This window comes from Mytilus californianus, unplaced genomic scaffold, assembly GCF_021869535.1.
Source record: "Mytilus californianus isolate M0D057914Y unplaced genomic scaffold, xbMytCali1.0.p SCAF_1, whole genome shotgun sequence".
Taxonomy (NCBI): Eukaryota; Metazoa; Mollusca; class Bivalvia; order Mytilida; family Mytilidae; genus Mytilus; species Mytilus californianus.
The window spans coordinates 102,687,135-102,759,223 of record NW_026262581.1 but is presented as its reverse complement, the minus strand read 5'-3'; the positions used below and the strand labels follow the sequence as shown (position 1 = coordinate 102,759,223).

The following is a 72,089-nucleotide window of genomic DNA, read 5'->3' as shown; positions in this document are numbered from 1 at the left end:
TTATTTGATAGAAATTCTGCAAAAATTACCTATTTTGGCATTATATGGTCAAAATAAGCATTTCAAAGCTTTTTCAATTTTGATGCATAAGTGGCATTCTGACTTTCTATGTGACAGGTTTTCCTGTGTCAATATTTGTGTTTCTGTGCTTTAACCCAGTTGTATTACTCATTTGTGAACTCTGAATCTACAGAAAATAAGATTATCTCAGACAATATGTGCAAAATGTGTTGTATAAATGACCCTCGTGTAACGGCCTGTTTGGATCAAGTTAAATGTGAGGACCTAGGTACATAAAAGTTGAAGTCCATAATAAAGATTTCACTAAATTTGTATTAAAAGCACTTCACAATGTCTTTTGTACCTGTTTCATTTCACATAGTATCTTTCTTTTCTTATGTTAAATAGCAAGTGGTTCAAATATAAGCCTGCTGAGGCTAAAATTGCATGCGAGTTTTTCACTAAAAAGTGAAAAATCTTTGTATCAGACCATACTGTCTGCAAAAAAAGTAGAATGCAAGAGTCCCTTTATGCTCAGATTTATTGTATCATGTAACCTGAGTATAGAAATTATAAAAGAGACACAAATTTTTTTTTCCTATAGCTTCAGTATGCATTTTTAAATGTAAATATGTGCTACGGCCTAAATTGACCCTAAATTATTTTCAGTCTTACTTGGCTTAAGACCCTTTTATACTAATATGGTATGCTATTTGTAATTTTTCTTTCCATTTAAAGTACATTTAATACATATGTAAGGATTATTTATAACCAAAAAACTCCACAAATTTAAAATTGCTGGAAAATAATACATCTTCATGTAAGGCCCCCCTTCATTGGAAAACCTCCATTTTTTGGCACAGGCTCATATAAATTTGACTTTTAAATAATTGTGATAAGTCTGATAAATCAAATGAGTATTCTATTGCTTTAAATACATAATATGTCATATATAAAGCCCTTTAAAATGTAATTTTTTGCAATATTTTAATTTTTAAAGCCCCAAATGTTGATAGTTGAAATTTTTCAATTTAAACGTCAAAATTTAACACGCGAAGTTGAATATAGAATTTATCATATTGTCTATAATATATATCCTATTGCCATGAAACTTTGTCAGCAGTCTCATAATTTATTAAGCTTTAGTCATACCAAGTTTTATTAAGATTGGTCAAATTTTTCTATCCTATTAGGTCCGAGTACACAGTTATCGTCCTTTGATTTTCGTTGTCCACGAATAAAGTCCCTAGTGTGGACAGTGTGTTGCTTGCCAATTTTTTTAGTACCCCTTCCAAATGTATTCCTTCATGTTTTATGCCTCAAATAGCAAGTAGGGGGATGAAATTACACTGTAAAAAAATTTGGGTCATGAATTGCAAAGTAAAGTAGTGATTTGGTCCAGCTGAAAAAGGTTAAAAATTAGCACTTCGGAAGCTGTCAAAAGATTTCAAGACCCCCTTAACATAGAATTGTCCATATTTTGAGTTAGAGCCGATGAAGTTTTCTATAATTTTGATATAATTTGTCCCAAAAGTAGTACAACACACTGTAAAAATATTATTGAGAAAGCGCAGGTGGGATTTTTTTTATTTTCATTTATTGTCTAAAAGAAATGCACTACGAAATAACTGTGTACTCGGACCTAAGAGGCGAAATCAGTAAATATAGAATCTGTACTTTGGCAACTTCCCTGAATGATTTAATGGTGTCAATTTGTCAGATAGCATGAAACTAAAGGATTTAAACTTTTATTTGATAGAAATTCTGCAAAAATTACCTATTTTGGCATTATATGGTCAAAATAAGCATTTCAAAGCTTTTTCAATTTTGATGCATAAGTGGCATTCTGACTTTCTATGTGACAGGTTTTCCTGTGTCAATATTTGTGTTTCTGTGCTTTAACCCAGTTGTATTACTCATTTGTGAACTCTGAATCTACAGAAAATAAGATTATCTCAGACAATATGTGCAAAATGTGTTGTATAAATGACCCTCGTGTAACGGCCTGTTTGGATCAAGTTAAATGTGAGGACCTAGGTACATAAAAGTTGAAGTCCATAATAAAGATTTCACTAAATTTGTATTAAAAGCACTTCACAATGTCTTTTGTACCTGTTTCATTTCACATAGTATCTTTCTTTTCTTATGTTAAATAGCAAGTGGTTCAAATATAAGCCTGCTGAGGCTAAAATTGCATGCGAGTTTTTCACTAAAAAGTGAAAAATCTTTGTATCAGACCATACTGTCTGCAAAAAAAGTAGAATGCAAGAGTCCCTTTATGCTCAGATTTATTGTATCATGTAACCTGAGTATAGAAATTATAAAAGAGACACAAATTTTTTTTTCCTATAGCTTCAGTATGCATTTTTAAATGTAAATATGTGCTACGGCCTAAATTGACCCTAAATTATTTTCAGTCTTACTTGGCTTAAGACCCTTTTATACTAATATGGTATGCTATTTGTAATTTTTCTTTCCATTTAAAGTACATTTAATACATATGTAAGGATTATTTATAACCAAAAAACTCCACAAATTTAAAATTGCTGGAAAATAATACATCTTCATGTAAGGCCCCCCTTCATTGGAAAACCTCCATTTTTTGGCACAGGCTCATATAAATTTGACTTTTAAATAATTGTGATAAGTCTGATAAATCAAATGAGTATTCTATTGCTTTAAATACATAATATGTCATATATAAAGCCCTTTAAAATGTAATTTTTTGCAATATTTTAATTTTTAAAGCCCCAAATGTTGATAGTTGAAATTTTTCAATTTAAACGTCAAAATTTAACACGCGAAGTTGAATATAGAATTTATCATATTGTCTATAATATATATCCTATTGCCATGAAACTTTGTCAGCAGTCTCATAATTTATTAAGCTTTAGTCATACCAAGTTTTATTAAGATTGGTCAAATTTTTCTATCCTATTAGGTCCGAGTACACAGTTATCGTCCTTTGATTTTCGTTGTCCACGAATAAAGTCCCTAGTGTGGACAGTGTGTTGCTTGCCAATTTTTTTAGTACCCCTTCCAAATGTATTCCTTCATGTTTTATGCCTCAAATAGCAAGTAGGGGGATGAAATTACACTGTAAAAAAATTTGGGTCATGAATTGCAAAGTAAAGTAGTGATTTGGTCCAGCTGAAAAAGGTTAAAAATTAGCACTTCGGAAGCTGTCAAAAGATTTCAAGACCCCCTTAACATAGAATTGTCCATATTTTGAGTTAGAGCCGATGAAGTTTTCTATAATTTTGATATAATTTGTCCCAAAAGTAGTACAACACACTGTAAAAATATTATTGAGAAAGCGCAGGTGGGATTTTTTTTATTTTCATTTATTGTCTAAAAGAAATGCACTACGAAATAACTGTGTACTCGGACCTAAGAGGCGAAATCAGTAAATATAGAATCTGTACTTTGGCAACTTCCCTGAATGATTTAATGGTGTCAATTTGTCAGATAGCATGAAACTAAAGGATTTAAACTTTTATTTGATAGAAATTCTGCAAAAATTACCTATTTTGGCATTATATGGTCAAAATAAGCATTTCAAAGCTTTTTCAATTTTGATGCATAAGTGGCATTCTGACTTTCTATGTGACAGGTTTTCCTGTGTCAATATTTGTGTTTCTGTGCTTTAACCCAGTTGTATTACTCATTTGTGAACTCTGAATCTACAGAAAATAAGATTATCTCAGACAATATGTGCAAAATGTGTTGTATAAATGACCCTCGTGTAACGGCCTGTTTGGATCAAGTTAAATGTGAGGACCTAGGTACATAAAAGTTGAAGTCCATAATAAAGATTTCACTAAATTTGTATTAAAAGCACTTCACAATGTCTTTTGTACCTGTTTCATTTCACATAGTATCTTTCTTTTCTTATGTTAAATAGCAAGTGGTTCAAATATAAGCCTGCTGAGGCTAAAATTGCATGCGAGTTTTTCACTAAAAAGTGAAAAATCTTTGTATCAGACCATACTGTCTGCAAAAAAAGTAGAATGCAAGAGTCCCTTTATGCTCAGATTTATTGTATCATGTAACCTGAGTATAGAAATTATAAAAGAGACACAAATTTTTTTTTCCTATAGCTTCAGTATGCATTTTTAAATGTAAATATGTGCTACGGCCTAAATTGACCCTAAATTATTTTCAGTCTTACTTGGCTTAAGACCCTTTTATACTAATATGGTATGCTATTTGTAATTTTTCTTTCCATTTAAAGTACATTTAATACATATGTAAGGATTATTTATAACCAAAAAACTCCACAAATTTAAAATTGCTGGAAAATAATACATCTTCATGTAAGGCCCCCCTTCATTGGAAAACCTCCATTTTTTGGCACAGGCTCATATAAATTTGACTTTTAAATAATTGTGATAAGTCTGATAAATCAAATGAGTATTCTATTGCTTTAAATACATAATATGTCATATATAAAGCCCTTTAAAATGTAATTTTTTGCAATATTTTAATTTTTAAAGCCCCAAATGTTGATAGTTGAAATTTTTCAATTTAAACGTCAAAATTTAACACGCGAAGTTGAATATAGAATTTATCATATTGTCTATAATATATATCCTATTGCCATGAAACTTTGTCAGCAGTCTCATAATTTATTAAGCTTTAGTCATACCAAGTTTTATTAAGATTGGTCAAATTTTTCTATCCTATTAGGTCCGAGTACACAGTTATCGTCCTTTGATTTTCGTTGTCCACGAATAAAGTCCCTAGTGTGGACAGTGTGTTGCTTGCCAATTTTTTTAGTACCCCTTCCAAATGTATTCCTTCATGTTTTATGCCTCAAATAGCAAGTAGGGGGATGAAATTACACTGTAAAAAAATTTGGGTCATGAATTGCAAAGTAAAGTAGTGATTTGGTCCAGCTGAAAAAGGTTAAAAATTAGCACTTCGGAAGCTGTCAAAAGATTTCAAGACCCCCTTAACATAGAATTGTCCATATTTTGAGTTAGAGCCAATGAAGTTTTCTATAATTTTGATATAATTTGTCCCAAAAGTAGTACAACACACTGTAAAAATATTATTGAGAAAGCGCAGGTGGGATTTTTTTTATTTTCATTTATTGTCTAAAAGAAATGCACTACGAAATAACTGTGTACTCGGACCTATTCGCACATGCCAGTAAGCAGGCGAGACATTTTAGCGTGTCAACTCTTGTGCAGACTTTGTACTGCAGACTTTCTTCTTTTACCATATATCGCAATATTGATGTGCATGAAGTCATACTGTTCCTGTGTACATGGGTGAATTAAGAAGCATGAAAGAATGTTTTCAATTATAACCAAGACAAGTGAGTGTAAACATAACTTATTAAACCGTTTTAAGATAGGATCAATTTATTTTTCAATTATTATTCATGTCTCATATCATTCTGTCCTCCCAGGCAACTGATCCAGCAGGCGAGTTTATCCAGTGCTTGATAAGGTTCCTCTGCATTTTCCCTCTTTTACTGTCAATATTAGCTGCTGTAATATTCTGGGTATCCTGCAGATTCGGTCCCTGCCTCCAAGCTCCTGGAATTAAATTCCTGTTGATGGGGTGTTCACCATCTAGTTGTTGGTCCTAAAGCCCAGGATAGCGAAATCCGAATATTCATCAGATTGTGTGGAATAATGCATGTCTTCACTATCAGACGAACTGTTGATGGGGAATGACCCATTGTTGAGAGGAGCATTCTGAATCTGTTGGCCAAAATACCAAAGCGTTCTCCACAACACACCTTGCTCGCGATAGTCTATAACTGAATATACGTTCTTCTCTGTCCATTGTCCTATGAGAGTAGGGTTTCATCATCGTCGATCTTAGGGCAAATGCGTCATCTCCAATGAAATAGTAGGGAACGTCTTCGGTATCATTTGGAAGAGGCTCGGCATCGGGGAAGCCTACGCTTCCATCTTCCGCTGCTTCTCTTAATTCGGACTTATTATACATCTGAGCATCAGAACAGGCACCGTTTCCTAAAATGTAGGGATAATATGAAATTATCGCAAAAAGTTTCATATATGAAAAAATATAAAATCTCATGATAACTATTTACAAATGTATATATGTAAATCCTTGAGTGACTTACATGTATGCTAAAATAAATGTCATAAAAAAAGTAAAATAGCAAAAATACAGAGATACCGAGGTTAACTAATTTTGCCACGAATGACACGTGTTTCGACTTTTGAGGTTTCGTCAGATTCGTTCAAAATATATATATATATATATATATATATACGAGGATCTGTTGCTTCGTTTGTGCTGCTCTTTGATTTCCTTTGTTTTATGGATTGGAGGCTTTGCTTATTTACGAAGTTGTTATATTAGATTCTGAAACAGTATTACATGCAATAAAATTTGTAAGTTTTTTCTAACGTTTTAAAGGACTTTTACATAAAATTATATAAATATCTTACATCCAACATCTGCCAATATAAACTTGTAATCCCCATCAACCAAAGCTAGCATGACTCTGGAGAAGAATCCCTTATAGTTGTGGTATAATGAACCTGAACGAGCCTGTTTCTTTATGGCAATATGCTTTCCAATGTGGAAAATGCCATCTGCGCATAAATTGATCAGCAATTGCTTTCCATTCCTCTGGATCATTTGGAGGAGTCATGACCTCATCTGTATATTCATCAATAATTGCACTGCATACTTCCCTGACAACTACAGACAAGGTGTTACCAGGAACTCTCCAGGAAAATTTCATATCTGGTCGATCCAGCAGCAAGATGGCGAAGAGTTGCGGCTAGTTTTAACCCAGGCTCTAGCGGTTCTCTTTGAATATACAAAACGGAACAGTTAAACTTAAAATTATAATTGTTTACCTTCAATGTTTAATACCATTTTATTTTATTTACTTTTCTAGATTCAATATTGTGTACTTGGTCACGTATTACAGCTTGCAATTGCTTATTGATAATTTAAGGACGTGACTCGATTACCAAACAATCGGACGCTACTATTGCGTACGGATTATTTTACTGTATGCGTAATGACAGAAAACGGAAAGTTTTTTTGAGCCATAACAAAAAAACCTACCGGAACCATGTATATTGTTTGGAAACCCTATGCTGGATTCTCATAAAATACCTGAAACTGCTCTGATCTTCTTGTCTAAGTTCAACTAATAGTTCGTCAAACAATCCGAACTGCTTTCTCCGTGATACCAACGGCTGCTGCCATAGACGTCTTCGCTGACGTCTTCGACGCCTTCTAATGCCTTGTAAGTATTGGTGCATGTTAAGGTGAATTTGGTCTACATGTTGTAGAGCCATGGCTAGAAGATATGCCCTCCTGATTCTCTCCAGGCAATCCATTATAGCAAGTGCCAAACTGAACACTGCCCAACCTTTTATACCATTTTATACATGCACTTGGATATGCAAATTCACGGACATATGCCACTATAAATGTCAGAGCAAGTTTCTTTGAATGTCAGAATACGTTTTTGATACGCCATGGGTGCGTTTTATACGTTCACGGAGCGCTGAAACTACGCCCCGCATACGTCCAAGTAAAAGTCGAACGATCTTGAGGCGTATACAACGTGCCCTAAACGTGTCTCAAACTTTTCTGTAGCGTTTTTCAACTCGCTTTTAACGTATGTATTACGTGCGTGTAGCGAACAGGTATACGCTTGACAAACACTAGAGGTAGATGAAAATGTTTATGCTGCATAAAAATTTCCTGGAGTTATAGCGTTCACCAAGCGTATACCTTTGCATTTCGACGTACTTCAAACTTATGCAACGCGCGTCTAACGATTGCTTAGCATTCCTCTTGCGTGCACCTAACGTATACGGACTTAGTCAATTTTCTCTGTACGTCTGGTGCACGTCGGTCTATACGCCAATGTGTGACGCCGGCATAAATTACATGCAATGTATCTGTGAAAAATGATGATACAAATTTCCCTCGACGTGTGTTTTTGAAATAAGCTTTATTAGGTATTTTGCTACCAAATGTTTGGGAGGCCAGACACATAAAACATTGAAGACATCGAAACTATAAAAGGTCTCAAAAGACTTATCAAACTCGTCTTAACTTTACTTGAATAGTTTTGCAGGGTTATAAGTTAAGTCTCAGTGGGAGGTGACATGTCAGCTGTCTTACATATTACATATACATGTATCAGCGTGTATGCACAATTCTTGTGCAGTAAGTAGTCTCAAACTTTACGACACGAGAAACTTGTATCCTTGCATAGTAAAAGGAAGGCAGAGTTGAATGAACAAATGTTTGTTTCCTTAAAATTTGAATACTATAATTTTATGAACTGTAATGTCTGATCAAGAATACCTAAGGCAAATCAATGCTGCCATTCATTTTACATTATATTCTATCAGCCTTTTGTGACTATGATGCATTTTAAAGCTTCCCCATCGCTACTATCGACGATTGTTGTTTTTAATTTTGATAGATTATTCATGCTTAATAGGCGTTATTTCCAATACTAAAACAAAATTATAAAAACGGAATTTCATTTTATTCAAACCCATTTATATCATTTGTTCTAAGTCTAAGTAAACATGCACAACTCATTCAAATTCAGCTACCAATAACCTTTGCATCAATGTGTATGCCACCATTATCGAATTATAAAATGAAAATAAGATAATTATGAGATGGGTGTACATGAGAAAATAGAAATATCAGTAAATAACCAACATATGAAATGAACAGAGCTTTTGTTTCGATTCTACGTCATTAATTTTTTTAGGTACATGTGTGATGTATTAACTGTATTGTATTTTACGGGGAACACAGGTATCTTAATGGAAATGCATACGTTTTAATTATGTAATATATTTACGTAATCCGGTACTTTATCGACTTTTGTTTTTTTTTATTTTTCGAAATGCGTACAAATATTTTCGTTAGCATGAAAAGACCGATACTATTAAAGGGCACTACTTCATTTAAACAAAATCTTTTATGATATCTTTGGTTGGAAGCTTTCTAAAATGGCAGTACTTTTGGTCAAGATGTAAATATTACCATACTGTGTTTCTATTTTGTTCGACTTCCTTGAGAGAGTCATTTACACCATGGAAGTAATATTTAAAAGGAATAACAACGACTAATTAGCATGTATTAATGGCATGCAGAGCTCTGTACTAAAGTCATATGATTTTATCCAATTATAGTCTCAGCGGCAAGACCCCGTTGGTTACTATCTGTTGAAAAATGGCATCTGGAATTTCTTATCAGTCATGTGATTTTATCGAGTAAGCACCTGTGGGAAATCCTAGTTTATTAATTAACAAGATGGCGCTGTATCATATAAAACTTCTACCTTCAAAAAGAAATCGAATGATGTAAAAAACTTGAAAAACGGACGAGAATTGTTTACACTACAGCATTTAAACATGGAAAATTGTATTTATTTTTGCATATTTTTGCTTTTTACCTTTCGTTTTAAACTGATCTAAAAGTATTTTCCGATTGAAAGCGGATCCCGAGTAAAACAGGTAATAACGATGATGCGATCAGGTTTCACATGATGTATAACAAAATAATGAAGACAAATGAAGACATAGATTTTTTTACTGTTGAAATGTGCGAAGCTTATCGAGATTTAAAAAAGGATATTTCCCTTCAAGTATTTCAAATTTATGTATATGTAATAAATGTCATTGATTACATTATTGAAACTAAAATCGGGATAATAAGTTCGTAAATATCTATTTTAAAAAAGTGTTTTAATACAGTTAATATAACACGCTACAGCAAAAATAAAAACAAACAGACAAAATGAGCTGGACCCTATCTGCCTTACCGCAAATTTATTTATACGAATTAGTTTAAAGAATAGAAACGTTTGTAAATATTTTAATTGACTGGTATACACGCATGACTTGGATTATTCATATTTAATAAAAGGGGGTCCAAACATATTTTTGTACACTCATATTCTTATTTTTTTAAGAAATGGCGTCTTAACTGTCTGTAAATGTTAAAATTGAAAACGATCCACCCATGTTCTCCAATTTCATATGTGCTAGCTGTCGGTTTAAACTATTTTAAAAGATCGAAATAAACAGAAATAGGAAAATTAGACTTAAATCAACATTGAACGAATTACTCTATTCGGCAGCGTACATCAGCGGAATGTAACCAGTGGACTATTCGGGTTACTTCGCACGTATATACGACAACAACTTGTCTGTTCGTTATTTTCCGTGAACACGAAAACGACCGAAAAGTGTCAGTGATTTGATCGATCACATGCGGAGAATCAACTACCATTCCATATCGTAAACTGATAAACGAGTAATCGAAAGATAGGCGGTAACGCAGATGAAACCTTTGAACTGGCGTTGTTGTTATTCCTTTCAATATTACTTCCATGTTTACACCAACAATTTTGGTAAATCATTACGAAAAAGGACAATGGATCAATTCATAAATATGTATCCAATTTTGTATCCGATAGGTTTATTAAAGTAAAAGAGAATAATATATAAAGTTCAACATTTTATTAACGAAATAAAAACTGACAGAAGGCTGGACTCATGGTTCTGTCATTGGTCAGTGGCCCTTGGTATGGTTGAACTTACACCAACAATTTAAACGTCAGTAAATACCACTCGTAACCTAAATAAAATTTAGAATGGAAATGGGGAATGTGTCAAAGAGAAAACAACCTGACCAAAGAGCAGAAAACAGCCCAAGGCCACCAATGTGTCTTCAACACAGCGAAAAAATCCCGCACCCGGAGGCGGGCTTCAGCTGGCCCCTAAACAAAAATGTGTACTAGCATATAATTCCAACTAGACCTTTATATAAAGGTTTCTATAATAGTGGTTACGATTTCAAACGAAACAAGATAATATGTATAACCCTCAACTATAATGTTCATAAGACATGCATACTATTTCCATAAACTGTTCACGCAGCTATCTCATTTAGCATGGCTATATTACCACTATTGAACATTAATAAACTCTAAGTCTGACGATATTTAGTCACCATCACCTTGATCACCGTCATGGAGTTTTAATCACCGGGACTAATATTTGACACCGTCACCGTTAATTGACTAAAATAATATTAATTCACAATACTAACCTTTCAAACATCACTCAATACATCAGACTTTGTATTTTGTTTTTTTTTACTTCTAGTACTTTATCACTTTTATTTTGGTTATCTCACTTGACGCAGTCAGTCAATCAAAAGTTTTTACATGACAAATCGACCAATGAAAGTTGCGCTTCTATAATGACATCCAATCAGGAGCCATGACTCTTGTTACGGAAATTCCTTTAATGGTGTTGCAATTATAAACAACGAATGCTCTTCACGAATAAATATAATTTATGTGTTTAAAATGCAACCAGAAACCTTTAAAAGTTTTGAGATGAGCAAAAACGGATACAACCTATTGTATCTTGCAACCGGCAGTCAACATATAAGGATAATTATAACAAATACACATACAAAATTGTAATTATCACAGAGACCGCTGACAAAGTTCTAAATTCTCCTTGCAATTAGCAATCATACACACAAAAAATATTTTCAACAGGAAACTTATAACATGAAAAAATAGAACAACATGAATCACAATATTATTATTATCTACAGCCGTAACTGAAAATCTATGGCTTACTTTCACTTTAAAACCGTACAAAAGTCAAAATCACATGTCTCATGAACAATATTCCACTGGTTTAATAGTCATTCAAGATAAAAGATTTACAAATGTGTGCATAAGCATCGCCTGGCTTATCAAACACTTTTGACAATCCACTTCTAATTATAAATCAAAACAACAACAAAAACTCATATAAAACAACATGGAATAAATAAGGGGGAATTTCATAACATTGCCATACATAAGCTTAGTGGGATTAATTAAGCCGTTCAGGAAAGACTGAATGAATAAGCTATAATATATTCATAACTCAGTTAACTATGTTAGTTCTTTGATTTTTTAAACTGAGCTCACAATACGTCAGTACTATGTTGGATTTACAATTTTAGAAGTTACTCATTCTACAGGCATACACATCATTCAGTATCTCCTGTACTATGGTAACCAGTCAAGAAAATTTGTAGGATGTGGCTTCCTGTAGCAACTCATATAAATAGATATGCTCTCTAAAAGAGAGGCGAAAGATACCAGAGGGACATTCAAACTCATAAATCGAAAATAAACTGACAACGCTAAAAAAAGGAAAAGACAAACAGACAAACAATAGTACACAAAACACAACATAGAAAACTAAAGACTAAGCAACACGAACCCCACTGGGGGTGATCTCAGGTGCTCCGGAAGGGTAACAGATCCTGCTTCACATGTGGCACCCGTCGTGTTGCTCGTGTATATACAAACCCGGTGATATGCCTTATTCGGTAGGTCACATTTGGGGAAAAGGGGACGGGATTGTAGTAACAATAATTGGAAAATATCCGTCGTCATCTGTGAAACAGATATTCCATAACGATCAACCAACTCGTTATGGCGTCCGAAAAATTAACGAATGGATGATTTCAACTTCACCACTTGGAACTCTTGGATTAATAGATTCCTTGTGAGCAGCATTGACCTATGATTATTATTATTTCTATTTTTACAACTCAACAGCATATAACAAAATAGTCGTCAAACTTGCTTAATTAGTAATAAATGTCTTACCTATACATGGTAGGACAGCTAGTAGTGTTCAATACTTTTCTATTATCTAAAATATTTCAAAACAGCCAACATGCGCTTTATTCAATAAAAGTTAAACAAAATTTTACGAGTTATGAAATTTGAAAACCAGGCTTTCTGAAGGGGGCATCGACGCTGTGTTGCTGCATAGGTGCATTTGGTTTTCTATTTGGTCGCTTTAACATAAGCGAAGCACATACATCACATTTGCTACACCAGTTTTCAACATATTTTCATACTGAATTAATCTTGCTCAAGGTTTTCTTGATACCTAAATGGCCAGCAGTGACACCAGTGTAACTGTTTGTGCACATATTCTTTCAAATTTTCAGGAATTACTTTTTGCAAGGTGACATTGTGCCCTCTTTCAACATAGGATACCATCTCTTATTTCAAATGATTCAATTCTATCCCACAAGTATTTAATTACTGGAATGAATTTTGATATTTCCGATCAAGTTGGTTTCAAATTCGTAAATTTGCAATTCCTAATTATCTTAAATACCGGGTCATTTTGTTGTTTATTTTCTGAATTGAAATCCTTCTCAACAACTTATTCATCGTGCATCTGAGATGAAAAGCTCTGTTGTTGTTGATCAAACTAATGAGATCCTATGGTTCGAGTTTTAACTACGTCTACGCGTTGGCTGATACAGTTCTTAGGTCTACTCGATTTTCAAACCGAAATTGATGTTTCTCTGGCAAACCTCCTTGACCATTTCTTTTTATCTGACCTTTTCAACTCGGAAACATTAAAAGTTTCTGGACTACTTATTTTGGCAACATCAGGTGATGCATTGAAAGTAAATCCACTTTCATCTTTCACTTTATCAGATCGGTTCATATTTTTTCCTTTGCATGTTTTGTAGAGAGTTTAGAAGCGGTTAAATCGTTTGACCTATGACTATCATACACTTTTGTTGCCTCAATTTTGTTGTAAGTCTAGCTAGGTGTTGGCTATCTTCTACTTTAACGGCGCCTGTTAAAGAATCAGCATTATCAACTAGTACAGACTTCACCACTTCTTCGGCTAAAATCTGAAATAAACTAACCACATAAGAGACCCGTGATCGGTACGAACCGTAAAAGTTTGACCTTAAAGATAGTAACGGAACTTTTTAATTGCACTGACAATTGCCAACCATTCTTTTCGGATGACAAACTAACCTGTTTCACTTTTCGAAAACCTTTTACTAAAATAATTTATTTATTGGATAGCCTAAATTAGGTGTATGTATTACAAATTTTACAGATGCTGAAATGAGCAATTTAAATTACAAGCTTCTTGCCATTCAAATTTCTTACCCTTCTTTGTTAATTGATGTAAAGGCTTTGCAATAGTAAAGAAATGTTTTACAAATCGACGATAATATGAACAAAATCTAATAAAGCTACGCCCATTTTTTACATTCATTAGATTGGACCAATCTTGCTTGGCCTTAATGTTCGCATCGTCAGTGCTACTCCATTCAAGACTAACTTTATGTCTAAAAAAGGATACTTCCTTTTAAAGAAGGAAGTACTTCTTAGGGTGTAATATTAAGCTGATCTTAACCTGTCGCAAACTTCACTTACATTTTTTAGGTGTTCATCAAACATTTTGGAGAATACGATATCATCGAGATACAATAAGCATATTCTGCTAGCTAAACCAGAGAATATTTCCTCGACCAACCGCTCGAAAGTGACAGGGAACCACAGAGTTCAAAACAGAGAACTCGAAATTGCAACAGGCCACTACCAGGTATCGCGAAGGCGGTTTTCTCCCGATCCTTCTCACTTAAACCACATTACCAGTACCACTGCGCATGTTCAGCGTGGAGAACCACTTACTGCCGCTTAAAGCGTCCAGAGTGTCCTCGATATAGGGAATTGGTTGACAATTTTTCTCCGTTATGTCATTAATTTTCCTAAAATCAAAGCAAAATCTAATACTTAATAATGTTCGACGAATTTGGCTGAACCACTACCTTGGCTTATAACAAACCAATTTTTCAATTGTTTACAAGACCTACTTCATTAAATTTAATGGGCCATACTAGTATGTCATCCCCTTTACTAAGATTTGACTGTCAAGCGGAATGTCAACTGTTTCCGCCATTGAAATTCGATATAATGGGCTTTCACCTTTTATATTTGTAAAACAAGGAATAAACTTATCCTTAATGCTCAGGCAATCTTTGCTAAAAAGAACATCAATATGATTACTCAGAAGATAATCCATACCAAGTTTTGCCATATCTTTGATTTCAGCAAACAAAAATTTTTGTTTGAAAACATGTTAACCTAATAGACTCTGAAGCTTCAAAAGTAGTTGTTAATAAATTCATTCTGACGGACAAAACTTGAGATTTATTCTCAAGTACAAGACTAAAAAAAAAAAAAATAGAAATAACAAAAATACCGAACTCCAAGGAAAATTCAAAACGGAAAATCCCTTATTAAATGGCAAAATCAAAAGCTCAAACACATCAGACGAATGGAAAACAACTGTCGTATTCCTGTCTTTGTACAGGCATTTCCTTATGTAGAAAATGGTGGATTAAACCTGATTTTATAGCTAGCTAAACCTCTCACATTTATGACAGTCGCATAGAATTCCATTATATTGACAACAACGTGTGAGCAAAACAAACAGACATTTTTGGTAAAAATGTCAAAATTGGGATACAGCAGTCAACATTGTGTTATAATCTTAATCACTATAAAACAAACGACTATTTCAACAAAGAAAAACAAAATGGCATATAGACATTCTATAGACAAAGCACATAATCAAAAATGAAAGACAAGAATACAAAAATGACCATAGCACAATAACACAATGCGGGATGTATAAATTTCGAGCTACGCCAAAAGGATATTACCAAAAATGGACTAAATAGAAAAGGTTAAAAATATACAAAACCAACAAAAAGAACATTATAACACATTATTAAGATGATAAACAACGTCAGTACATAGAATCTAAACTTCAAGACCATCATGTGTTATTTGTGAAGTTGATACGGAATATTTAACAGCAAGGTCTTGGTATCTTCCTATGAACTCTCTTTTAGAAAAAGGACGAGACGTTCTTTGACATTACCCTGGTTCATCAACTTTCTGCTCAGACACGTGACGTTTTATTAAGTCTGAGTAGCAGCTGCAATTTTGAATACCGAATGAGTTGTTAAATGTATATCCCATATGCAGGTGAAGTTGGAATATTGCTGCTTATGTGGGGGAAATTTATAATGTCAAAATTAAAATCGTCCTGTTTGTCATAGATTCTGATACTGGGATGACCGATTTTGACAATATCGAGGTATACGTCTAAAAGAAAAGGCGGAGGGAGCCGTGTCTGTTGTTTCTTTAATTTCTAGTTCTGGAGGATATATGAATTGAACCCAGTCAGAAAAGTTTAGATTGTTAATTGACAGAACATCATCAATATATCTGAATGTGAAATTAAATGATCTGGTGTCTTTGATATTCTTATTTTTGACAAGTGTCTGAAAGAACTCTGACTCATATGAAAAGATGAGGTCTGCCAGGAGAGGCGCACAGCTCGTTCCCATAGGAATGTCGATAATTTGTTGAAAAAGTGTACCTCCAAATTCAAAAAAATATAAGAAACTCCAGCATACTGATCACTTGTTCCTCTGTGTAGTATGTTTTACCTTTTTGTTCACTATAAACAAAATATACCGTATCATATCCCAAAGCAACAAATGTATAGCGTATACTACCATTTTTATATTGAAAAGCATTGTGGATAATTTCTTTTGGACGTTTTTTCAATTTTACATTAGGAATAGTGGTATAAAGGGTTGAAAAATCAAAGGTTTTGATAGAATTAATTTCAAAGAAAGATCGAGATACAAAAGAAGTTCTTTAGAGTTTTTAAGAATCCACATATGGTTAATACAACTACGCGAGAAAACAGTTCCACAGTATTTCTGAAGACTTTCTTTCACTGCGGACAGAGTTGTTGTCAATCTCATGGACAATTCCTTTGTAGAATATGCAGATGAGCCGGCACTGTGCCGTTGTTTGTGCAGCTTTGGTATCCAATGCGAGCAAGATAAGTCCTCAGATTTGCTGTTCAATGTTTATTGAAGCCATGAAGGACTTATGATTCGCCAAAATATCATCCTTGTCAAATGATATGTTTTTGTATGTGGGATTACCTGAGTGCTCATGTATTCCTAATTCATTTACAAGACACTCGTAGTAGTACGATTTACATGCAAAAACTATATTATTTGAAGCTTTGGTCTATCATTCACACAGTTTGTCAACTTTAAGATTCGACGTTTTATCAGAGACCTGATTGCTTTAACCCATTCAAAATGTCCAGTTCAACTTCTCGTTTAGCTCTGGCACTGGCGTAGTCCTCAATGGAATCCATAATTATTTTTAGGTTATAGTTCCAATTGATATGTTGGGGTTCTTTGCACTTAGGACCATGAGATATCACCTTTTGGAGATGTTCATGTTGAATTCTGTTTAGATTCCAAGTAATAACATGACCAGAGGGCTGTTAATATAAGGCGAGTGGGAACAGTCACATGTCAGAAGTTTTTTTTATGTATTCTTTTAAATCAAGGTCCTGCAATGCTTGCTTATAGTTAAATACTTTAGGTACAATGGTTTTGGTGTAACTGTATTTTACAATAGGAACAGACTTATTTTGAAAAATAAAGTGGAATTTTAGATGTTACTTCTTTGTGATGAAGAACGTTGCTGATGTAGATAGCATCGATTCCTTTATTAGAAAACTGAACTGGAAGGAATTCCCTATTTTCATCATGTAATGTCGAGCGCCCTTGTTATCTGTCTGTCAGTCTTAAAGCGTCAAGGCGAACAGCAACATTTCTTGTTAAATAATATTGTTTTGGCCAATTCTTCTCTCAACCTCTGGCCAATTGCAGTTTTCAGTTATATGGTCAATAAAGTAATCAAGAGCCAGGGTGTCCCTGACAATTGGAAGTACCAAGGTAGGCTCTCCTTGTAAGATTTTCAAATGCCTGTGCCAGCTCAGGCAAACTTTCATTCCTTAATCGGACGTCAGTCTGTAGCTCGGCCCTGAAAACTTCTGACCGATTTATTGAACCAAATCTGCTTTCAAAAATTACTAAACATTCAAAGTCGTGTCTTTCATCCTCTCTGTTATTTCATTTAGAAGAGCACTACCGCCACATATTAAGATACTTGCCAACAATAAAGCTTTAGACCTTAAGTCCCAATCATTAAGCTCTGCCAGAAGATAGAATTGTGTGATATGTTCTTCTAGATCATCTGACCGTCATAAAGTTGAGGTCTAATTTTACATTTTATTTCTTAGTTCTGGTGTTTCATTGACATGGCTACTTTATACTAAAACCAAAATATATTTCTCAAACAACTTTGTATACGCTAAAATCTCGTATTTAAAACTGTCTGGAGACCCCAAAACAATCCCAACTATTAATCCGCCATATATATGACAACAAAATAGAAGACGAAAAAATCCAAATAGTTTTTCAAAGGTGAAACACCTGCTAATATTCACTGTAATCTTGTTTTTAATTTTAATTCGGATTACCAACCACTAACATGCAAATTGCAATTTCATGTCTTATACAGGATTAGTTCAAGAAGTGTATTTCTTTGACCTGAGTGGAGTAGGAAGAGTGGGTAACATTAGTCATTATCCCTCGTGTTCGAAGCACATGTACTTGTGGACAAAATACCTTGTGGGAGTACCCCGAATGATCCCCATGTAGTTTAAATTTGATTTATTTTTTGTTCAACGTTTATTTTTATTGTTTCCACTTGGAATACATGTCTCTATACATATCAGTCGACCGGCAAGTATCTCAAATGCTGTTTGTCAGTAAAAGAAAGGCGAAAGATACCAAAGGGACATTCAAACTGATAAAAGTAGAAAATAAACTGACAACGCCATGCCTAAAAAAAAAGAAAAAGGACCAACAGACAAACAGACAAACAGACAAACAGACAAACAACAGTACACAAAACACAACATAGAAATTAAAGAGTGAGCAACACGAACCTCACAAAAAACTGGGGGTGATCTCAGGTGGTCCGGAAGGGTAAGCAGATCCTGCTGCACATGTGGCACCGGTCGTGTTGCTCAACAACTTCGACATATATTCCAAGTGAAAACAATTAAAATAAACATTTCATAAAAATAGATCAAAATTAATCTACTGGGGGGAGGACACATTCGAGTTACTCCCACTCAGAGGCACCAAAAGGGTATCCTGTCCACATATACCTGTGTTTCGAAGTTTTGAAAATTTTCATAAAAAATCGTATCCTTCCTTGACGACACTAATTACGATATCTAATACCAGATACACTTACTTTACTTGTGAACTAATGGACTGGTACTTTATGTCTCAGTGAGTTTGTGCTTCGCGCCAATCTGATGAGTCAATCAATTATCCAACGGATGTTTACAGGTTGTTCTCATGTTGTGCTGTCTCAGGTTGGTTTGAGGTTGAGCGCTCACAAACACGTTTAACACCGCCACATTCTACATGTGCCTGTCCCAATAAGGGGTTCTCCTTGTAGAATTACGAGTTAAGAAAGCCGACTCGCAATTCTCAACTCGATACTATTTATATGTTAATCTCGTCCCAAGTCAGGAACCTGTCGTTCAGTGTTTGTCGTTGGTTGATGTCTGTTTTTCGCTTATTGTTTTGTTATAAATGAGGCCGTTGCTTTCTTCGTTTGAATTGTTTCACATATTGATGGTACCTTTGATAACTGACAATATTGTATGGGATTTTTAATTGTTGAAGGTCGTACGGTGACTTAGTTGCTTAAATCTAACTCATTTGAACCCTCTATATTTCATATTTATAATAATATTCCATTTAAGTTAACTAGATAAATGTCAAAACTTCGTTTTGTAGTCTTTTCAAGTATGTCGTTGCTTGTTCAAAAGTAAGTGATGCGTTATTTTGATGAGTACTTGTATTTTGTCCTCTTGCAGCAAGAGAGACAACTCGATATTCATTCTACGATTCTACATACGATAATTGTCCATATGAATAAATGAAGTGTGTGTGTGTGTGTGAAATATCAATGAAACAGAAACCCCAAAACAGCTAATTACAGTGTGATAAGCCTATAGTCTGATTCGCACCATGCCTAGGCAAACAGAAATAAAAATTAAAAAAGAAAGATTCCAAATTCTGAAAAGTCTAGATAAAAAATATGAAAAACAGCGACGTGTTATCCTTTCTTTTCAGCTATACAATTAGTCTAATATACTATATATTTTCTGGATTAAATGAGCAAATGGACAACAATATAGAATCGGAGATTGGGAGAAATTATAATTAAAAAAAAATAATAAACTGAATTTTACTGGACACATATTGGAAAGAAAAAAGAATAAGAAGATACCAACGGAATAATAAATATATCTGTTAAAAGCCGAAGAAATGCTTTTTTTTCCATGACAAAAAAGGCTGTACATTAATTTCTTGTTGCCCCTCCTAAAATATGTATTTCGAACCCCGGCCGGGTCAAACCAAAGACTTTTCTGCTTCTACAATCAACTACTTAGAAACCAAAAATAAAGCAAAATTCAATTATTGTTGCTGTTCTATGAGTTTGTAGATTTTCGACAATTAGATCAAACTATTATATTTCAATTTTTGTGTAGAAATTATTTTACACAATGCTAAATCTATACTGTTTATCATAAAGCCATACTTAATAAATATAAAAATAGGAAGATTTGGTACGATTGCCAATAAAGACCAAATGAAATAATGTGAATAATTACAGGCCTTCAAGTCAAAGCATCACAAACGGTAGACTAAGCCACCATATGTAATTTAGGTTCCACAAAATGACCACTTATTACAATGTGAGTCGAACGATTGGTTATTTTATTGGGTTACAATTTGCCCCACATGATGCATTTATTTAGATTAATACACCAGTTTCACATTTAACTGCGCATGTCTAATCTAATTAGCCAAACTATGAAATCACGCGATAATTACCGAGAGTTCATCAACTGGGGGCTAACGGTTAATAAGCAGTGACCATGCAGACTTGGAAAAAACAATCATCTGATTAAGTGTTTGCGTTTAAATGTCCCTGAGCATCATTTGAATCAAAATATAAAAAAAATATATTGACGAGACAACTTTATTAACAATGACACATTAAAAGATTTTAAAACGGACTACTGCTGTGTTGTTGGTTGCAGTAATATACGATCTGATATGCCGCCTGGTTTAATTGTACCTTTAATTGTCACGAATTCACGCTGAGGTCGTTCACTTAACGGGAAGAATAAATTAGATAAACTAGTATCTCAATTGTTTGTAAAACAATTGAAAGGTCTTTCTTGTAAAAGTGATGTTTTTGTAATGTACTCTTTAAGACCTTTCATTTGATAAACAACAAGCATACCTTCTGAAAATTTTCACTTTTTACACTTAATGACCCCATCCGCCTACATTTTTGATATCGGAAGTATGATATATGTAATGTAGACTTGATGATCTTTCATATGATATGCGACAACGCCATGTTCTAGAAAGTTTGATTTTTGCAACCACTTCATTTTTGGAGGACATGAATTTGATATTTGAAATGTACACATTATGACCTTTCATTTGATATACAACAATCTTACCTTAGAAGACAATTTATTTTCTGAACTCAATGACCCCACCCAACCCATTTTTTTGGGGGCGTCAATTTGATATTTGAAATGTACGCTTTATGGACTTTCATTTGATATGCGACAACCTAACCATCTGAGAAGTTTGAATTTTTTGCACTAAATGACCCCACCCTTCCCACTGGGATGAAAAAGGGGTTTGAAATTTTCATTTTTTGAGTAGAGCTCATTAAGACCTTCAATTTGATATACATAATGACCGCATTTGGCAAAGTGCCAAAAATGATGCAAAATCAATTATATAAATAGAACTTATGAAACTTACCAAGTCAATGTAAAAGATGAAAATTTCAAATTGATTTTTTTTTTAGTTTTTCATTGAAAGTTTCTGGTAATTAGTCAAACATATAACCATGTTTAAGTCTTCAATTTCTGAAAATTTCAGGTGGAAAGCTGTTGTTGATTCAGAAATACATGCCTCCGCTTGCAAAATTTCAACCTGCATTATCTGTAAAACGACAATAGATATTTCAATTCTGTTAAATGATAAATGATCTGCTGTTAAAGGACAACATTGTAGACAAAATTTGGGACAATTTCAAAGTTCATCAAGGTCACAATGAATTATCAAATATATAATGCAATACCAAACTTGAGAACCGGAAGTCGTAGAGGCATGGGACTACCACCATTCAACTCAGGACCACTTGACCTTTCAAATGTCACAAGGTCAAGGTCATAGTACATATTGAAGGTCAAGGTAAAATTTCATCATGACTTGACATTGACCTCAAACTGAAGGTCTTAAAATACTGATCATTTTTGCAGTTTATAGTAGGTTGGTATCTGTTACCTTTTAAAAGATATGCACACAAAACTATACTTTAAAGAATTATATCGTCGTAACTTTTGAACAGACGGTCGGACATTTTTGAGCTTAATGTATAAAATATAGAGCTCGTCGAGAGGAACATTTTATACACAGTATGTATGCAGCAAACTCTTATCGTTTTCTTAATATGTAAGCTTGAATTTGCAGCGCAAATTGTTTTTGCACTCAGTGATTTTTGACCTTGGGTGCAAATTAAAGGTCACATGAATTAAAGATTATTGGTGAAGGTCCTAAGTCTCTATGACTTCTGGTTCTCGAAATACAATTTTTAAAAAATTGTGTAAAATTTTTCAAGGGAAATAACTCCTTATAAGGATTGATAACATACTAATTGTTTATGTTTGTTAACATTGCCATTTGTTACTGTAGATGCTGCCATTTTCAATTCGATTCTATCTCTTATACTTTTTAAGAAAAATGCAAATAAAAGAAATTGCTTCAAGGGGATGCAACTCTCAAAAGGGATAATGAAATCCTACGTGCCCTTATATGGTAATACATCATGACGAGATCTACCTATTGTCCACATAAAGTCATGATATCTTTAAAAACAACGAGGGGGTGCCATGTTGAAAAAACCCAATAAAAGGGAGATAACTTCTACAGGGGATGATGAAATCCTACGTGCCCTCATCTGGTAATACTTCATGATGAGGTCTATCGATGGTCCTTATTTGGTCTTGATAACTCCAATAGAAACGAGGGGAGGCCATGTCAAAAAAATGCTGGAAGAAAAAAAAAACCACTTGTAAAACAATTGAAAGGTCTTTCCTGTTAAAATGATGTTTTCGTAATGTACTTTTTACGACCTTTCATTTGATATACGACAAGAATACCTTCTGAAACTTTTCGCTTTTTACACTAAATGAAAAAACCCCATCAGCCTTAATTTTCGGGATCGAAAGTATGATATATGTAATGTAGACTTGATGATCTTTCATTTGATATGCGACAACGCCATGTTCTATAAAGTTTGATTTTTGCACTTAAAAAATATCACAAGGTCAAGATCATATTACACCTTGAAGGTCAAGGTAAAATTTCATCATGACCTGACAATGACCTCAAATTGAAGGTCTTGAATTACTGATCATTTTTGCAATTTATAGTAGGTTGATATCTGTTACCTTTAAAAAGATATACACACAATACTATACTTTTAAGAATTATCTCGTTGCATCTTTTGAACAGACGGTCGGACAGTTCGTCTTGAGGAACATTTTATACGCAGTATGTATGCAGCAAACTCTTATCGTTTTCTTAATATGTCAGCATGAAATTGCAGCGTAAATTTTTTTTGCACTCAGTGACCTTTGACCTTGAGTGCAAATTGAAGGTCACATGAATTAAAGATTATTAGTGAAGGTTCCAAGTCTCTATTACTTCCGGTTCTCGAAATAGAATTTCGCAAAAATTGTGTATATTTTTTCAAGGGAAATAACTCCTTATAAGGGTTGATAACAACATAATTGTTTATGTTTATTAACATTGCCATCTATTCTTGTACATGCTGCCATCTTTAAATCGATTCTATCTCTAATTATTTTTTAGAAAAATGCAAATACAAGAAATTGCTTCAAGGGGACATAACTCTCACAGGGGATGATGAAATCCTACGTGCCCTCATATGGTAATACATCATGATGAGATCTACCTATTGTATAAATAAGGTCATGATATCTTTAAAAACAACGAGGGGGGCCATGTCGAAAAAAAACAATAAAAGGGAGATAACTTCTAAAGTGGATGATGAAATCCTACACAGCCTCATCTGGTAATACTTCATGATGAGGTCTATCGATGGTCCATATTTGGTCTTGATAACTCCAATAGAAACGGGGGGAGGCCATGTCAAAAAAATGCTGGAAGAAAAAAAAAAAAAAAACATTAGAAAAACAGTAAGGTCTTTCCTAACGGAGTGGAAAGACCTTAATTAGAAAAACAATAAGGTCTTTCCTAACGGAGTGGAAAGACCTTAATAAGCGGGGCTTACTTCTTATAATAGTTTTAGGTCATAAATTAAGAAGTCAATTAACACCTTAGCCATGTGGAATCCTCGTTTTACCTTATACAATCTCACCAGGTGACAATTGATAAAAACGTATCCTTTTCTATACATACAGTTACTGAAAAAGGGCGACCATTTGATTAGTTTATTCAACTTTTGTACACAAATATTTCCTGCATTTTGTGTTGCAGATTATTCTTTTTCATCCTGCCTTCGGGTCATAATTATTTATTTTCAACTCCTACTAGAATATTAATTTTCTAACCCCCCCCCCCCCCCCCTGAAAATCAAATGGTCATCCCCTAATACAAATGTTAAAAATGTTAACCCTGGTACCTAATTTACACTGAGATATCATGGCCAGTACGGTTAATGCCACTGGGAATATTTTAATAATTTAGGAGGAGGATCATTCAGCAGTTTGATATTATTTTATGGTAAAGCGTGGTAAATACAGGATATTCAATTACTTTTAATGGCATGAAAACTGATAAAGTTGAAAATATGTAGAACATTACTCTGGCCACTGGCACTGAACCTCTGCTTAGACGAGGTCGATCATGAAAATAGCTTAGAAATTAAAATGGTATTGAATGCATTGTATTATAGTGTGATGTTTGAAAATTGAAGATAAACCTGTATTTCTGATACGTATTTTAAAACTGCCTTCCTTATATCTCACTTTATTATCATGACCGTCTTAAACATCACTGACGCAGAAATATTTGAAACAAATGTACATACAAATAAGAAGATGTGATATGAGTGCCAATGAGACAACTCTCAATCCAAGTCACAATGTATAAAAAGTTAACAATTATAGGTCAAAGTACGGTCTTCAACACGGAGCCAGGGCCCTGTCTACTATATGTCTATTACAGTTAACAGAAAAGTGTTCTATTTTATGTTATATGCCATGTATGCTAAACAGGATAAAACGCATGGTGACTCAATTTTTTCTGTTTGTATTCTGAAAGCATTTAATAAGAGCTATCTTCTCACATTTTATTTTGAAATTCTATCATTCATTTTACCTTCAAATATTCATATAATGATACCTTAAAAATTTTCTCTGTATAATCCATACAAAATGTTTCATTTTTTCACAGCATGTAGCTTGAAAACAAACTCGGTGACCTATCATTGTGTTTTTCATGTTTTTAACATATCACAATATATACTACATCTTCGACAAAGGATATAAGGAAAAATTCTATCAATTTTCGTTTATACTTCCATACTACCATTAGTGGAATTTCGATTATTAAGTAGTGCTTGTAACTTGACAATGTCCTTGTACCCATAAAAATTCACAAAACAGTCACCATAACAGTAACCTGTTTTTGTTTAAAAGAAAATTAAAAAGTTTGAGTCTATGATACTAAACCTATATGTAGGCCGCAACCCTTTACATGCATGTCGCAAGAAGATGTAAAAAAATATTTAAAAAAAACTGGGAATTGATACTGGAACAGAACTGAAATTAAATGTATTTCTGATGTCTAGGTTGTTTTCTTTTTATCAAAATATTTTTCTCTTTTCACGAAAAATCAAACTGACATACAGCAATATACATAGCGCAGTAAGCAAAAGAAAGCAATTACAAGATTAATAATTTTTAAACTCATAAACACAACTGTTAGGAACTCTTTACAGTAACAAGATGACTTATTTTCTCGTTTGAATTGTTTTGTGTCGTGACCTTTTAGAGCTTACTATTCGGTATAGAGTTTCTCATTGTCGAGGGCTGTATGGTGACATATGGTTGCTTTCATCTGTCACTTGGCTCTGGTGGATATTTTTTTATTTTAAATTTATGTTATTATCTGTATAAACGGTCAAACTATTTATTCTGAATATTTATTAATAAATCGTAGAATTGAATAATCTCCAGCATACACCACGAGAGAGATGTGTATTATCGGTTGATTTATTATTGTGTTGCTAAATATCAGAGTCAATTTGATGTAGCCCCCTGTCACGTATGATATCGTTAATTATCGCGGGATTTAAACTCAAACGCGCATAAGATTTCGAGGTCAGCGTTGATAAGTCGCTTATGTGAAACTGGTCTATTGTGAGTGTCGATGTTTTATGGTGTTTTATAGACGATAAGCCAAAAATGCTCAGGTTTGTTGAGTGAGCTCTACGGGTTGGTATTGTGTGGTTTGTAGTCATATTAGCTGATTAAGACCGGTTGTCTTTTAGGACTACGGCGATCAGCTGGACAGCCAGATAACCATGCCAATTGGTACGATGAATTGCTGACAAAGTGGTCAATAATTACTAGAAGCCGGTTCATGAGTGAGTGTCAATTACCTAACACTTCAAAGGGCCCTCGAACGTCTTCGGACAAACCGCCTTCATCCACAATGCGTTTTGGAGTGCATGCGGACAAGGACCGGGCCACTATAGCTAATGGTTGCTTTACAGCGTCATTAATTTAACTGTAGTCATTGAAGGGTTTTCCATTAAGCCGTATCACATCTACTAATGGCCGGTGGATACACAGGAGCAGACTTAACACGTCTGTTTAATTGTAATGACTGGGAGGTGATAGAATTACAAATTTAATGGGTATTTTCCAATGTTTTTGGCATTGATGTCGCGTATTTGTGTGACGTATTCTTTTAAGCATTTTCATATATAGATATAGGAAGATGTGGTATGAGTGCCAATGAGACAACTCTCCATTCAAGTAACAATTTATAAAAGTAAACCATTATAGGGTCAACATATGCCAACATATTGAAATTGTAGCAGATCCCTCGCTATGTCTCGCTCTCTCGTGTATCTTAAAGCTAACCCAATAAATCAACAAACATCAATTTAAAATTATCCATAAATATAGTTACCATATTGAAACTTCCTAGATAGCGATAGTATAACAAATAAAAGCGTACAATGAAATCAAATTTGAACTGATACGGTTTTTGTAAAAGGTAGCGATCACGTCAGACATTTACAATGAAAGGCTTCCAAATTTAATTAATCCGTTAAATACGCTTATGAATGGTATCAAATAGTTTAAGATTTAATGTAATATATGTAATCGCTGAAATGTTATGAATATTACTCTAGGATATATTTATAAGTTTTTAGTGCGTTTATGGTCACGTTCCGTTCGCAGCTTCATTTCGATTGATTTGCTAGTACATGTAGATATGAATAACTCAGAGTTAAATGAAAATTTTACGAATTACTATGACAGAAATGGATCTGACCTCAGTGATGACTACTATTACTACTATGCAGATGAACCTTACTCTGTCAAAATGCCGTTACAGCATGTTCCTGTATTAGCAATTGTGTTTCCACTGATAGGACTGTTAACTATTTTAGCAAACGGTATAGTAATTTACATCTTTTTTAAGCAAAAGTTGAAAACTCCCACGTCCGTTTTGCTAATAGAACTGGCAATTTCCGATTCGTTGGTATGCATACCAATTGTTGTTTTACATGTTTATATTTATTCTCTCGGAAATCACCAGACGTACTTACTCTATGGATGGTGCATTACACACCATGTTGGCTATATAATTCAACAAATATTTCGATCAACGGCTAATTGGCTGACAGCCATGTTAGGCTTACAAAGATGCATTGCAGTTTCATGGCCTTTCCGTGCACAACGAATTTGTACAATCAAAATGTCTGTCATATCTTTTTTCGTTTTCATTGCTGGATCCAGTGCTGTTTACATCAACGAAGCTATATCAATCGAGATAAAACCACTCACAATAAATGCATCTTTACCAAGAGGGTGCCTTCGAAGCATTCCAACGTGGTACACGGAAAACATCATAGATTTGAGAATGTCTGTTATGATGTATTATATCTTCAATGGGTTCTTAACAAGATTTCTGCCAAGTATTGTACTTTTACTTACGACCGTATCTCTCATAAGAAGTCTTTGTTTTAGACCAAATGGAATGGGCAAATCTATACAGGATTCTTACTCTTCAAAAAGCAAACTTCGGAGAACTAATACTCTAGTGCTAGTTATTCTGTTTGTGTTTCTCATTGCAGAATTACAAGATGCAATTGCATTCTGTATATATTCTTATGAAATGGCAGTGGATAAACCGCGTTCGGTTTTAGCGGAAGGTGCTGATGATTTATGGGATATTTACGGTATGGTTGTCACATTAGTTGGATATCAATGTATATTCTGGATCTTTTTCTTTATGAGTTCTCAGTTTAGAGCAGCATTGAAACAAGTAATTTGCAGGTGCAAGAATAAACTTTCTAGAGATGATTCAGTACGTGTTTCTTTCATAAGAAGTAGTACACGATCAGGCAATAGTGGCGCACACTAACTTTTTATGTCCGCATCAAACACATGGAAATTCACTGGGTAACAGGGACTCGTACACTATTGTACACTATTACAAATGGATTGATTGGTTAAAAAAAAAATGTACATACATGTTTTCATTAACTACAATAGGTCGCGAAAATTTGTGGTTACATGTGCCTAAATGAACAGTCAGACTCACAGGCACTTCGGTACATGATTTGGATAAAAAAATCATTGTTTGGGATGAATATTCAATTTTCTTTTTTATACTACAAACTTAACACTACTTTACTTGTCTTACCTTGTTTTGAGTGAATTTATCCATTTTGATAAAATCCCTTATTCTACTATTAATACTTACTAAGGCAACGTTGTTTGAAAGCATGGATAGTGAAATAAGTGATCAGACGCTATGAATGCATCTTCTTAAGCCAATTGTTTATTTGTCAATTTGTACGATTTGCTTCCACGAGGAGGGATATACTGAATTATCATTAAATTATCATTTTTTTCGGATAAAATGGTAAAGATAAGATGTATAACAACTAAATGAATGATCATCCGGAAACTATTTTACACAAAAAGAGTCTTTTGATAGCTGCAGTGGCATTTGTCATACTTAAGCGCAAAACCTAAAAAAAAACTATGATAGACAGATGAAACCATAAACTGTAGAAATTATCCGGAATAAAACATCTTCAAAAATGTCTGTTCGACTGAAGAATAAATTGACTTCCCATTAAATGACGGTTTTAGAATATATTTGTGTTTTACTTATTATTATTAATTTTGATTGATGTATTGATTGTTGCTTGCACAGTTTGCTTTACCATTTTGAAAACTAGAAACTTTTGACAGCAAAATTAACTTGGGTACGTTCTGCGTTTTAAGTAACATCATTTACTATTTACCTCCTTTCAAAAGATTTTGAATATGATATACTAGGCAATGATATCTCCTGACCATACTTCAAAATTAGAAATGTTAGATATTTTAAATATAAATCAAATTCGGTTTGATGGAGCCAATTACATGTACATTGGTTAGGGTTATAAACATTCAAACACAATTCTCGAATTTCCTTTGTCCAAAAAATCATAAAACAAGATAGTCCGAGGGAATGGAAAATACAAAAACACCACAAAGAAGCGATCCATTTGACATTTTGTCAAAATTATTTTTTTCTACTGCAATTTTCCTATATCGGACTATATTCACTCAACTTTGGTTTTTTAACGTACAAGGTTGCGCAATTTTTGCTTGTTTTTACAATAGCTGATCCTATTTTGTAAAGTGCAAGCATTATATCATTTTTCACAATTCGTAATACAAATGCAATCGAAAACAGCACCAAACATTCTTGTTTAGTCTCTAAAAACTTTCCATGGTAATTCCTTATCTAATATTTATATTTTACAGCACCAAACATTCTTGTTTAGTCTCTAAAAACTTTCCATGGTAATTCCTTATCTAATATTTATATTTTACAGCACCAAACATTCTTGTTTAGTCTCTAAAAACTTTCCATGGTAATTCCTTAACTAATATTTTATTATATTTTAATGTAATAACATAAAAAAAATGTATGTATTCTTTTTGTTGTTGTTTATGAAAAGAAAGAGAAATGCCCATAAAAGAAAATTCAGTAAATAGGTAAAAATACGTTAACTCTATACAAGAGGCTGTCAGATTGACAGCAAAGCGGATCTTCCTGCATGAAAAAATGATATTTGCAGGTCTAATACTCAAAATTGATAAAAGCTACAACCGTGAAAATCATACAACATTCAAAGTATCACAAGATTTTCATCTAAGCTCTATGTATCACTTTTCGCTATTTACAGGTCTATAACTTATCAATGATAAAAGCTAAAATCGTGAAATTCGAACTTGACCTTCTATTAGTCACAGGAAACAACATATCTAAACTTTAAAATATTTCGTCTAAGCGTTTTCAAGTTATTGCACAGACAACACTCTAAGTATCACTTTTCGCTACTTAAAGGTCTACAACTCAAGTTATTGCACGGACACTGTTTGGCAGCCGCCCGCCGTACATCACCAAATTAATAACCGATAAACCATGATTGTAGTAACAATAGTATACAGAAGAACATACACATAATATACAATACAAAGGAACACATGTTGAGTTAACAGCAAAATACAGCAACATTCATAAGCGCATATCATACAAACTAGAAAAAGACGAAACTTAAACCACAAAGTAGTGAGTAGTTTAGATTTAGGAAACCTAAACGGTTGCCTCAATCTAAACTACTCCCTACTTTGTGATAAATCGATTAAGAAGAAGAAGACAAATCGAGGTAAAAAAAAAAAAACACGGGAATATGACACAATCGGTAACATTACAGATTAAACGACTATTCTAGTATTTACAGATCTAGACTACGAAAACATAACGCCAAGTACGAATATGGAAACAGCTTTTTCGTATTTTCTTTCTGTAGCAAAGTTTATTTTACACGATCAAGGTTTTCTATAAAAAAATCAGTAGTTCACTAATTACCCATATAACGTAATTGAGAGTTCCAATAGAGTTGACAAAAATATCATTATCTCTTGGTTGTTTAATTATTGTGTACTGGCGGATAGTTGTCTCATTGACAATTATACCACATCTTCTTATTTTTTTATTTTGTAATGTCCAAATTAAAAGCGTTTTGATATTTTTCTCCGTTATCTCCTAAAACTTTAATTGTTTCGCTACTTTTGTACTCTTAAGCGTTCTATAGGAGCACTTTCGTTGCTGAGACAAATATGAAGCTGTTTCTGACATTAAGAAATTTTACCAAAGAAGATCTTCTCAACATATATTTATTTTCTTTTTGTTAAACTCAATGATAATTTGACCGAAATAATCATTTCATTGGAGGGAACATGCTCTAAAGGTACAACAATTATTTTCCTTGTTAATTGTTAAGGATGTACACCTCTGAGGAGCCAAAAATTTCTAGAATTAAACTTTTTTTCTTAACCTGATTTTTGGGTTTATATGACAGTAAAAAAATAATTGGTGAAGAAAAAATCATATGGTGGTGCACATCATTTTTTGATACAGCCATTTGAAAGTACCCAATTTTGATGATTTTCCAATTATTCATAAATTTTTACTCATTTTTGGGCTATTATCATGAAAAAAATTACAATTTCACAATTAAATTCTTTTCATACTTTCACTAAAGATGAAGTGGACAAATCTGAATAAATTTAACTTAAAAAACTATGGGTAGGTGTTAATATAAGAAAGTTTTATAAAATTTTGTTGCTTTTTCGTGTCAAATTTACCATGTTGTCAATTTTGTAAATTTGGGATTTTTCTCTTTTTTTAGAACAAAAAGCATATTATTTCAACTACTTTGTTTTAATGATTGAAAATATGCAAATTTCTGTGTCATTTGGTTTCTTGTTGAGAGTTGTCTCATTGGCAATCATACCACATCTTCTTTTTTATATATCTAAGAAATTTGAAAAGAAAAAATTGATATGGGATGTACATGTATCTGGTAGAATCATTTCTTGTACCCCTCACCCATTTTCTCAACATTTTGGCTAATGAGACCGACTTGATTGGTCATAAAATTTGAAAATTTTATTACTCAAAAACTACTTATTGTAAATACACAATTTTTCACAGAGTTAAGTTTGATTATAATATTTTTTTTAAATTCATTGATATTTTCCACTTGTATCACATGTTTCGGAAATAATTCCAGAACGAGATTTCAACGAGACTGAAACGTCAGAAGAATACATCCCGTTTAAAGGAATACATATCGAGTTTATTTGTTCATCTTTACAAACGGATTTTCTGATAAAAACGTCTCTGTCCAACCCTATATGTTTTCTGTTTATTTGTACATCCAAGCAGCCAATGACACTCCATTAGGTTTGCTCTATGCGAGGGCAGAAGAAATACCGGTACATAAGATTACATTGTACTTACCAAAATCACGAAGATTGAACCAAACAGATAATAACGTACATTAAAAAACCTATCTCTGTTTGTGTTAGATTTTTGTCAAGTGAAATAACGTTAGCAACAAAAGAATTGTATTCGCTGTCTGCTTCTGTAGTACTGTTTCACAATTAAAATACCAAAAACGCATAAACACCCTCAAAAAGAAAAATACAAAACAAACTTGGGGTTCAATTGGGCATTTTAGTAAATTTGAAGCTATCAATTGAATGTTATATATACAACATATTTAGCTATGTGCGTGGCAGTAAAGAAGTGCATGTATATTGCTAGTATTATCAAAAGAATTTAATTTACTATAAACTTTGAATTACTTCATATCATTGAACAACAATACACACGAATTGGACGGTAATATATTACAGTTAACATTTGTACATCATGTCAATAGTACATATTTTGTTGTGGTGGTGCAGACGGCTGGGCATACGATTGTTGTTGGTTCTGCATAACAATAGTAGGTGGTTGTGGCATTATGGCGCCATTGGATGTGGGCATGTTGCATCCGACTATAATCAACGTAATTGACACGATTAAAGACAATCCACTTGCCACTGCACACAAATAAAATGACCACCCTGGATTTCCAATGATAGAAAAAAGCTGTACTCCATTGTTGAAAAATCCTTGGAAGAAATACAGATAATACCATAGAAACCCAATCGTTCCAAAGAACCCTGTAACATATAATGAAGAGCATGTGCATTCACGTTTTAAAAAATGTCGCATTTTAATAGTAAAAAAATGTAATATTTTAAGTATTCGAGTAGAATAGCATCTCACCTCAGCTGAACTATTTCCAACCGGGGATACAATTTTAAAGAATAATATTTAACTACGTGCAGCAATATGAAATGATACAATTGCATAACTTTACATGATTATAAACAATAATATGTGTAATGAATTCTTTTTTATATAAAAAAAACATAAACAAAATAGCATTTTTATTGTTTTCAATGCGCTGTTTTTCTTGCGTAATCAGTAAAAAGGGAAGTGACATAATGTCTGCTAAGATGACAGTGAACAGATTTGCTTCGCGTTTACGAAGCTGAAAATTTGGTAAAGGAACGCTAAATAAGAAATTAATTTGTTATCTGGGTGTCTCTAATTCTTCGTCAATTTATCCCTTTCTGCACCCATTGTATAAAAAAATTTAATCAACGTGTGGTTCGTTTGATCTCAGTTCTTCATTGGTTAAAATCCGATTATGACGTCAAATTTACTTGCTTTCCTCTGAATTTCCTATTTTGACGGCATGAAAAAAGGCGACCATGCCTGATGACGTCACATAGAAAGAACACATCTTTTTACAGATCATTCGAAAAGACGGAAAAAGTTTGCCTGCATATTGTTTGAAAATCATTAGAGAAACAGATTCCACCACCAAATCTCGTGTAATACGATATTTATCAACTCTCGACATTTAAATTTTAAATATTTAAAACACTCGGCGAGCCTCGCGTTTTAAATTTGAAAATTTAACTGTCTCGAGTGGATAAATATCGTATCACACTCGATGCAGTGGTAGAATCTATATGTAATCAGGGGTGTACGAAATTAAACTTATATAAAACAATTATATATGTTTAAAATGCGTGCACCCTGCACCTTAGGTAGCAATACACAGTTAGGAGTGTGGTTTCTCATTGTGGTCACGTATTTTATTTCATATATATGAGTTATTGTGCTATAAAATTCAGTTTTAAATAGCTGTAGAATAATGAAGCCTACAAAGTGGGTTTATATATGAACAGCTAGATTGTTTTTTTTTTGTATGTTTCATGGGTATTTTCTGTTTGAGAGTCTGTTTTTTCAAATCCATACCGGCCATAAATCCAGAAATTATTGTTATTATATAAATACTTTTTTATTTTTTTTTTCGCACGAACTTTTCAATGCAATTTTACAAAAAAATGAGACGAAAGGCATATGATTTTTATTGATCTCTTGATAGATACATGTAAATAATTTCAGAAAAGGCATCAGTCCAAAAGGCGATTGAAATTCTGCTTTTGACCATATTTTTAGGGATTTTTTTGGCACCCCTTTTTGCAATATTTTATACAAAATAAATGCAGATTGGATACACCAAAAAATATTTATATTTCCTAATTTTAACTACTGGAAACCAAATTTATGGAAGATACTGATTACAAACATAATTATACACAAATATGATACAAACAATAAGCTCAATTTGTGAGAAAGCAAAGAAAGGAGGATTGTAAAATTTATGAGGGTCAATTTTGATACTTTTCTAACTGCGTATTACTACCTCTGGTTAATGAATTTTCAAAACAAGTATAAAATTCCGTACATCCGCGATTACACATCCATAACTAATAATAATGGTAGAACTTCACAAAAATCGATCTGATATACTGCGTATTTTAGTGAAGTTGAAATTACTTATACAATGTATTTAAAGGCAAAGATATACAATTGAAATCAGATCGATTTGAAATAACTTATTCAATGTATTTAATAACAAAGATATAAAATTGAATTCATATCGATAATAAATCAGATTACAAAAAAACAATGATGCTATGATGAAAATTCAGTACGGTTATGAACAAACATAATCTGTAATTATACCTGCAGTCATTCCTACTCCTCCTAAGTTCTGGACAACAGGTTTACTGTATTCCCGACTACAGCCACAAAATCCAATCAAGCAGGCCACAAGCAGGAGTAAGGCACACACACAAGAACATCCAGCAGTGCCAAGGTAGTGCACTGAAAATTTATTTATTCATAATACCATAAAAGTATTTTTACAGCATGCTTTAACAAATGTTCTCAAGGGATCATTTAATTCATTCAATTACAAGTTAGACCACATTCGTTTATAGAATGTATTGCAGTTGGTTGATCTATAATGATAGGTCTGTGTTTTCAGACGAAATGTTAAGGATCAATTTATATATCATTATCCTTCCATATATTTCCACAAAATTAATGTAAGGCTCGTGTAAGAAGGTGGTTGCTTTAAAATAAATATGCACGTAAATGAGGAAGTATCACAACCAATATTTGGCCATTAAAAATATATAGGCCCCTGTCACCGTAGTATCAAAATGTCATTAGTGTTCTGAATTGGTCCTCAAAGTAACGAGCTATAGCCGACTGTTGAAATTTTTATGCTGGCAATGTTATAACAAATTCAGTTTTTTTTTGTAGGTAATATGTTTCATATAAGGAGATAAGAACAGTGACAGGCGAACATGAAACGGTGGTAATAAAATTTATTATTGCAAGTCAAATATTTGGAAGGTTTAAATCCCGGAGATGACACATCAAACAAAAGTCAACAAACAATTGATAATATTATACAGTATCCAAAATACTCTGTATGTATTGACTTTTTTCTGTATTGACAATCTCTCAAGAGAGTAAAAGATATATATTTCTTGTGTATTGAATTTTTTTAAGACATCGGAAAATTGAAAAGTATATTGAAAAAAGTAGAAGAAAATCGAAAAATGTCATATATTGCATAAAACTGATAAGAATATTATAGATTAAGTATGAACACAGATATCTATTGTTCGCAAATATTTGAAAAAAGAAGATTTCCGCAGTTTCATTTTCAAATTTTATGTTTTAATGAACGCCAATTTAAATCAAAATCAAAATGCCCATTTTATCGCAGTTTTTACACTATATTTCTTTCTTTATTCGCAAATCAAAAATTGCCATATGCCTTCATCATACCATTACATTCGTGTTCAATAAATAACACTCCCAATTGTACCCAGGTGTATAGAAATTATTAAGTTTCTCAGCCTGAGGGGTACAATTACCCCGCAAGGGAAATCTGCTTGACTGTGTGGGAATTATAACTTAGCAGCCTCGTCCATTCTGAATGGGCTTGTTAAATCCGATTCCTCGTGTTGGGAGATTTTCAAGCTCTCTGCATTGTAACAACTTTTTGAAGGGTCTGCAAGTTGTCTGAAGCAGGTCAAAATTAATTGCCTTATCCAACAAACACTCATTTTCCATTTAAGGGCTAAATTCACGATGTTGTGCCGGTCGGCCCACACTGCAGTATATCCCAGTTGTATGTTTTGTTAATTTGTTCTCGTCTTGAATATGTATGAAATATTTGCCACTGGATGCTAAGCAAACAAGTATCAACAGTCAATTAATTAACAACTAGTTGAATGCTGCGTAATATGCTGCACCTTCGAATTCGTCTTTGAGGCTCTCACTGAATGGAATTACTTGTTTGAACATGTTATACGAATTATTCCATATCATATTTTATCGTATTAAGTCCAATTTTGAAAGTACAACGCTATCAAATACAAAACAAATTTAAGGACTAAAGTCTTGCAGATTTGGATCATAATGAAAATAAGAAACTTTGAAAAGGTTAACTTACCGTTGAAAAAATTGTCATCGTGTGCTATATAAGTAACACACACCCCAAATCCACAAACTTTAAATAAACCAGCATGCGACACACCGACGACCATCCAATAATCCGTGGCAATCCCAATTACATCTAAAACTAAACATACCATCATTAAAAAAGTTCCGAAAACAACAGCAGTCGACGTCATGGTCGTGAAGAATTATAGTCTGATTGTGCGTTTCTCTATAATATAACACAGAAGCGATATCTTGGAATAAAAACTTGTCTGTAAACACTGACAATTGGATTAAATCCTACAATACGGATGTAATATATCGCGAAAAGAAAATACACTTGGCCAAATAAAATTAATCACTGAGATAGCGGAGATAAGAACATCGATTTTCGTAGCTGTTTGTCATTTGTGTTTCTCGTGTATTGTTTTTAAACTAAATCAGGCCGTAGGTTTTCTGTTTTGAATTGTTTCACACTTTGTCATGCTCGGGTCTTTTATGGCTGATGGCTTATGGTAGTAGTTTTAACTATTGTTGAAGGTCCTACGATGACCTATAGTTGTTAATATCCTCATTCTTTCGTCCAACTGTTGGATATTATTTCATTGTCTATGATACCACGGCGGCACATCTCCTTATTATTTGTATATTATATCTAATGAGTTGGACGCATCTGCTATAGAAAAACGGGAAACATTTTTAAGCAGTATAATGGGGACATCTCGGTAAAATTTATGAAATTTTTTTAACACAGATACTGACATCTTTTTCATATTCATTTAACATAAAACGTGCGTAAACTTCCATTCTTTTCCTTGGACGGCTTGGATTTTCAAAACAATTAGACACAATGCAATATTAGGTTTCGAGTTAAATTTACTGCGAACCAATCAAATCGCAATTTTTAAAAGAAAAAGAAAATCTTGAATCTGTTAATGATTCAGTTAACGACCAAATGAAAAACTACCAAGGGAAGTAGATGTCATGAAACAGCAAAACAGGACATTAACATGATGTCACAAGAACCGTTCCTAAAAAAGTTTTCAAGTCTTCAAATTTCATTTAACCAGCGGTTCATTCTTTTATATCTGCTCAAGTGTAAAGTCTGTCAAAGGTTATCTTTATCTCTGTAAGTTTGTATAAATGTCAACAATCGTTTTGTTCTCTTCTGCAGAAATTTCATTTATTATGGTTCTTTGCCATGTTATAATGATCATAATTTGAAGCACAGTATGCTTCCTGGTCTATAGCTATGTAATCACAGATTCTAACATAGCTCATAGACCAATGACTTCGTTACAAAAAACTTGGATGAAAGAATAACATTTTTTTTATTTAATGGATTTGAAATATTTGCATAACTGATTTTCTGAAAACAGTACAGAAAATTCAAATAATGTTTTTTTTTCTTTGTCTGAAGCAGCAATAAACTACAGTTAACTTATTACATCTAACGGATCTTTTGAGTTAAGCCAATTTCACAGTTTGTTCTTATGTTAAACCACTGTCCCAGGTTAGGGGAGGGTTGTGCTCTCACAAACCTTGTTAAACCAGTCACATTCTTTATGTCCCTGTCCCCAAGTCAGGAGCCTTTAGTTCAGTGGTTGTCGTTGGTTCATGTCCGTCATATTTGTAAATTGGTTTGTTATAAATTAGGCCGTTGTTATCTCGTTTGAATTGTTTCACATTTTTCATGTCGGGGCATTTTTATAGCCGACAAACGGTATGGGTTTTTCTCATTGTCGAAGACCGTACGGTTGCCTATAGTTTCTTACATCCACTTCATTATTACTGTTCTATACACTATCTATTTCAGAAACATGCTACTGAATAACACGTGGATTAGTGAAATTAGTCAATCTGTTCCATTGTTTTAGATTAGACGGACCAGTACGATTATCAATTGGCTTTAGAATAGAAACAACTGTAAATCATTCAAAGACTTATAATCATAAGGTAAAGTTTTTTAAGTGTGCATATTTAATTCGGGAATAAAAGAAAACTAAAAGACATCAGAGAACCGTCTCAGTGTGTATATGTTACAGTGAATTTGAAGAATTAGGGATTATGTATAATCCCTGAAATTTGCATGGATTATGTATAATCATTGGTAACTTTAGTGATTATATATAATTACTAAACTTTTCAGTAATTATACATAATCACTAGAAAAAATGTCAGGGATTATACATAATAACTGGAATGAAGAGACAATGGATAAAAGTAAAATAATTCATTTTTATAAAATCATATTTTAACATCTTTAGAAACATGAATATCAAAATCTTAAGCACAAGATTAAATACAAATGATTACGTTTTGCACACTAGTAAATTTAGATGACATCTACTATGAGGGTCCCTCGTTTTTTTTATTTTTTCATTTTTTACATCATTTTTCTAAAAACTGTATATTTTAGCACACTATTATTATCGATTCTTATTTTTTGTCTATTTTTGTATATTCTTTTTTTTAGCCCTTTATTTTGCAATATTTGCGCATTATTCTCTATTTTGTAAACCCCAACCAGACCCTATACTATTGAACATCTGCTCTTCTTATCCCTTCTTTTTTTTAACCTCTAAAAAAACCCTTAGCCTTCACATATTGAATCTGATTTTACTGCACTTTGAAGAGAAATGAAGTGTTCATTAAAAACGTCTGAAGGTGCTAAATAGGTCAATCAGACACCTGAAATTGATTCCTTCAGTATTATCTGAGCATAATTTCATGTTTCGTAGTCATGCATTATCCTTTTCAGCCCTTTTATGGCCATTATGTTTTTCCCCAATCAACATGCGGAATCTGTATCACAGCCTCCTCCAAATTTTGTTCTGTATGTCTTTCTGGGCGTTTAGTTGCATTTCTTTGCTTGGTTTGAATTCCTTGTTCGTAAACTTTTATCTCCTATGTTTTACAGCAAATTACATGATCTGTGCATTTATTTTGGTATTATTAATTTCAATTTAAAATATTTATTTGTTTATGAGTAAATGTGATTTAACATGCACAGGTAAGTAGAATATCACCAGAAAAAAAATGTTCACTTTAATGAGATTTGATAAATGGACAGAGAATGCAAACTTTCCACTTAAACCATAAAGAGGTTATGTCTGTAGTTGATTTATTTTTACCAAAACAGTGAATCTTTGTATTACATGTATTATTGATAATCCCTGAAAACATTCCAGGGAATTTGTAAAATAATTCTTAAAATCTTTAGTGATTATGAGAAATTACTGGTCATTTTCATGGATTATATATAATCACTAATGATTTTAGTGATTATACAGAATCCCTGAAAAAAACAGGGATTCTACATAATCCCTGATTATACAAATTCACACACCAATCAAGTCTCAAGTGTGTACACTACAACCAACCATGCATATGTTTTCACTCTCCGTACTTTGTAACCTTTCATATTATGTCACGACTGTATATATATATATATCATTTTCTGATTTCAGTGTTGGCTGTCGTTAATATATGTTTAATTTGCACTTAGAACGCTACGAACTGAAAGGAATAAAAGATGATGTTTAGTTGTATTCAAAATTTTCTTACATTTGTGGAAAAATTTGAATAAAATTTAAAACTCAATTTGAAAGAAAACTTAAGTGAGAAAGACTTTACATGGTACAAATGTCCTGTTACAATTTCTATTATTTTTTGTTTTATTCTAAAAGGATACGTAGATTTTCGCCAACCTTCATCTGAAACTACTTATAACGGGTGTTTGCTTTTATAAATTCAAACTTCATACCTAATCATGTTTATGAGGTTACGTAGCCATATATTTTACCTTTTAACGACAAATCTGGAATACATTTCTCATTTTATGAAAATATTTTACAGTAAAAGGATTTTAATGGTACCAATAAAAGTTATCTTTATGCAAAATGTAAAATATACTGAAACTAAATTTAACTTTGACATTAAATGAATTCTCATTTTATAGTAAAACGAACAAAATTGATAAACAAATTATATCCGAATCATTTGCACTTTGAGTATAAATCATCTAGGTGATTTATTGTGAACTATACAAACTTTTCCCAAATATGTATTTATACAAGGGTACACAGAGTCTACCAAATATGTGACGGGCTTTTTTCAATCTTTTACAATAAAAGAATATATGGGGCAAATGTCCATGAAAGAGGAACCAAACGACACAAGCCATTAAATGAATGTTGTCTTTTAAGATAATTTTTTTTTACTCATGATTTCTTGAAAAAAGGATTGTTTCATAACAGAAGTGAAAAACAATTGTTTGTTCCCATTAAAAAAAATCGAGTTTCAAGTGTTCTTGTTTTTTATTGCAATTGAAAATATAATATATATTATGTTTCCCCCGAGAATAGAAATCCCATACCCCCCCAAAAAAAAATTATAGATGAATTGTCGGTGAATTATCAAATGCGTCTTTGCTTATATTTTAGTGTGTTTTTTTAAGAATTTGAAATTGATGGCAGATTTTTAGTAGTCCCTATTAAGTTAATTCATTTCTTCAAAATTTGTCCATATACGGGTCGATCTATAGCTTGACAAGTAGTATATTATACTTGTCTATAATTGATATTATGTAACTATGGGTGTTTACCACTTTTGAATGACTGTTCTGGTTTTACTATTATATCATATTTTACATATGCACAAAATAACTCTTTATTCACATTGTTGTTTTATTTTTTCATATAGAATTGATTTTAGTATAAGAAGATGGCAAATGTATGACGCTATTTTACTTTTCAAAATATTTTTTCATGAAAGATAGATAGATAATTTATTTTATTAAAGTGTCACCATCCATTGATGTGTTTGAGCTTTTGATTTTGCCATTTGATACAGGACTTTCCGTCTTGAAGATTTCTGTATTTTTGTTATTTTACTTTTTACAGTATCTCTCTCTCTATATATATATATAAACATACAAAACTGAGTTTTACTGTGCGTATTGCTGTGTGTTTGTTTTTTCTACATTGGCTAGAAGTTTATGGGGGAGGGTTGAGATCTCACAAAACATGTTTAACCCCGCCGCATTTTTGCGTCTGACCCAAGTCAGGAACCTCTGGCCTTTGTTAATCTTGTATGTTTTTTTAAATTTAGTTCATTTATATGTTTCGGGGTTTAGTTTGACGTCCATTTTCACTGAACTAGTACACATTTTTGTTTAGGGGCCAGCTGAAGCCCGCCTCCGAGTGCGGGATTTTCTCGCTGTGTTGAAGACCCATTGGTGGCCTTGGGCTGTTTTCTGCACATTGGTCGGGTTGTTGTCTCTTTGACACATTCCCCATTTCCATTCTCAATTTTAAAGTCATAAGAACCGATTATTTAGTAAATAGATGCCAGCCGAAAACGACTTATTAGACACTATCATTTAAACAGACTTATAATACATATACATAAAAAGACAACAATTTTTATATGTAAAAAGTATTTCGTAAATAAAACATAAAATACATACATAACATGTTTTCTCTGGTGAAACATAGAATAGCTAGAAGAGGAATTATATTCTCATTACACATAAGATAACGGAGTTTTTCAATATCGCATAAATAATCAAAATCAACAATTAAAAGACAGGCTTTGGCACATAATTCATGTCTGATATCAGAGTAAAAACAATTAAAAAGAAAGTGCTTCTCATCTTCAATTCGATCACTACACAGAAATACATAAACGTTCTTATAGAGGTTCTGGTGGTCTAGCATATCGTCCTATTTCAACTTGAAGTTGTAACGAACAAGTTGTATATATAGCACGCCTTTTATGAATTAACGTATTTAATTCACGAAAAGCGTAGCTTTGAGTGCATTAAATATGTTAATGAGTAAGGCGTGGCTATATATAATTTGTAACATTAATGGGCGATGACACATGTCAAAGGTTAAACTTAACTGTACTTTTCATGAATTAAATATGTCAATCAAATAATGGCGCTTTCTATGACAAAACGTCTCTTATTTTCAGAAATTTTTTTGAGGGGATAGATGCAAATACTTGTTAGATGTATACCATGCTGCCTGCTTTCAAAACCAATAAGACGAGTAGTTTTAGAAGAGGTAAAAGAAGGAAACTTATTTTAAGCTTATTCTGTTATTGTGAAAGTATTCTGCCTTTCACAACACCATGAGAATGATCGATTAACAGATGGGCTGTTGCGTAAGGTCAAGAGATAAATATTTTAAGCACGCTCAATTCAAGGAGATATACCTTATATATCCTATGACAATTTTCTTCTAATCGCCCAGGTATGAACCTTTTTAAATATTATACTGGTATTATCACATTTAAGACGATTCCATAATTTGAAAACTTCAACTTTTCATAAAGCATCCTCTGATAAAAAAAACCCATATCACCTCTAGCGGCTAAACTGCTGCTTCTCTTGCTTAAGCCTAGGAAAAATTTACACGCATTGCTTTGCAAACTATTTATACAATTATGTATATAAATTACCCATACAGTAGAAGCATAAGTTAAAATAGGTTTTACTAAAGAGTCATATAGTTTTGTAAATACATCAACATTCATACCACCAGTTTTACAACATTTATATATATATATATAATATATGTGTCGAACGCGAGCGATGCATAAACTATATGATAATTTCTAAAAAAAAAAAAATGTAAAACATATTATTATAATGTTTAGTCCCAAATATTAGAAATGTTCATTTATCCTCAATATACTGAAATGATAAGAAATAACAAGCACAGACAATACTGAGTACCCTATTACACATGACTAGTAATTATATTCTAATGGCCAGACGTAGATTTATGCATTAGCAGAAAACAAGAAACAGTTCAATTATTTCACATATAATAAGTTACTGTATAGTTTGTTTAGGACAGATATTTGTGAATCACCAGTCATGGCCTTCAGAAGACCTAAAACATCCGTGACAAATTAGTGACATCTGTTTTAGCAAAGCAGCCTACTCCACCTCCCGGTTGCTACAATGTGATCGAAGGAATTGCTAACTAGTATGTTGTAAAGCTGCCAATACAAGCAGTTCTTTCATCAGCTCCGTTACTAAACAAAATTATACCATCTACTCAAATTCCAATTGTAAAACGGAAAACTCAATTTATATATTAACATGTAACACTTGTGGCATTCAGTATGTGGGAGAAACAATAGATAAATTCAATATTCGGCTCAATAACCATCGTTCATGGTACAAAACCAACAAAAACTGTCCTCTCACAAGACATCTTCGCTCAAAGAAACATCCTTTTGATAATGTTACTTTCCAAATCATAGAAGTCAATACCGAGTGGGACACCACGGCGATAAGGAGAAGAGAAAACTTTTGGATCCACCAGCTCCACACTTTAGAACCGGATGGTCTTAACGAAAAAGACGAGAAGAGATACAGGAAAGATAAAGAATAATTTAATACACAGCATCGTCCTTTTTATCCTGTAATATTGGCCAATGGACGTTGCAAACTTCAACCACCAATTTTGTATATAATCTTGAACTTCATCCACATTATGTATTATTTACAAGGCAGCTAAATTCATGTGCAACATGTGTATTGAGCTGCAAAAGTTTCTTATCATCTACATCCGATTTCACCTGCCAGTGGATAGATGCACGCTTGATAAAGCTAGTTTGTCTAGCGAAATATTGCGTTTATTTTTATCGTTTTGTAAATATTTTAATCATTCTAATATTTACATACTGAATAGTGTGTTAAAATAACATTGTTAGGCAATCTATATATATATATATATATAGTATGACGTCCATTATCACTGAACTAGTATACATATTTGTTTTTAGGGGCCAGCTGAAGGACGCCTCCGGGTGCGGGAGTTTCTCGCTGCATTGAAGACCCATTGGTGGCCTTCGGCTGTTGTCTGCTCTATGGTCGGGTTGTTGTCTCTTTGACACATTCCCCATTTCCATTCTCAATTTTATATACAAGTCTAAATTGAAAACAACGTTCAAACCTATGATTGCGTTGGATAAAAACCGCAATTTTTATACGTGTGCATGCAAACAAAATTCTTGTTAGAGGGGTCTAAATACAGCACAAACAACATTTTCCAAAAGACCAAAAAAAGTGATAAAGTATATTTTAACAAAACGCATTTGACTAACAGGTCGAACATCAAACGTTCTTAAACCCTGCTGACTGCCATTGGCGATTGCCAAATAAACGGATCACCGATGTAATAAATGGATCTTAATTTTAAATTTAATACTAAACAGAAAACAATAAACTTATATATATATAAGGGAAGTGGGGTGTAATCACAAAACACAAAAAACAAAAATGCACGTTGTCGTTCTAAGCATACACCAACTCGTAATTCAAAGTATCGGATAACAGGAAGCATAGATGTATGACATATTCCCAAAATAATCACACGTTTACAATTTGTAAATTATAAGCTGCTGACTAAATATGAAGTTCAGTAGTACTTGAGAAAAGTCTGATAATTTTTTTTTTTAAAGTTTATTCAATATATAAAAGCTCAAAGTATCGGCAAATATGAAGTGGGTGCCCGACAGACTTGAAAAATGTTAACTATATACAAGATACTTACCAAGTGTAAAGTCTTTCTGATCAGTAGTACTGGAGAAAAGTACAACTACAAATATTATTGGATTAGCGAATGAAAGGACGGACGGAAAAGGTGATTGCAATATTAACCCGCACTTTTAGAGTGTGTATAATTAGAATACAGTTGTTTATAGAAGTTCAAATTCATAAGAATTATTCAGAAAATAAAAAGCAATGTAAAAACAAATCTTTAGGGAATCGCATGAACTTCAAAAGAATCCAGACCCGTTGGGTCGACAGGGTAAAATCTCATCGGAGATACCACGTTTTTAATTTGATACGCTCAACACGCGTTTTGTTTACATGAATATGTACAAAGTGACTCCAGCTAGGCACGCATCACCCAAATCAAGGAAAGACCAAACCAAGGGACAACAAGTGATTATACATGTACCATACGTATACCTCTAAATTATCTTCTCTAGACAATGAAAACAAGTGTCCATAAATTTCAAACGTCCAAATCAATTTTTTTGGGATATACTTTCATAAGGAAAACTGAAACCTAAACATTTGAAAATCAGGGATGTATAAGTCCATAAAAACGTTGGGAGCTAAATGTTGGAATATAAAGAGAATACCCAAAATAATCTAAGATCAACTTGGAACATTAGTTTTTAAAATAATTTCTTAATTTATCAACGGAGAATTTTAGGAAAATATGTCAGTACCGAGGCACTGACTACTGACACGTTATGAGTGAATGAGTAATGAATAAAGATCTGCCATTAATCACACACTCTTTAATATAAAAGATATCAAGAAAGAAAGAAAAAAGTAAATAGATTTAGACCATAGTAACTGACTCAACATTAACATTTGGTGGGGTCAATTGTATTTTCAATGGTTAGTCCTTTCGCCTTTTATATTGACCAGCGAAATAAAATACGTTCCGTAGAGGTCTGTCCATTAAGTTTCATGTAGGAACTTATATTAAGTTTCTTTTAAGTATGTACATTAAGTTTCATGTATAAAGGTACATTGAGTTTCATGTAGGTATGTACATAATGTTTCATAAAGGTGTGCACATTGAGTTTCATGTAGGCGTGTGTGCACATTGAGTTCCATGTAGGCATGTACATAATGTTTCATAAAGGTGTGCACATTGAGTTCCATGTAGGCATGTACATAATATTTCATAAAGGTGTGTACATGGAGTTTCATGTAGGCATGTATATAATATTTCATAAAGGTGTGCACATGGAGTTCCATGTAGGCATGTACATAATGTTTGCACGTTGAGTTTCACGTAGGCATGTACATTTAGTTTAGTGGATGTATGTACATTAAGTTTGATTAAAGTGTGTACATTAGGTTTCATGTAAGTATGTACATAAAGTTTCTTAAAGGTGTGCATATAAAGTTTCATGTAGATAAGTACATTAAGTTTCATGTAGGTAATTACATTAGGTTTCATGTAGGTAAGTACATTAGGTTTCATGTGTAAGTAAATTAAAACACTTAACTCTACAATATAGCGATGCCAACGACAAACATATATGTAGTCAGGTATAAGCTAAAATAGAATTTAGAAATATATTTCCCTAAAAAGAGTTCAGTTACTTAAAGCAAGTTGAGAATACTAAAATCACTCGTTCTTATATTCTAATATCGGTGGCTGTACATCCTAGGAAATTCAAAATAGCCAAGAAGGCTTAGGTCATGATGTTTGAATGGAAGCTACTTGATAGTTGAATAAAATAATTTTCTCTTTGTGAATTTGTTTTTAAACTTTTTATACTTATATTTCAGATGTGAATTGAACATATATGCTACGATTCATATGCAAAGATTAGTCTTGCACCATGCGTTATATCAAACAATTAAAGAATGAAATATAAGTACTTTTTACATCGTCTGGTTTTCATATATAAAGACAAAAATTTGAATTATTTTGAAATTGAAATATGATTTTCATTAAAAAGTGATTAGCATAATCGAAAAAAAAAGGTATGCTCAATATTTCAAATCCTAGATGGGTGCGAACTTAGAACTTTCTTTTACGTCCAAATCAACTTATATAACATATATACATGTATCCGGCAAACAAGGATAAATGTCTGATCTAAAAATGTGTCGCGCTTTGAAACTTACAAATATGAAGTGTGCTCCCAAATATCGAAAAGCTATCAAGTACATGTATGCGGCAAACAGGAAGTAGATAAGTGTACATGAACACGTATCTCTAACACTTCCCTTGTTAATGACCAAGAAATGATCAACAACCGCTATATTGACATTTCGTCACCGTTCATTTGCATTTAAGTTTTACTACTGCTCTACAAAGAAAGATATGTGTAGGTATGCATTTGTTATGTCATAAATTATTGTTTCTGGATGGCATAAAATATATCATGCCTATCTAAAGTACATAATACATTAAATAGACAAGAGTGCATTTTACGTAATGCAATGTTGATACAATCATGATTTTTCAGGTTGAGGGTGATATCCATGTTGATTCCCATAAGATGGTTGAGGTTGATGTCCATAAGATGGTTGATGTCCATAAGGTTGTTGTGGTCCAAATGGATCATTATAAGCCGAATTTTGCATAGCAACAACTGTTGGGGGATACTGCTGATGTTGAACTACTGGCATAGGTCCTCCTGTCATTGCTATAACGGTCTGGGGCTGCTGATTTGATACTACTGTCCCTTGATGTACTGGCATACTACATCCTATTATCATGAGAATAAATGATACTATCAATGCTCCGCCACCGGCCGCTACACATAAATAAAATGACCACCCGGGTCCTACGTCTACACCGAATATTGAAAGTATGGTAGCCATATCACCAAATGTTCCTTTGAAGAAGTACAAATAATACCATAATGCACCCGCACCACAAAAGAAACCTGCAAATAAAATACACGTATAATAAAGTTAAAATATAAAGTAGTATGCAATCAGATGATATTTTCAAATGACATTATCAATGCCATTATTTTTTGTTCAAATCACAATACAGGTAAGATGATAATAGCATAATAAAGGAACATACAGTAGTCACAATGTCAAGACAGGACGAGAAGAGCGTTTGTTCTGCGCATGTGTTTCAATGCTTTAATTGGTAAAGTAGTCATGTATTACCAAAGGTGGTCAAGATAACCCTCATTTTATCACCATAAGCTGCATATTTAATGACCTTAATCACTTAAAGGACCTTAAATTATCTTTGGAAAAAACCTCTTGTTTACAAAAGTCCATGGTATACTGGTCTACGTTCATTCAACGCATTTTGTTTCCGATAATAAGACACATATCAGTTTTTGGCGTTAACTTATATGATCCGAACTAGTTATATTTTAATAATGCACATCACTGTGACTTTGAGATGAAGAACATTAAGCACTGTTTCTTTGCATTAGGTTTGACCATTTGAGTGTAGTGATCCTGTGTCATGCATTGATACACTATATCGGATTCCTTTCTTTTCTATGTGTTCGTGTCATAATGAATAAACGACAACATAATAATATCTAAATCATGTAAAAGCACATCCTACTGTTATGTTAGTTTCCGACAATGCAATTTTCCACGGATACAGCTTGTAAGGATAAATACTAAATAGAGAACCCGATCATAAAATTTAAGTTAAATCTAAATCGACAGAACAGTTAACAGCTAAACAAATATCTTCAAAACAACAGTATTATAGTCATTCAAGTATAAAAAATTGTATAAAATCATACGTACGAACCATAATAACTCGATTCATTGGTGTCTGCTTAACGACCAGTGGCAAGTATTTCATGCATATTCAGGGGACTCGGAGACGAGTCGGAAATAATCAATAAAAAGTCCTGCATATGCACTTATCTTTATATGCACGAAATATTGCCACTGAACGTTAAGAAAATAAAAATCAATCATCTTACCTCCGAAGAGACCGACACCAGCTATATTCTGTACTGTTGGTTTGGGGTTCGGTTTACTACAGCCACAAAACCCGATTAGACAAGCTATAAACAGTAGTAGACATCCTAAAAGAGAACTTCCAGCTATACCAAAATAATGAACTGAAACAAATAAGTATGAGAAGTTTCATCAAAATGTTTTGGTTATTAATTTATAAAAACGATGCCTACAACTTGTAACAGAAGAGTGCCGTTTCAATTACTTCTCAACCAAATACGTTTTTATTAAAAAAAAAATGTTTGAATCAAACTTTGGTATATTAAAATATATTGGATACTGTTATTAAATTATAATTAATTTTGAAACAACTATATATATAGGCTAGATGCAGTTCTCACACATACTAAAAACAATAGGTAAGCTAGATTTGGTGTACTATACTATTGAATTATTGAATAGTGTACATGATCGTCTGACCGAGTTCATCTGACCTTGATATCATTTTCAAGGTTTAATGGTCAACGTTCAGTATCATTGAACATGGGCTAAGAATAACTTTAGAGTTTAAATTAAGGATCGGCGACAATTTAAATTTTAATAGTCAACACTTTTGAGTGTATATAGAATCGTAAATAATTATGAAATAATTTAAATGGTAGCAAAATTACGATATTGTGTGAAATAGCTTTCCATATTCTCTGCATCCTGTCAAATAGTTCCTGAAAAGTAACAATTGTTCTGCATTACAAGAATAGGAAGTTGCGCTCGTGCTTTAAAATTTTTTTTGTCAGACAAATCTGTTTTGACGAAACATTCTACTTCTGAACCAGTAGATTTCGCTTACTTTTGATTGGACGAAAGGTTTATTTTTTGTACTCAAAGTATGGTGGAAATTATTTATTAGCTTTATAAAAAAAAACATGCTATACCCAAACTCAGAATTTTGATCAAGCAGGCCCTAGGTCCCTAGCTTCCGTTTGCACCTAGTGCAGACAAAAGTATTGCCGTAGAAATTTTTTTATTAACATAAAATAAAAACTAAGCCGAACAACACCCTGAATTTTTTTCTCAAGTAGACCTGAGCTACCCAGCTTCTCTTGCACCTAGTGCGGACAGAAGTATTGCCGTAGACTTTTTTTTATTAACATTTCGGTAAAGGTGGGGTAGGGTGTCCGACCCCAACTTTGGACCTACTTAAAAAAAAAACTAAGCCGAACAACACCCTGGATTTTTTCTCAAATATGCCTCAGCTACCCAGCTTCCCTTTGCACCTAGTGCGGACAAAAGTATTGCCGTAGAACATTTTTTATTAATTTTTCGGTAAGGGTTAGGTAGGGTGTCCGACCCCAACACTAGGCCTACTTTATAAAAAACTAAGCCAAACAACACCCTGGATTTTTTTTCAAGTAGACCTCAGCTACCCAGCTTCCCTTTGCACCTAGTGCGGACAAAAGTATTGCCGTAGAACATTTTTTATTAATTTTTCGGTAAGGGTAGGGTAGGGTGTCCGACCCCAACTTTAGGCCTACTTTAAAAAAAAACTAAGCCAAACAACACCCTGGATTTTTTCTCTAGTAGACCTCAGCTCCCCAGCTTTTCTTTGCACCTAGTGTGGACAAAAGTATTGCCGTAGACATTTTTTTATTTACTTTTCGGTAAGGGTGGGGTATGGTGTCCGACCCATACTTTGGACCTACTTTAAAAAAAAGCTAAGCCGAACAACATCCTGGATTTTTTCTCAAGTAGACCTCAGCTACCCAGCTTTTCTTTGCACCTAGTGCGGACAAAAGTATTGCCGTAGAATTTTTTTTTATTAACTTTTCGTTAAGGGTGGGGTAGGGTGTCCGACCCCAAATCTGCACCTACTTTAAAAAAAAAAAAACTAAACCGAACAACACCCTGAATTTTTTCTCAAGTAGACCTCAGCTACCCGGCTTTCCTTTGCACCTATTGCAGACAAAAGTATTACCATAGAAAATCTTTTATTAACTTTTCGGTAAGGGTGGGGTAGGGTGTCCGACCCCAACTTTGGACCTACTTAAAAAAAAAATAAGCCGAACAACACCCTGAATTTTTTCTCAAGTAGACCTCAGCTACCCAGCTTCTCTTTGCACCTAGTGCAGACAAAAGTATTGCCGTAGAACATTTTTTTAATAACTATTCGGTGAGGGTGGGGTAGGGTGTCAGACCCCAACTTTGGCCCTACATTAAAAAAAAAATTAAGCCGAACAACACCCTGAATTTTTTCTCAAGTAGACCTCAGCTACCCGGCTTTCCTTTGCACCTATTGCAGATAAAAGTATTACCATAGAAAATCTTTTATTAACTTTTCGGTAAGGGTGGGGTAGGGTGTCCGACCCCAACTTTGGACCTACTTAAAAAAAAAAATAAGCCGAACAACACCCTGAATTTTTTCTCAAGTAGACCTCGGCTACCCGGCTTTCCTTTGCACCTATTGCAGACAAAAGTATTACCATAGAAAATCTTTTATTAACTTTTCGGTAAGGGTGGGGTAGGGTGTCCGACCCCAACTTTGGACCTACTTAAAAAAAAAAATAAGCCGAACAACACCCTGAATATTTTCTCAAGTAGACCGCAGCTACCTAGCTTCCCTTTGCACCTAGTGCGTATTGCGTAGAACATTTTTTATTAACTTTTCAGTAATGGTGGGGTAGGGTGTCCGACCCCAACTTTGGACCTACTTAAAAAAAAAATAAGCCGAACAACACCCTGAATTTTTTCTCAAGTAGACCTCAGCTACCCAGCTTCTCTTTGCACCTAGTGCAGACAAAAGTATTGCCGTTGAACATTTTTTTAATAACTATTCGGTAAGGGTGGGGTAGGGTGTCAGACCCCAATTTTGGCCCTACATTAAAAAAAAACTAAGCCGAACAACACCCTGAATTTTTTCTCAAGTAGACCTCAGCTACCCAGCTTTCCTTTACACCAAGTGCGGACAAAAGTATTGGCGTAGACATTTTTTTATTAACTTTTCGGTAAGGGTGGGGTAGGGTGTCCGACCCATACTTTGGACCTACTTAAAAATAAAAACTAAGCCGAACAACATCCTGGATTTTTTCTCAAGTAGACCTCAGCTACCCAGCTTCTCTTTGCACCTAGTGCGGACAAAAGTATTGCCGTAGAATTTTTTTTATTAACTTTTCGGTAAGGGTGGGGTAGGGTGTCCGACCCATACTTTGGACCTACTTAAATAAAAAACTAAAACGAACAACATCCTGGATTTTTTCTCAAGTAGACCTCAGCTACCAAGCTTTCTTTGCACATATTGCGGACAAAAGTATTGTCGTAGAAAATCTTTTATTAACTTTTCGGTAAGGGTGGGGTAGGGTGTCCGACCCCAACTTTGCACCTACTTTAAAAAAAAAACTAAGCCGAACAACATCCTGGATTTTTTCTCAAGTAGACCTCAGCTACCCAGCTTCCCTTTGCACCTAGTGCGGACAAAAGTATTGCCGTAGAAATTGTTTTATTAACTTTTCGGTAAGGGTTGGGTAGGGTGTCCGACCCCAACTTTGCACCTACTTTAAAAAAAAACTAAGCCGAACAACACCCTGAATTTTTTCTCAAGTAGACCTCAGCTACCAAGCTTTCCTTTGCACATATTGCGGACAAAAGTATTGTCGTAGAAAATCTTTTATTAACTTTTCGGTAAGGGTGGGGTAGGGTGTCCGACTCCAACTTTGGACCTACTTTAAAAAAAAAACTAAGCCGAACAACACCCTAGATTTTTTCTCAAGTAGACCTCAGCTACCCAGCTTTCCTTTGCATCTAGTGCGGACAAAAGTATTGCCGTAGAAAATTTTAAATTAACTTTTCGGTAAGGGTGGGGTAGGGTGTCCGACCCAAACTTTGGACCTACTTTAAAAAAAAAAACTAAGCCGAACAACACCCTGGATTTTTTCTCAAGTAGAAGAGGGGCGAAAGATACAAAAGGGGCATTCTAACTCATAAGTCGAAAATAAACCTACAACGCCATGGCTAAAAAAGAAAAGACAAACATGCAAACAATAGTACACAAAACACAACATACAAAACTAAAGACCGAGCAACACGAACCGCACCAAAAACTGGGAGTGATCTTAGGTGCTCCGGATAGATTAATTTTGTTTTCAACCGACCCTCGTATTTAATTTCTAGATGTAAGTCAAGATATGAGGCAGACTTAACTGTATCTGTTGTATCCTTTATCTCAAGTTCGATGGGATAGATGCGTTCAACATATTCACCAAATTTTGAACTATTTAGTGAGAGAACATCATCTATGTAGCGGAAAGTAAAGTTAATGGATACTGCTAACTTCTTTTTTTTCTTCCTAAGAGGTTCCTGTATGAAATCAGTCTCATATGAATAAAGGAACAAGTCGACAAGAAGAGGGGCACAGTTGGTTCCTATTTGAATGCCGATTGTCTGTTGAAAAACACGCCCTCCAAACGTAACAAATATGTTGTCAATCAAGAAATCAAGCATCCTGATATCGTCAGTTTCAGAGAACTTTTTGTTAGAATCAGAGTGATTTTTTACAAAGTAGGATTTATCACTCCCTAAGACAAGATACTTGTATCTACGTTAGCCATTCTTTTTTATGAAATAAAGTAGGATCAACTCTTTCAATTTGTCTTTTAGTTTGGAATGAGGAATACTTGTGAAAAGTGTAGAAAAGTCAAATGTTTTAATACTATTGCAAGATGAAAGAGTCTTAGATTGTATGTACTCTAAAAGATCTTTTGAATTTTTTAGTATCCACATCTGATTCACGCCACCTCTTGAATAGGTAATTTTACAATTACTTTGAAGCCCGGCTTTGATTGCTGATAAAAATGATGTTACTAATTTAGAAAGAGGTTTCGTGGAGCACTTGGAAGACCCAACAATATACCGTTGTTTGTAAGGACACTTATGTAGTTTAGGTATCCAATACAGTGATGGAAGATCCAGTTCTTCATCTTTGGTTGAAAATTCCAAAAGGAACATAGAACAGACCTATGATTATCCAGGATTTTCTCTTTAGTAAGTGTCGTGGGGGTATATGTTGAATTTCCAAGTGAATTGTCAATACCGAATTCATTTATCAAGCAGTTTATGTAATGTGATTTACACACAAAAACGATGTTGTTTTGGGCTTTTTTTGCGGGGACAACAACATATTTGTCATGGAGGTAGGACAAGTGTTTAGCATCATTTCGGTCTTTAAAGATTGATGTAGCATGGGTATTAATAGACCCATTCAGTTTCTTCTTCTGATTAAATTTGTATTAACGACCTCACAACCTTAATCCATTCGGAAAGAGTATCTACGTCTTCTTTCTCGCGTTTTACCCATTGCCTGGCATAATCCTCGACCGAATCCATCAGTATTTTGAAGTTGTGTTTCCAATTGATGGATTTAGGCTCACGATATTTCGGGCCTTTAGATAACAAATTTCGCAGAGAAGTGTTATTGACAATGTTTAGGTCACCAGTAATAACATGGTCAGCCATTAATGGGGAACTAGCACAGGTGCAATCAGGAGGTTTAGACTTGAAGTCGTCAATATTGAGATCCTGCAACACGTGTTTGTAATTAAAAATTTTAGTTGCAATTGGTTTGGTATAGGTATAAGAAATGATAGGTATTAGTTCCCTAACTTCTGTTTGCACCTGGTATGTAAAAAGGACTTTGATTGTTTTTAACCTCTATCTTGTCATCTTCGGTTGTAAGTGATTGTTTAGATTTATGCGTAAGTTTCAATTGAACAATCACATCGAGGTTTTCCTTGATTTCTGCACCCATCGATAACATGCATGCTTTTAACAATTTTTTAATTATTTTTTTTCCATGTTTGCGACCAATTCGAGCAAATTCTTTGTATACCAGCCTTTCTTCATCGGTTTATCTCCTTATTTTGTTTGGAGATATTACTAATTGAGTGGTTCTGCATAATCCGGTCTGCATTCGTTTTACCATCGAGGTTCACGAAAAGAGTAACAATGCTCGCTCGTCTTTTACAATTACAAACTAATCTACCATCTTTCTTTTTCATAATTTTAATCAAAACGTCACTTCGTCAAACGGTTGACCATCTGAAAGCATTTTCAAAACGTTCAAACAAATATTTCACACAATACTGTGTCGCGTTTTTGTAGTTCATCTATGTTTCAGTCAATTTATAATTGTAAATACTCAATCGATTTCTCGGGGTGTTGAAGTTCATAATAATCACAATATGTATATTTCAATCCGTTTTTAAATCACCATGTCCAGTGTGTTCCAGTTCCCATGGAAGAATCTTGATTAAACTACCACACTACATATCCTGTGGTTCATATAGTGATTTAATCATCAAAAAGACTTATCGGACGTGTATAATTTTTAAGTCTTTCGTTCACTTTTCGAATCCCATATAAGACATTGATTTGTGGGGAGTACTATATTAAATATCTGTATTCCACTCATGTATCTAATACTTCTGATCATTTTTCTGCCCTTCATTTCCGCGAACAAGTGAGGTATCTAGTAGTTGTATGCTCATGTGGTTGCGTAAAATCTTATTCAGTCAAATACCACACAAGAGTATCTTAAGGGGAAAAAGTGAGTTAGAAAATTTCATATTTAATCCGTTGCACTGCCATACAATCTAGGTGATTCTTACTTAAATAACCCAGTTCTCTGTATAAAAAATGTAAAGAACACTTTATGAATGTTGATTGTTGATGGATTTGTTGCTGTCTTAGAGTTAGATAACTGTCAATTACCAATCCACTAACGTGTGCTACAGAATCACTTGATATAGCCAATGAACATATTTTATAGGAGTAACACGAAGGGTGTTACATGTGGAGCAGGAGATGTTTACCCTTCCAAAGCACCCGAGATTTCCCCTGGTTTTTGGTCGGGTTCGTTTTGATCAGTCTTTAGTTTTCTATGTTGTGTATTGTGTACTGCTCATATTTTGTTTTTGCCATGGTATTGTCAGTTTATTTTCGACTTATTTGTATATATATATTCCTTTGGTATTTTTCGCCTCTCCTTTAATCACTTCCAAAGTAAATAGACCCTATCTCAGCAAAAAAAAAAAAAGATGACTACGAAAGTAACGATGCCAGGATTTTCAAAACCATATGAGATCAATGAAGGTTCCATTAATTCGTAGTGTACGTAGAATTTGAGTGCTTTACTGAAGACGTCAAGTCGAAAACATTGTGAGGATTAGTAGATAAAAAAAATTCAAGACTTTGTAAAAAAATCAATGAAAGAAAGAAATCCCGGCCGAAGAAATCATGAGTTACTGGTGCCGAATGTATGACTGCAAACCAGACCCCAAACCCTACCAGAAGCACACACCGTCCTTTTTCTATTGCATTAATTACTGTGACGACAGGGTGTTCACTAGATAACAGTTTGTTATTCAACATGTACAATGTAGAAATGGAGGGATGATGTGGCCGAGATCCTTATGAATAAATTTAAAGAAGATTTTTGAGCTCTGTACTAGAAAAATAATAATTATGTCCAAGGAGATATCGAAAGTTATTAAACAAGCGTTCGACCAGGCAAAGAATGTTGAGAAAAACTAGGAGATGACAAAGTGAAAGATAACTGTCAACATACCGGAGTTTACAAAGGCACAGTTCACAAGTGAAACTTAAAATACAAGGCACCTGAATTCATTCTGGTGATCTTCCACAACATGGCCGGGTACGACAGCTACCTCTTCATTAAAACATATGAGTTAGTGGGTCACAGATTACTTACATACCCAAAAACAAACAACAAATCTATTTCGTTTTACAAAATGTGTCGCAGAGCAAAAAGGGGATGAGGAGGGGAAGATGCAGACAGTGTACCGGTATGACGCTTTATTAACAGCCAGTCATTTATGAAAGCAAGTCTACAGAGAATAACCCAACCGTCAAACAGAAAGTGCTTGGAGAAATTTCCCGTTACCCGGAATTTACAATAAAACTAAATCCGGAAAATGGCAGGAATATAATCATAAGAGAAATAGTAGACAGGCGAAAGTAAGAGTACATTGCGAATCATCTGGATGATTGCCAACTTAAGGCTCGATAGATCAAAGGAGTTAAAGTAAATACGAATACCTAGCTAACATGAATGCACGATTACCAAGCCAGCACCAATGTTAAAGATGAAAGTATAATGCGTGACTTCCAGTGGAACGGTTTTTAGGATATTGGGACTGCGGTAAACTCGGATTTCAAAATACAAGCCTGAAGAAATAGACAAACACTTAAATTTGCGAAGACTACATGTATGAGATTGACACGATCGAGGAATGATCACCCGAAACCTTATTGGCCAGATAATATTAAGGAAACAAATAATTTATAGATACATTTAAGATAAAATATTCAAGCTATTTCAACATATGTGGTGCATTATATAAGTGAATTTAAGGAGTGTCTGACCCGGAAGTTGAAACTGAGGAATATCCATAAAGCTATCATATCTAACCAAGGCCCATGTTGAAACCTTACATTAAACTCCGAGCCGAGTCTAGGGTTACATTTTAAAAAAGTAAAAAGTATGAAAGTGTTTGCAAAAAGTATGACAAATATCTGGAACCGTGTTGGTATCCGTAACAAAACGAAAGCTTTAAAACAAGTAATCACCTCAATTTCAAGAAACGGAATATATTTAACGATTTTTTGCTTGCAATCCACAGGACACGAAACCAGTTGGGATTTGAGAAACCAATCGTTCTAGGTTTTTCGAATTTGGTCTAGTCCAAAGCATTGATGACTGACTTTGTATAAGACTACCTCAAACCCCAATATGGACCGCGAGCCACAATCTGCTACATACGCAACACTGACATTCACGTTTGCGATATTCAGATCACAGACATTTACAAATACATATATGAAAATGTGCATCAATGGTACGAGATGTCCAACTGGCCATACATTCCAAGTCAAGACTAAGGTACTAGTAAACAAGAAAGTTTATATGTTTCACGATCGATTATGCTGGAATACCAATGGTTGCACATGTCGGTTTAAGACGGAAACGATATGCCATTAAAACAGAAAGGTATGAAATCAGGAGAGTTAAAAGTGTGAAAAAATGTGATCAAGGATGAGATTGCATATAGCGACTTCAAACAATATCTGAACTCGGGCTATGATTCCTACAACACAACGAAACCATTCTGAGCAAATGCTCCCATCGACATAGTACAACACAAAACAATAAAGCTCTTTCAGCAGACGACAAGAGGAAGACATTATCGATTGGACAGAAACACTACAAAATTGGTGACACATTACAGAGATTTATCTCATAGATTGTAGATCATGATGATGAACGTACTAAAATCATGTATGAGGAGGATCCTTAAAGAACTACTTCTAACCTACGACCTTCCACATATGTTGCAAACTGTTCAGAAATAGTATCCAGGCTACAAATTTTGACCCATAACATTTATAAAAGAGAGGTAAAAGTTTCCAAAGGTACTGGCTTTGTAGTCGCGAATTCATGTTATTTGTGTATTCTTGTCTGCTTTAACTCCTTCAATGTACCGAATCCTAGACTGGAAATCATCCAGGTGATTCACAATGTACTCTTATTTTCGACTGTCCACTATCTCTCTTATGGCTATGTTCCTACCATCCCTAGCATTGTGTTGTTTCATTTTATACAATAAAGGAATAACAGTTCTGTAGTTGAAGAGTTGCCACCGTCAATTGGCGATTTGATGGTCGCAAATGCAGTTTTACTGGCGACGCGTAGCGGAGACAGTAAAACGGAAATTCTAATGCAATTCGTCTTTGTAACGATAATTTTCATTGGATGTTGACAAATATTTTGAAGGGTTAGATTCCACGTTCTACCAGTCCGTAGCTAAGAAAGCCACCATTTTGAAATCCGATTTTTTTTGGTATGTGATTTCTCACAAAATAAACAAGAAAGTCACATTTTGAGCCTCAAAATCTTCTTTTTGTCATCATTGAAACAATTCTGTAGCGTACGAAAGGTATAAATACCTCTAGTGTTTATGTTTGACATCGTGAGTTTACATATGACGTCACATTGTTTAAATGCTAAAGACGATGCAACAGTTCTCGGACTTTTTCATTTTTTGGTATGTGATTTCTCACAAAATAAACAAGAGTCACATTTTGAGCCTCAACATCTTCTTTTTGTCAACATTGAAAGAATTCTGAAGCGTACGAAAGGTATAAATACCTCTAGTGTTTATGTTTGACATCGTGAGTATACATATGACGTCACATTGTTTAAATGCCAAAGACGATGCAACAGTTTCGCGGACTTTTTCATTAATGAAATTTTAAGCCAAAATATTAATAAAATGGAATGTATTTTAATATGCTGCATTAGAATGGAGATTACTGTATTGTATTTAAGCTTGACCTTCGTAAAACTTGATCTTGCTGTCGCAAATATCCGTTTACCTAGCTCCGCTACGCGTCGCTAGGTAATCTCAATTTGCGACAGTAAAATCTACGTTTTACGAAGGCCAAGCTTAAAATACAATACAGTTATCTCTAATTTGCGACCATCAAATCAAAATTGACGGTGGCAACTCTTCAACTACAGTACTGTTATTCCAATTCTAATGCATTACAGAAAGAAATAATACGTTAGAGCTTGAAAAAATGTATAAATTTGAAATAAAATAAAATTCCGCGAAACTTCATGAATGATTTTGTCGCAAAGACGACATGACTAAACGTGACGTCTTACAAATGAAAATTTACAAACTAAAGGTTATTACGTTACTTCTACGATTCAAATTTGGATAAAATCACATCAAAACGGCGATTTTGAGGTAGATTTTGTTTTATTTTCGATAATATTGTAGTTATTGATAGTTTTTGATCCAAGCAATTCAAAATGGCGGGATCCATCCTTAGTTAATCCATGTCAACTGTGGATTTGATGGTAACTTTTAGCCAATGAAAAAAATTGTTACATAAAAATTGCATTAGAATTCCTGATTTCTCCTAACACTTTCTGTATGTTTGGAAATGCGACGGCTGTGTTATTCTCTACAAGTACCTGAACAATTGCTTTTATTAATGTCAGACTGCCAACTAAGCGTGAGTCCCGGTACAATGTCTACATCTTCCCCTCCTCCCCTTTAAACTCACCAACCGCAACAATGTTTGTAAAGGGAATGTATAATTCTTCGTTTTGAGGTATGTAAGTAATCTGTGCTCTACTCACTTCCATGTTTGTAATGATGTAATGATGGCTGTCGTACCCGGCCTGGTTGTAGAAGATCAACGGAATTAATTTGGGTATCTTGTTCTTTAAGTTTCACATAGTTAGCCGCGCCCTGCATCCCCGGTATATTAACAGTTATGTCTCACTTTGTCATCTCCTAGTTTTTCAACAGATCCGTTACATCGTTGCCTGCTCTAACGCTTATTTATTCTCCTCCGACATCTCCTTGATCATTCAATAATTTCTTTCTGGTACATCACAAAGATCTTGGTAACATCGTCCCTTTCTTTCTGCATTGAAAATGTTGTATAACAAATTGGTTCTCTAGATTACAACCTGTCGTCATAGCCTTTAATGCTATAGCAAATTCTGGACGATGTGTGCTTCTGGTAGGGTTTGTAGTTATCCATTCGGCATCAGCGACTCATAATTTCTTCAGCTGGGATCTTATTCTGTTCCTTGATTTTTGAGAAAAAAAAATTGCATTGTTTCACTACAATCCCTCACAATGTAAACGACTTGATATCATCAGTAAAGCACTAAAATCCTGCGTACACATCGAACTTATGGAACCTTCATTGATTTCAAATGGTTTTCAAAATCTTTGTAGGCCCCTTGATCCGTCATCGTAACTTAGCAATCATCTTGCTATTACTGTTCTCTTTTTGCTGGGATAGGGTCTGCTCACTTTGGAAGTGATTAAAAGAGAGGCGAAAGGAACCAAAGGGATATTTTAACATGTTAAACTCATAAGTCGAAATCAGACTGACAAAAAACCGGGGGTGATCTATAAAATATGTTGATACTTTAGATCAAGTGATTAGGCATCAGATAATAGCGGTGTGTCAATCCTTCTTTCTGAATCTCCAACAAGTCCACATTCAGTTCTCTTTTGTCAGTATCATATATCCTGAGTGGGTAGGTCTTTTTCTTTTCTAAACCATATACGCTAATTGATATATTGGATTGTTTTCTCAAACTTGAGATTCACTGGGAAGTCAATCCCTTCCAACGTGAACTCTTCTGCCCATCAATGGTACTAGTTTACCCGGTCAACACTTTTATGTTCTACCCATTCGTAATGTATCGACATCAAAATCGCCCAAATAAAACATTGCTCGTCCTGGTTCTTCACATCAATGATGGCTTTCTTGTCTGCAAGCCACTTAGGTAAGACCTAGTATTGACATCCGACAATGGATCTTTATCTATCGATATCAAATTTTATTTGAATCTCCTCAGTCAGAGCCTAACCACTTTTGTCTGATGTCCAACTTACAAATTTTTCTCCAAAGCTATTTTACATCATTTTCAACATATCTTCAAAGTTGATCGCCTTTGTCATGTTTGTTCAGCAATGAATATAAGATTCTTCTTCTTCCTTCTTATCACCAACCATCTTTTCAAACATGCAATTTAAAATCACATATACTTTGGCCAATTTTCGTTGTACCCCCATTTATAATTTCCATTCTTTTGAAACGTGTGGTATTTTAAAATGTCTCTGGGTCCATCTAGACTTTGGGTTTGATTGTCCTTTGGTAAAAAGTACCACAAATGTCTGTTTCTTTCCGCCAGCATTATGTCAGTTTTAGATTGAATTGGTTCAATTGTCTGAACTTTCCCTATATTTTAATTTTTTAAAGCAGTTGATTCCTAGCAAAAGCTTTCTACAGTTTTTTGTTTCAACAGCAAACACCATGGTATTTGTTAATACCATGTCGTAATTGTATGTCTTTTTACCCCCTCTGAAAAAAAGTTTGTTTTATCATTTTAAAGTTTATTTAAAGTTTTTAAACCAACCCTGATACTATTTACAGATCAAAATGTAGGTCTATTTGTAAACTGTTACTTTTGACACAAGTATTTTTTTGTGTAGTATATTGTAAGCTGAGACTTTAGTGATTTCCATTTCTTCCATTTCTAAGAAGTAACAATTTACTATTTCAAAAGTTTCCATCCACTTCTGTAATTTCTGAGATATCACAGTGCACATTTCATAGCCTCATGAGACATTTCCGTTCAGATTATCTGTATATATATACAATCTTCCTCACTTTCAATTTTATATGTTGATGTCATTTCCATATTGTATTTTACATATTATCATTCTCCTATCAGGTCAATTGTTTTTTTCGAACTGAGCTGTTATTTTAAGGGTTTAGGGTGTGGGTTACGGGTTTATGTTTTAAAAACCGGTGCTATGTTTTTGTGCGGCCGACTGTCAATTCTATACTACAAGCCTAATGTTTTCTTGACCAAAAGACACAGGAGGAAACCTAAGATAGATCTCACCACATATCCAATATCGAGATCTGATAATACTCATCTCCTTCCTACGGCCTAAATTTAATTCGAAAATATTTCTAATGGCAATACTTGTATCAGGACTACATGCATATGAGAGGTAGACTATAAGGTTTTATCGACAAAAAGGCACCTTGGTACCTGATGTAGAGGTAGACATTTTCAATAAAATGGCCAATACTACTTATGTTATAGGCCCATACGATTTTTTCAGTATAGGGTGATGGGTACCTGGTATGTCATATAATCCAATAACTATTGGCGACTGGCATAACTAAGAGATTCACCACATTGACCAATTGACCAGAGGTAGAGCGAGACATTGCAATTAAAATTAAAATTGCTCATAGCGGTAATGCCTAAACCCGTACGAGTTGTGAATAATGGGAGGGGGGGGGGGGGGGGGGTATTTGGTATGTAAATAAAGGCAACAGTACTACCGCTGTTCAATAGTCATAGGTAGCAATACATAGTTAGAGTTTAGTTTCGCATTTTGGCCAAAGTGATTTTTTTTAATTAATAATTTATTTTTAGATAGCTGAAGAATAATATAGCCTTCCAAGTGGGTTTATATGAATATAAAGGTTATTTTTTGCATGTTTTATATGCCATTTCTTTTTTGACAGTCCGTATGTTTACATCCGTACCGCCCATAGGTCCAGAAATTATTGCAGTGTTTTTCAACAAAGATTTGACCGTCGAACTATTCAATTCAATTTCATGGGAAAATGAACTGAAATGCATATGATTTATTTTTGACATCTTGGTAGATAAATGTTTATGGTTTCAAATAAAGTATCATTCTAATGGATTGAAATTTTCCTTTGGACCGAATTTTTGGGATTTTTGTGACATTTTCACCCCCTATTTGTAATATTTTGTATCAAATAAATGCAGATTGTTGCCATGGTTACACCAAAAAGATGTTATGTTTCGCCATTTTAACTATTGGAAATCAAATCTATGGAAAATGCTGTTTCCATATATATGCACATGCATAACCCACACATTAAGCCTTATTTGTTAGAAAGCAATGGAAAGAGGGTGTTTAAAAATAATGGGTGTCATTTTAAAGTTTTTTCCTCACTGTTTATTGCTATCATAAATCGATTAAGCGAAAACAAATCCGGGTCACAAACCAAAACCGAGTGAAACACATCAGCTATAAGAGGAAAACAACGGAACAACAAAAACACTGAACTGCTACCAAAACAAACACCAACATACATAGAAACGGACTATTTGATAATAACTGTCATATTCCTGACTTGGTACAGGAAATTTTAAGAATAACATGGTGGGTTGAACCTGGTTTTATGGCTAGCCAAACCTCCCGCTTATATGGCAATGTTAAAAATTACAACATTACGTGACAGGAATACAGTAAAAATAAACGCAAGAACACTCTGGACAGAGAAATACATAAACAAATAATATAACAGTACATTACAGCATGTAAACCTCACAATAACAACGGACACCACATTCCATTAACTTACGACAGTACACCAGAACACCACAATAGAATTATGAACTGTTCGTCACACGAATGTATCAACGCCATAAAACGTGACGAATTTTTTTTATCACAAGTAAATTTCTAAAAATAGAATATAAATATGGGATTGTGTTATTAACGGTGTAATGATTTGTATTTTTTAACCATGTCGGTTCTTTTAAGGTAGAAATACACAGTTAGGAGTATAGTTTAGCATTTTAGGCCCGGTGGATTTTTCAAATATGAAAGATATTGTGCAATGAAATTCATTTTTAGACAGCTGATGACTAATTTAGCCTTCAAAGTGGGTTTATAAGAACATCAAGATTATTTTAACATGTTTTATGGGTTATTTTCTGTTAGATTGTCCGTATTTTCATAGCCAGAACAACCACAGGTCCAGAAATTTGTGAACTGTTTACAAACACTTTTTTCACACGAACTGTTTGACGCAATTAAAATTAAATCTCTTGATAGATACATGTAAACAATTGCTGAAAAGGTATCACTTCAAGGGATTGAAATTCTACTTGTGTCTAATTTTTTGGGAAATATGTGACGTCTTTTCTCCCCCCCCCCCCCCCTTTTTGCAATATTTTATAGCAAATACATGCAGGTTGTTGCCATCATGGATGCATCAAAGAGAAATTATTCTTAACCATTTCAACTACTAGATATCAAATCTATGATATAAATATGCACATATATGACACAAACAGTAGCTTAATTTGTAAGAAAACAAGGAAAAGGGGATGGTAAAAATTAGAAGAGTAAATTTTAATTTTTTTCTTTACTGTATGTTGCTACTAAAATCAAAACTGTGTAAAACATATAAATCCTGTGCATATAGTTGTTTTAAACAAAAAACTTTAAAAATGAAATAGCTTATTAATTATCTTCACTTTTTCATACATATAGATAATAAAAATAGAATTCAAACCATAAACGATAAGACAAAACACAATATCCAACCAGACTTACAAAAGAAACATCATAATTAAGGATGTTCGCTACTCTATTTCAAAATAACAAGCTCTTTAAAAGACTGTTATAAATTGATAGTATATAAATAAAGGAACTGAAATAGCAGAAAAAAATGAATGGTCCGTGTGCTTGTTTTGGAGATATAAGCCTTTGAAAATTTGGCGGGAAATAATTCTCTCTAGACTTTTCATATATTAAATATTGGCACCCTTTTTCTTTCAAAAAAATATGAAAAAAATAACAAGGATTTTATTGTATTTTCAAATATTGCTATTTAGACTTTTATATAATAAAATTATGAAAAGAAAAGTAGGAGTAAGCAGGGAAAGTTTTTTAATGGAAGTACCAGAGGATTCCGAATATCTGGCAAAAATTCTAAAACAAGAGAAGTGAACATCCTTAAATACACGAATGTTGGATATATATATATACCGAGACACGTCTTATAGTAATGCGAATTCACACTCGTCAAAACAGTCTTATTCGGGAATAGGTCATGTTCGGTCAGACCAGACGACGTAGCTGATAAACCACAATTTAAGACGTGGTAAAAATGTCATTAGTTAGTTTAGACACAGAAACGTCGTATAGATCACCCAATTCGTGATGGTGTTCATACAGTTTACGGAGTGTCATTTTTAATCTTTCCTCCTCATAACTCTGTTGGCGCAGTTTCTGCATAAGAATCACACTCCTGTATATGAAGTCCGTATAGTGTGAACATGCACGAGCATAACGTATCAACTGAGATATGTAAATACCATACGATTGGGCAGAGGGTATGTTACTGCTGAGAAATGGGAAATTGATAATTGGGAAGTTGAAATCGTCACGTTTGTCATAGATTTTACTGTGAAGTCGTCTATCTGTGTCAACATAGTGCAACTTCAGTTAAGCCGGATGGACAAAAAAAAACCCAGATTCTCCATGTTGACCATGGTAACATACGATACTTTGTTCCCTGAAATTCAATACTACCTGAGGTAGAAGGAGATAGTACCTCTTAGATGGTCTACATCACTTATGCCCTTATCCGCATGACTTTATCAGCATATGGTTTGGGGTACTTGGCATGTCACATAGTCCATCTTAACTATTGTCGGCTGGCCGAACTGTGAGATTCTCTTTGTTGGCATAAGTACCGGAGGTAGAATATATTGCCTTTAAAATGGCACATAGCACGTATGCCCTAGACACGATCAAATGTGTCAGCATATGATGAACAGGGTGAACCTGGTATGTCAAATAGTCCAATTTCACTATTGCTGACAGGCCAAACAAAGAGATTCTCCACAATGGTCATGGTACCAGAGGTTAAAGTAGATATTGCCTCTAAAACGAATCATAGTACTTATACCATTGACGCTTTCGAATGTTAAAATAAAAAGCTATATATATATATAGTTTAAAACATTTGAGTCTTATAATGCTAGTTTAAGTCTACCCCACCCATACGGATCAGTTAATAAAAAATTCCCTACGGCAATACTTTTTTCGCCACTAGGTGCAAAGCGAAGCTGGGTAGCTGGGGTTTACTTGAGAAAAAATCCAGGGTGTAGTTCGGCTTAGTTTTTTTTTAAATCAGGTCCAAAGTTGGGGTCGGACACCCTACCCCACCCATACGGATCAGTTAATAAAAAATTCCCTACGGCAATACTTTTTTCTCCACTAGGTTGAAACGAACGTACGGCCTGCTTGACCAAAATTACAGATTTTTTTTAAATAGGTAAAAAATAATTTCCTTGCCCACCATACTTTGTGCACAAAAAATAAACCTTTCGTCTAATCAAAAGTAAGCGAAATCCATTCGGTTAGAAATAGAATGTTTCGTTAAACAGATTTGTTTGATTAAAAAAATATTAAAGCACGAGTGAAACTTTCTATTCTTGTAATGCAGAACAATTTTTATTTTTCGGGAACTATTTGACAGGATGCCGAGAATATGGAAAGCAGTTTGACACAATATCACTAAAATAATTTCTGATGTCAAATTCAATTTCATGAAGCAATGTTGACAGCATTTTAAAAATTTTATAATTATTAATGATTCTTTATGCACTCAACACTGTTTAGAAATTTAAAGCGTGCAGTACGATTTTTTGTATATTTAAAACGATTAATATTATCTTTTATTAATTAAGTTAATGAACCGGAAATGAAATATTTAAATTCATTGACTAGTGTATTAGACTGCTTAAAATTATATATTAAAAACTGATAGTATAGTGGTTATATATCAACAAAAACATTTTGAGTACGTTTGAATCTTATGCAACTTTTGGGTTCATAGACATATCCAAATACTGGCTGCTAGCATAGTGGCTGCTAGCGAGTGGCTGCTAGCTTGAGCCTGGTAAGTAAAGTTCCGATTTTTTTAAAGTTTCAATGTAAAATCTTTAAAAAGTTGATTTGGAAAGTAGAAAGTTTGACTTGTAAAAATTCAAACTGTTAAGTTTGAAAAAATTGAAATCAAAATTTAAAAAGATGAAAATTGGACTTTAAATAAAAGAAATAATATTTTAAGTGTAAAAAAAGACAAGAAAAAAAAAAGAAAACAGAAAAATAAATAGTTTAGATATAAAAATTTTGATATGAAACAAAATCTATCTTTATTGTAGTTTTGCTGTGTCCGATTATGTAAATAAGACGAATCTATGTATGTAAAATTTCAACAACTAAACGGATTTTAAATATGCATATAACTCACTGTGAAATCAAAAGAAAATTGAATAAATACTAGTCATTACCCCCTCTTCCTAGATCTAATTTGAATGAAAATCATATCTAATTTTTGTCTTGTTGAATGAACCGAAAAGCAAGTGATCTGCTCAAAACGACGCTGTATCGATTTGGTATCATAGCAACAACCTGAACAGTTTTCAGAATATTCAAAGTATGTTTACATCCGTACCATCGTTTTCAGAAAATTATGTTATTAACATCCTCCAGGTAAAGCAAAAATGAAAAGTACTTTGGTCTAAATAAAGAAGCGATTGGAAGGGGCGAAAGACAGACATTTAAACTCTGTTTTAACCTGTCGAAGACAGATGACATTAGTTTTCGATTATACATGCGTATTTGCTTTTTAATTGTATATTACAACTTATCCGTACATGTATCTACTTGAACTAAGAAAAGAATATAGATTTACTTCTGAGTTTTAACTTATGATAAGCAAAGGCTCTAAATTAAAGTGTTATAATTTTTTGTAGAAGTTGCATGTTTTTTTTGTTATGATATGCAGAAGACGAACCAGTACTTCTGTAAAGTCATTAGTAATAAATTGTAATTTAATCTGGGATGACAATCTGAAACTAAGGATCAAGAAAATGTTGAATAAAATAAATGATAGAAAGTGTAACTATATGGATTGTAGTTTTGTTATTACCAGGGAGACAAAACTAAAATGATTTAGTGTTTACTTGTAACATACATCTATGATAATACTAATTGAATACAACATGTACAACTATGTCTTTCATCTTTGATAAAAGCCAGTGTATCTTCATGCAGACAACATTTTAACTCTTAATTCGTTTGTTCTTTTACTTGATTTGTTAGTTATATAAATAATGAAGTGTTAAAACAAGTACTCTTTTAAAATACACATGCACAGTTAAGAAATTCTTACCATTTAAGAAATCCTCTGCATATTGAATATAATAAAAACAGGCTTCTTGAGATGCAATTTCGTAGCAAATCTTAAAGAGTCCAGCATGAGATTGTAGTAGTCCTGATGAATGAGCAACTACCATCCAGTACTCAGTTGCAAGTCCAACAACCTCCATTATAAAGAATGCTACCAAAAGAAACGTTCCAATTGGTACTGCTGACGACATTTTGTTATCCTTGTTAATAATATTTTATAAGTGTTAAACGATAAATGCATCAAATAAGAGAGAGATATTCCGGCAACATCCTGGGTCAACCTCATATATATTACCTGGAACTTTTAATTGAACTGCGCATGCATTATTGTATACACGCACAAATCTTTAAATTTCTTTTCAGGTTAAAAATGAATATTGCATTGAATCAATTTGATTTTAAGTGTGTGAAAATATGTTAACTGATGTTGGTTGTTATCTATGTGTATAATGTGTAATCTAGACTAAGTGTGAATATTCATGAAATGAATAATGGCCATGTGTGGTTAATATGAGCCTCTGGAATAGGTCTTTCATGCTACATATTGTATATGATAAGGGGGTAAAATTGTTATCAAATATTAGACAGGGTTATATACTAATGGCGTTGTAGGTTCTCATACCTTACCAGATATTGAATCTATATCTAGTTGATACTCGTTAAACCTCGTTAATATGACCAATTTATCTCATCCAATTATAATATAATGATGGTACTCTAGCTGCAACCCTACAAATAGATCAAATGCCTCACCCGTTCGAGTCTAATATGAAGGGCAGGTGGATATAGTATAGACATTTATCAGAATTATACAGAAACCCAACAAAACAGGTTAACAAATAGACATCTAGTGACAACCATCACAAGGTCTTGTCTTCAGTAATAACTTGTACATGGTACTATACATTACTACGTATACAGTAGTATATATTTTATATGTGTTCTTTTTCAAGAATTGACAGGTACTATATAAATAAGGCTTTCAACAATGAACAAGCATCCAAATCTCAAAACAATCTCCAAGGCAGTTACTATATGATCTTAATTTTGGGGACAATGCAGTGTCGTAGCTTGACACTTATTTCTAGTGAGGCAAACAATTTTTTGGTGTGGGAGTCGAGGCCTCATTGCGTTTCAACATGGTAGTTTAACGTGCAGTGACAAATATTTCATGTATATTCATTTTTGTTTTACTTATATACTTTAATATATCAATATGATATATATAGGTAAAAATGTCAAGTGCCTGTGCTTTTAACTGCAACTTGAAAAGAATGGCAGTTTAGACAAAGGCAGAAATTTTTCCTTCCAGCAGTGTCATTTATGAACCACTCAAAGAGTTGTTGTGACGATTCTAAACGCGAAGAGAGCGTGGTACTCTCACTATACACGAAATACTTGATTTAACGTCTTTATTCTGACTGGACGTGGCTGCATATTTATACATCCTGTACATCCTCATGTCTAGAGATGATAACATTTCTATATACCCCATTCATCTCTTATTTTATGCAGGATATGCAAGTATTTTCTAGATATTCATAATCATGAAATATTATATAGCAGGTATTTGGGTGTTTAAAAAATTGTAAATTGACAAAGAGTTTTCAGACATTATCCATCTTTAAATTTTAAGGGCTCTACTGTTTTCGCTCTCCTTTTTTTTCAGGACGCATTTGATTTGCCACACATAAGCGCAATGTTCTTGTCTACTTGTTTTAAAAAAAATCAATTTGTTGAATTTTTATTATGATATAATGATATTTTCCAATGCGCATTCGACAAATACGTTTGAATATACAGATTCGGTGATATTAAAGTTAAGATTAGCCATGCTCGCTTGTATTTTAAACGGTACCACGATGCGTGAATAGATTATAACTGCCTCAAATATGAATAAAGGAACATGTCGGTGAGAAGTGGATCAAAGTTGGTTCTCATAGGAAGGCCGACTGTCTGTTGAAAAACAGGTCCATCAAAATAACAAATATGTTGTCAGTAAAACAAAACAAAAAAGCATGACGTCAGTTCACAATTCTAATCTCTTGTCTGAAACAAGGATTTTTTACAAAATACAAATTGTACGTTCCTACAAACAAGATATTTCTATCCAAGTTGGTAGTATTTATGAAAAAAGATGGACATATTTTTTTACTTCTTTTAGTTAATGTTAAGGGCATCCGAACCATCTCACTTTATACTATTGAAAAGACGTATACTCTATCACTCTTCATCCTTCTCTATTTCTTTTCTTGGTCATAACTTTGGTGAATCAGTTACCTCATTGCCTTAATGAAAGCTACGCTACTGCAATGGAGGGTATTAAAAAAAAATAGAAAAATAAAGAAATTGTCAAAGGAAGACAGAAGTACCAGGACAAAACCAATTATATTGTACATAATACTCGATGATACCAACGAAGAAAACTAACAAGATGCCATAAAGAAAATCAGGGACATACAATCATTTCCCGCATCAGCCCTCAAATCAAATTGTTGCTAGCCTATTCAAGATCAGATGCAAATAAATTGAAGGAAATGTCCTTGTATCTGAAGCAAGCATCAGATTCTCAATATAGAAGAAAAAAACACACAAAAAGACACTGACGTGAGTCCGGTCTTAGAACAGGCATAATATTTATTCGTGACGTTGTAAAACTATTTTAGCGCTAAACCATGATCTGTATCATTTATAATCCACTCGACAGCGCATGTCAGTCTGTAAAACACAAATGTGATCTGTATCATTTATAATCCACTCGACAGTGCCTGTCAGTCTGTAAAACACAAATGTGATCTGTATCATTTATAATCCACTCGACAGTGCCTGTCAGTCTGTAAAACACTAATGTGATCTGTATTATTTATAATCCACTCGACAGTGCCTGTCAGTCTGTAAAACACTAATGTGATCTGTATCATTTATAATCCACTCGACAGTGCCTGTCAGTCTGTAAAACACAAATGTGATCTGTATCATTTATAATCCACTCGACAGTGCCTGTCAGTCTGTAAAACACAAATGTGATCTGTATCATTTATAATCCACTCGACAGCGCCTGTCAGTCTGTAAAACAC

At 33.7% G+C, this 72,089-nt stretch overlaps 2 protein-coding genes across 2 annotated transcripts; both read right to left on the bottom strand.

Moving 5' to 3' along the window:
- Positions 1-32,795: 32,795 nt before the first annotated feature.
- On the bottom strand, positions 32,796-37,195 carry LOC127714383 (uncharacterized). Its single transcript, XM_052220443.1, has 3 exons — positions 36,920-37,195; positions 35,131-35,271; positions 32,796-33,206 (listed from the first exon to the last, which is right to left on the bottom strand). The coding sequence occupies exons 1-3, from the start codon at positions 37,098-37,100 to the stop codon at positions 32,914-32,916; spliced, it is 615 nt and encodes a 204-aa protein (XP_052076403.1). The 5' UTR covers positions 37,101-37,195; the 3' UTR covers positions 32,796-32,913.
- A 10,535-nt stretch (positions 37,196-47,730) lies between these two features.
- LOC127728305 (uncharacterized) lies at positions 47,731-69,406 on the bottom strand. The gene is made up of 3 exons (XM_052235649.1): positions 68,996-69,406; positions 49,384-49,524; positions 47,731-48,360 (listed from the first exon to the last, which is right to left on the bottom strand). Exons 1-3 carry the CDS (start codon positions 69,201-69,203, stop codon positions 47,924-47,926), a joined length of 786 nt encoding a protein of 261 aa, XP_052091609.1. The 5' UTR covers positions 69,204-69,406; the 3' UTR covers positions 47,731-47,923.
- Positions 69,407-72,089: the final 2,683 nt, after the last annotated feature.

What these genes read in the sequence shown, in the direction of transcription:
- LOC127728305 (XM_052235649.1), bottom strand. Translation starts at nt 69,203, where the DNA reads ATGTCGTCAGCAGTACCAATTGGAACGTTTCTTTTGGTAGCATTCTTT. An exon ending in TGCAGAGGATTTCTTAAATG is followed by an intron (nt 49,525 to 68,995) that starts GTAAGAATTTCT and finishes TATTTGTTTCAG; the next exon opens with TTCATTATTTTGGTATAGCT. An exon ending in TGGTGTCGGTCTCTTCGGAG is followed by an intron (nt 48,361 to 49,383) that starts GTAAGATGATTG and finishes TTTTATTTGCAG; the next exon opens with GTTTCTTTTGTGGTGCGGGT.
- LOC127714383 (XM_052220443.1), bottom strand. Translation starts at nt 37,100, where the DNA reads ATGACGTCGACTGCTGTTGTTTTCGGAACTTTTTTAATGATGGTATGT. An exon ending in CGATGACAATTTTTTCAACG is followed by an intron (nt 35,272 to 36,919) that starts GTAAGTTAACCT and finishes ATAAATTTTCAG; the next exon opens with TGCACTACCTTGGCACTGCT. An exon ending in AGGAGTAGGAATGACTGCAG is followed by an intron (nt 33,207 to 35,130) that starts GTATAATTACAG and finishes TATATGTTACAG; the next exon opens with GGTTCTTTGGAACGATTGGG.